Source organism: Anabrus simplex, chromosome 6 (assembly GCF_040414725.1).
Source record: "Anabrus simplex isolate iqAnaSimp1 chromosome 6, ASM4041472v1, whole genome shotgun sequence".
Taxonomy (NCBI): domain Eukaryota; kingdom Metazoa; phylum Arthropoda; class Insecta; order Orthoptera; family Tettigoniidae; genus Anabrus; species Anabrus simplex.
This window is the reverse complement of record NC_090270.1, coordinates 63709822-63781910: the sequence shown is the minus strand read 5'-3', so window position 1 is coordinate 63781910 and position 72089 is coordinate 63709822. Positions and strand designations below refer to the sequence as shown.

General features: G+C 41.6%; 1 long non-coding RNA gene across 1 annotated transcript; it reads left to right on the top strand.

Annotated features, from left to right (window-relative positions):
- Positions 1–31155: 31155 nt before the first annotated feature.
- LOC136875463 (uncharacterized) lies at positions 31156–57823 on the top strand. Its single transcript, XR_010860441.2, has 2 exons — positions 31156–31247; positions 56720–57823. It is a non-coding gene; the product is annotated as an uncharacterized lncRNA (long non-coding RNA).
- Positions 57824–72089: the final 14266 nt, after the last annotated feature.

Below are 72089 nucleotides of genomic sequence, written 5' to 3'. Positions count from 1 at the left end.
TTGAATGGTAGAAACAAGCTAAATATACAGTTTCTGTTGTGGAGAAAATTTTATACTGATCTCACAAATAACGCTCCCCGCTGGTTAGAAATGTTGTTATGTCTATGCTGGAAAACATGGACTTGTTTCCCTCGACTAGTAATGTGAGCTCATTTAAGTTTAGAGTGTAATTCTTGCCTGCACTCCCTGCCTTTACAGTAAATGTCTGTGAAAGTGTTCATTTCCTGAAATGCATATTCTCCCAAGTAAATAATACCAGGCTTTCTAAAAATGCCTCCAAGTGTCTAATCGCTTTCTTACCAGCCAAAATAAAACTGACTAAAAATGCATTATGCTGACACACTCTGTCACTCTGTCAAAACGTAGATTCACTGAGAATACTGAAGTATCACTAAAAGTACTCAAGACAATAACTGAGAAATAGAAAACACTGAGAACGACTGCGAACTTGGAATGACTGAGTAAGACTCAAGACACTGAGAAGTAACTGAGAGTTGATTCACACTGAGAAATACTGAGAGTTCGACCCTGTGGTCGCTGGGTTTTTATAAAAATTTCTCCCACCACCTGGAAAATAGTTCCGTGGAAGGGATGTGGCGTAATGATCTAGTCCTTGGGAGCGCTTTCTCGTACATCCGTAGGTTATGGTTTTCACAATTTGTACTCAAAACTTCCTAAATTCTGTCCGACTCACATGTGATATTGCGCCGTGGGAAATGATCATAGGATAATCCACACGATGATGCGCGTCCCTGGTGTTATTTTCTTCCGGGGGATGGCCTCGTTCCGCCATGCTGACTCCTCATTCCGGGTCCCATTCCTCCTCCGTTTGAAGTTGAATTTTATTAATTAGGCACTGATTAACCACGGATTGACACTGATAATTCACCAAATATTATAAAGCAGTTAGGACACTGTTTTTCACTACCACCTCGGGCTTCAGATCACGAGATACTGTTAGTAGATCTCCCGGTATGACAGCTCATTCAAATTTAGAATATTCTGATTGGCTGAGACTTTCGCGCTCTTCCAAACGTGGTGCATTCGCTTCCTCCCACGAATTGGCGGTTACAGTCGTTGGTCCTCTATTGTCCTAGCTAAATAGGTCAGGCTTCACCGCGTGCTTTTCTTGTGAGAGCGGACAGCAAGTGACCACTCCCAGGCGGTGTCATAAAATTTATTTGAAGGGTGGTTTACAATCTGGTCGTGTCTAGAGAAAAGTTCCATGGATTCTCTCGCCGTCAGGCTGGCGCCAGAAATTTCCTTTGTGACTGCTAGTTTCACAGCCTCACTGTGGTATCTCATATGTGAAATATTCAATTTAATTATGAATTAAATTAGGCAAATTCGCTTATGGGTGCAATGCCCCCTTACGCCGTTAGAAATCTTACGCGATAGTGGAAGATTTCTCGATTCAACCAATGATATTCTAGACATACTTGCAGCCATAAGCGAATGTATACTCCTAACTACGAAGTATACCTCTGCTTATGTCTGAGTTTTCCTCTGATTTCTCTCTCTAAAAGTTTGTTCTCTTTCTCGAGGTCATCTGCAATCTGTTTCATGACTGCTAGTATCTCGGCTGAGCTCTGTTCGCATTCCGGACAATTCTCTTCTGTCTGTTGATCTGTCTCAATCTCGAAATGACTGTCGTCTCCTGGGTTCGTTGATAGGGTTTCCTGGTCATCTTCTTCTTCTGCTTCGGTACATGGGTCATCATCATCATCTTCTTCTTCTGCTTCGGTACATGGGTCATCCTCATCATCTTCTCCTTCCGTGCCGGAACTTGCGTCTTCTCCTGCGTTTGAGCTCCTTGGTTTTTCCACGAGGTTCACTTGAGCTGCGCCTGGTGCTATTCTGTATTCTTTAAGATTTGCCGCATTCATGATCATTTCGTTTTCTCCATCTACACTTCTTATTCTATATGCATTGTTTTGCAGATCCTGGACAATGCGGTAAGGACCGATGTACAATGGTGCGAATTTTGCGTAATACTTCCTTTCAGGATCGGAGATGGCTGGTCTACGGATCAATACCATTTCACCTTCCCTTAATGGCTTGCGGTATTTCTTTCTACGAACTCTCCTCAGCCTGCGGTCAGCTTGCTCTCTTAAGTGCTCCCGTACCTGCTGTGTACATAGTTCCGGAGATAATTGCGGTTCAGGCGGACAGTTGACGACTGGGCTCCACGTCCTGGCTGGTTGTAAGCCATTGTGCACTGTGGCCGGGATTTTCGCTGTTGCTTCATGGACAGTATTATTTATGCAGTCAGTGATCAATGGGAGAATATCGACCCATCGCCAATGTTGTTCTGGGATATAAATTCTGCTGAATTTTGCGATGACTTTCATTACTCTTTCTGCCGGGTTCGACTCTGGGTGACGTGTTGAACTCAGAATATGCTGTATTCCTAATTGCCTTAAACCTGTTTTAAACTCAGCGGAGGTGAACTGTGTTCCGTGATCTGTCAATAATTTCTCCGGTTTTCCCATGGCCGGAATTATTTCTCTATTAATGCATCTTAAAACTGACCTAGTATTTGCCTTTTGCATTGGAGACAGGTTTGTAAATTTGGAAAATACATCCATTGTGACTAATATGAACTGGTTTCCTCTCCGTGATTTCGGGATTTTTCCATAAATATCCATCGCGAATAATTCACGGGGCTTTGACGGTAGAATGGGAATTGGTTTCTGTTTTAAAAGGTAGGAGTTCGCCTTGACACGCTGGCAAGTGTCGCATGTAATTATAGCATCCCTGACAGTTTTCCTTAGGTCTTTCCAGGTGAAAGTTTCCTGAATTGTGGCGACGGTCTTATCAATACCTCCATGCCCAATAACACGGTGTACATGCCATATTAGCTCTTCCTGTAATTCTTTCGGGACGACAATCTTTAATTTAGTATGATCCTTATCTGCATATTTCAACAATTGATTATTTAACAACCTGTATTCTTGTGCGGCCTTGTGAATTTCGTCATAACGAGGGTCTCCTTGTTGAATTGCTCCTTGGAAATACTGGATAATCGGCTGTAAGATTGGATCAGCCTGTTGAAAGGTTGTTAACTGGCTCAGTCGGAGTAGTACATTTCGGTCTTCCTGTGTTAAGTCCACATAATTTACCTGCTCTTCACGTTTATTTGGGTTCCTACTTAAGGCGTCTGCTAGAATGTTTGCCTTGCCGGTACAGTGTTCAATGGTAAAATTAAATTGCTGCACGAACAGTGACCATCTAGTAATTCTGTCAGATGAAACAGCTGATTTTAACATGAACGTTAAAGCTTTATGGTCAGTTCTTATGACGATTGGAAACCCATAAATAACTTTCCGCCAGTGCTGTAGGGCTTGGACTATAGCTAGCATTTCCAGCTCTGTAGTTGTGTAGTTCCGTTCGTGCGACCTCAATTTTCTACTATAAAAGCCTAAATAGTCCTTGGTTTTGCATTCATTGTCCTGTTCCTGGAATAAGACTGCACCTATGCCCACTTTAGATGCGTCTGTCTGAAGGATAAATGGCCTGTTAAAATCGGGATACGCTAATTGTATACTCCTGGCTAACAGTTCTTTAGTACATGTGAACGCTGTCTCTGCTTCCTGTGTCCATTTCCATCTGTTATTTTTACATAGCAGGTCTTGTAGTGGTGCTACGACTTCGGTGAAATTTTTACAGTGTTCTCTAAAGAATTGACACATACCAAGGAATTGTCGAATATGTTTCACCTTGGTAGGTCTAGGGAAATTACTTATGGCTTCTAACTTTACCGGATTTGGTCGGATTCCCTTGCCGTCTATCACGTGTCCCAGGAATAGGATTTCCGGCTGACAGAAGTGTGATTTCTTGATATTCACCTTGAATCCAGTTTCTATAAGGTTTTTAAACAGTTTACTTAAATTTTGGAGGTTTTCTTCAAAGGTTTTAGTTCCAATTATCATGTCATCGATGTACAAAGTAGTAACTGCTTTGACTTCGTCTGTTAGGTTCCTGTCAAGTGCCCGTATGAGAGCGCTGGAAGAGTTGCGCGTCCCGAACGGAAGTCTTTCAAAGACATAGGTCTGTTGATCAAACATAAACCCTGTTAGTAACTTCGACTTATCATGCAGAAGGATATGGTGAAATGAACTGGTCAGGTCTACACCTGTGAAAACTTCCATGTCTCTAAATCGACGAATTGCGTCCTTAATAGGCATGGCTTGATCATTCTCCGGGATTAATTTGGAGTTTAATTGACGAGCATCGAGGCACAGCCTCAGGGAATTGTCGGCTTTCTTTACTATGACAAGGCTGTTCACGTACGGAGTAGGTCGCTTCGAGATGATCCCGTTTTCTTCCATTTGTTTGATAATTTGTTTGACCTCCTCGTGGTATTTCTCCGGCACTGGATACGGCTTACGTTTGTATGGCTCCCAGTCCAAAACATTGAAAACATATGTAAAATTAGGGATGAGGCCTACTTTGGAATCGAACACGGCCTGATGTTCAATTAAGAAGGCTCTCAATTGATCTTTTTGTGCTTTCGTTCCTTTAAACTCTGCAACCTTGTCATTGATTAAATTTTCAATATCTTCTGCAGTATCTACCATAAAAATGTCGGTAAAAATCCCCTCATGGTCCAAAATATTTAACTGTTCATCCCCATGCTCGGCTCCTAAGATATCGTGGAAGTCTCCGTCAGTACTGTCATCTGCTTCGTCCTCGTCAGTTTCCGGATTTATTGCCACCTTGTCGTGACCTCCATTCCTTCGGAATCTCACCACGCCCCCTGCAAGGTCAATGACGGCATGTGTATCCCTTAGAAAATCAGCTCCAAGAATTACGTTATAGTTAACTCTAGCCATTATGATGAATGTATGACTGTAGGTTGAGCTCCCTATTGTCATTTCCAGGTATGTCTGGGACTTACAGGTAGTCACCCTGTCTGGGACGATCCCTTTTATTTTTACTGTCGAGACCGGGATCTCAGGTAGGCTCATTCTCTCTTTCAAATCATTAAACAGATTCCTCGAAATAATGCTGATACTCGCACCAGTATCTAAAAGTCCTAAAATGCTTGTTTCATTAATTTTGACTTTAATCACAGGTAGAGGTAAAATTTGTGGGCTCTCCTGCTTGAATTCATCACTTAATAAGTCCTCAGGCTGCGCTATCCATGAATCCACCTTCGCTACTTCCCACTCTTCATTCTCAATGGTAAAATTTGTGGCTGAGTCAGTGTCTACTGGAGCTACTAATTCGAAATTGAAGTTTTTTTTTTCTAGCACCGGTCCCCTCGTACGTCGGTGCGTTCGGATTGAGTGGTCTGCGGTCCTCGCTTCCTCTCCTTCTTGTTTGCTGGAACTCGAGGCTTTCGGCCCCCGTGATGTCCGGGTTCATGTCTTGGGATTCGATCGCCTGCTTCCACTGATCGCGCTGCTGTTTGTTACTCAGGTCATTGATGTATCGGCGCCCCTCTTGATACCTCGGGTCCGAGTTCCTATCTCGCTGGTAATTCCTTCTCTCATTCCATCTCCTTTCAGGATCGCGATAGTAAGGTCTATCTCTTCCTCGCTCTTCCCATCGCCTTCTGTCACGTGAGAGGTACCTCCTTTGGTACGGCTGCCTGTCTTGGTAGCGCGGTCGCCTGTCTGGGTAGTTAGGTTTTCTAAACCACGGACGTTGGATTTCTTCCTCCTGGCGTCTCGTGTTCGTCTCTCGCCGCGATACAGCGCCTGAATTCGGGCCGTTTACCTGCGCATTGCCTCGTACATTTTCATTGGTGGCCTTAGCTAGGTAAGCCCTATGTTCCTGCGTTTGCCTGGTCACTCTCTGCGGTACATTATTAGTGGATGTAGCGTCTAGCTCCCTTAGAATAGCCTCAACTTGGGTTGGATCATCGACCCTCGCTGTAATGAGCATTCTCTGCACGTCCGACGGAAATTGTTTGATTATCGTCTGAACGATCTCTGCGTCAGATACTGGAGAATCTAACTGTCTCAGTTTGACGAGCTGTGTTAGAAAGAAGTCTAAGTATCGTGTGGGCTGTGTCGACATGTACTTGCGAGTGTACAAGTCCATTCGGAGTGCTTGTTGTGTGGATAAGGACCAGTACCTTTCGAGAAAAGCCTTCTCGAAATCTGCGAACGTCTTAAAAGTATCTACGAAACCGTAGTACCAGGTCTTCGCCTGTCCTTCGAGATATTTTTCTACTATGCGTAGTTTCTTTTCTTCAGGGGCTTTAATGTCTTGGAAATACTGTTTCAACTCCCTAAGATAGACTTTTGGTGTTATTTGTGACGTTCCACTGAATTTCTTCGGCTGATCGTCACTCGTACGCACGATGTTTATGATTTGCGTGAAAGCTTCAGTTCTTTGCGTACTTTCGGGCATTGTCCTCTCCATGTTAAATATTTGGGTTATCGGCTCGGTCTGTGTCGGCTCGTGCTGCGGCTGTATCCTAATCTCTCTGGCTACCTGGGACTCGGCTTGTCTGTCGACTAGCATTTTGACCAAGGTCGACAAGTTTTCGCTCTGGGTCTTAATTGCCTGGATTTTTCCCTCTATGACCTCGTTAACTTCCTGTCTTACTGACTGCTCGCTGAGTGTAATCGCACCCTCAGTTTCTGCGATCTTTTCTGACAGTTCGGTTAACCTCTTGGTAATATCCTGGGTCTCCGACTTTAAGGTCATGATTTCGTGGCTCGTTTTCTCCTGCGTCTCTCCGATCTGTACGCATACTCTATCCATTTCTTTCCTATTCTCGTCCTCAATTTTATCTATCCGCTCCTCCAAGAGTATCATACCTCGAGCTAAGTCCTTGCCTTGATCTTGCACCATTTCCCTGGTTTCCCTCATACTTTCCTCAACAGTCGCGCTGTGGCTGTCTAACTGTTCTTGTATTTGTACTTGTGCATCGGCTAACTTCTTTATTTCTCCCATCGTCTCCTGCCTGTTTGCATTACACGCCTGCATGAGTTTATCCTGGTTTTCCCGTAACTCTTTTTTCAGTTCGACCTGGCTTTTTATGAACTTCTCCTCGAGTTTTATTTCATACTGTTTAAATTCTTCCAAGACCTGCCCGTGTACTGCCTCTACTTTATTCGCAAGTTCGGCTTGGCTACTCTCAATCTTATTTACAAGTTCTACCTGGCTGGATTTAAATTCGTCAGCTAATCCTGTTTGGCTACTTTCTACCTTGTTTATAAGTTCAGCCTGACTGGATTTCAGTTCGTCAGCTAATTCTGTTTGGTTAGTTTCTATCTTATTCGACAGTTCGGCCTGACTTGATTTCAACTCACTAGTTGTTACACTTAAATCGTTAATGGTTTTAATCAACCTGTCCCACTGCTCCTGGCTAATCGACATTTTATATGCTGAGAGAATACGACTGAGACCTTCAGGTTCCCCAACATACTTCCATCACATGCAAGACACAGTAATCACCAATACAAAACAATTTTATCCTAAATTTGGATAAAATCATACAAAACATATCATTTATAATTAATACCACTACTTGTCAAACAGTACTATCACAGCATTCATATTTATCAACACTCAGTAAATCTATGTTCATGGCTGTCAGTCTGGGTACAAAATAAATAAATGTAAAGTGCAAAGTCCCGGGGATAAGCAAATTAGCCCCTAAAGGTGGGCGACACGCTTTTCACTCCTCACTCCGGCCCCTGTGCCCTTCTAAGGCACCAAATGCGGTGATCTCTTCTCTCTTCTATGCGCCGGCTGCTCCTGTAATAAATGACATATAACACATACTCACCGCTGCATGTAGACTCTTCATTCTCAGTCGTGCCCGTTCGATATCCCCGGTGAGGCCACCTGCTGATTGAGGAGTGAGGGAATGAAAAGAAGGGGGGTAAACTAACTAAAAAATGACGGTACCCAAGACTGAATTAAAGTTTAAAATAAAAGACTAATTTATTCAAATAAAATGCTGAATGCTGAAAATGAAACGTAAATTGAACTAGTGAAAACGTAAACAAAATGAAAAATAAATGACTAATAAAATATTAAAGATTGAAGGTCTGCCTTCCAAAATAATCATAACTGCCTGAATAAACTGACTGAAGGTCAAACACCTTAATTAAATATTCCAGACTATCTTGACACTGTCTTCAAGTTAATAAAATGACTCTGTTAAAACTCTGGTCAGAAAAACCACCTACTTGAAATACAAAAAATTACATTACGGAGAAAATATCTCTCAAATATTCAAATTAATAAATTTAACATAGTTGACTCACAACAAAGTAAATTAAATTCTGTTACGTCGATCAATCCACTGACTTATAAGAGTTATAAATGTTTATCACATGGCTCATTTGGGAAAAATACCCAAATTTACATAATCTTGGACTGCATTAAGCAAGTGTATCACTTAAGGAAATAGTTCTTAGAAAACGGAACCAAACAACCATGAACATCACTTCATTTCCTACATGACCATCGTCTTATTCAAATACCTCCTGGTTAAACAAAATCAAATATTGACACATCACTCTGAGTGTATCCAACCACTCATTTAAAATTTACTCTTCATTTACGTGTCTGTGATAGACTGGACTTCTAAAATATAAGCAGAAATTTAGGCCAAGTGCCTGATGTTAACATTATCGAATGATAGCGATCCTTGTACATTAAAATTTCTATTGACTTTGCCGCTAACTGCATTTCATCATTAATTCATATTTGTGGTATCACCACTAGATGGAGGCAGATACCATCTTATTTACCATTTATTGCGGCAGTTTTATACAATTGGTTCATTTAAAGATCGCTTCATTCCAAATAAAAATGTAGTGGATTTTAAAAGAAAGTTTGGTAATTACTCAAGGTGCCTGGTATGAGCATACCACTACTATTTCGACCGTGACATAATCGATGACCCAAATAAACCTAACATCTGAAATGGTATTTACATCATTACTTTAATTAACGGAGAAACACTGCTCCGAAGTGAACACAGAAATCAAAACAAACTAGCCTAGCTGCACTGATCTATTTACAACAATAAAATATAAATAATTCACATACGCTTGCGTCCTACAAATATACGGTAAAAGTACAATCAGAAAGGAAAACAAATAAACAACTGGATCCCACCATCGCGGCCTATTGGAAAATTAAATAAGGATAGAAATGCGCAAAAACAAACACGGAGTTACCAGAAAAAATATACCCCGCTGCGAATAGCAAAATATTGCGAATTTGACGGCAATCCCAAATTTCAGACGACAAATGTCTGGACATAAAATTATTTAACCTTGATGGAAAAATTACTGTTATTTCACGTCAATCCGTGATCCTACATAAATATTCAAAACACATTGATTCGTCTCTCTGCTCACATTGTACTCTGGCTAGCATTATTTGTCGAGCATCTATTCTCCCTGGAATTATTTAAACAAATACAGGCTCCTGCCTGTAGTATCATAACCCATGTCGTAACACATTTAACGCACGTGGTTAAATTCTTCATTCCACAATTCTTATTTATTCATTTATTCGCGACGTCATTATTATTCATATTCTCACAGTACAGCCTCGCTCGTATCCGGCGGGCAAAAATATCTGTCGTGCACATTACGACTTCTTATGTAAATTCAAGACATGGTTCAAATATCATGTTTCCATCATCAACGTAGATCATCAGGGATATTCATCATCTAGCTCGAATCTCTCGATCATTCACTGTTAACACATCACAAAAATCACAGAGCTGACTCATCAATGGCGCTCATAGTTACTATATAAAAAAAACAAGTGACGAGATTGCCTCTCAAAACACAAATGTTGAAATGTGCGCAACCACAACTACAGAAATAAATATCCGCGTCTACCCAAAAATCGTCGCAAAAATACGCGGGATAAAAACAAATCGAAACCGGTCATCTGAAGGATGATCCCGCAACATAAAACACTCTGAAATGCGCAAAATAGTGAAAAAAATAAACCTTGAAAAACATCGCGGCGGTGTCCATAACATCACAACTCCAACAAAAGACAAAATATAACTCAAAAACCATCGATCTAAAATCATGATGAAATAATAATAATAAACTGACATTACACTCGTAGATCAAAATCATAGCTGCCTAACTGTCAGAATGACATACTACAGAAAATCAACCATAAAATACACGCAAACAAACATCTACTTAGACAAAGCGCACAAAATAAGCCTATCTGAAAGTGCAACAGAAACATTATTGTTATTATTATTATTATTATAATTATTATTATTATTATTATTATTATCAGAATTATAAAACTGTGAATTATTTACAACCCTACTTAGTACTCTAAACTACACTGATCATCGATTTTGCCACGGTCCTACATATTATTTACATTATAATGATGCTCATACCTGATGGTGGAGGAAGCAGGTCGGTTCACCCACCGGCCCCCGTCATGGTGAAATTAGAATTCCATCTTCAAGCTGATGTGGTATTCCAAATTTATACACACGCAAATTTGACACATTCTTGCCATGCCGTGACACACGATTATTCTTAGCATAAAACACTCGTATTTCTCTCACTCCAATGAAAGTTTAGAAGAAATGCCACTGCCTGTTGTGTAGACGGATGGTCTCCTCGCTATCTATCTGCAAGATCACCTGGTGGCCTGGTCGCCGATCCCTCAGCTTTGTTTACCTTACAGCTTATAGTACATTAACCCTACTGGGGCATAACTGTTCCGTCAAGTTTTTGCTATTGCGGTCTGCATTGAAGAAAGTCAAACACCTTCCCGGCTGTCTTACTAGTTTCTGCCCATAACATCTCGCTTGCCAAACAGTTTATTGAATGGTAGAAACAAGCTAAATATACAGTTTCTGTTGTGGAGAAAATTTTATACTGATCTCACAAATAACGCTCCCCGCTGGTTAGAAATGTTGTTATGTCTATGCTGGAAAACATGGACTTGTTTCCCTCGACTAGTAATGTGAGCTCATTTAAGTTTAGAGTGTAATTCTTGCCTGCACTCCCTGCCTTTACAGTAAATGTCTGTGAAAGTGTTCATTTCCTGAAATGCATATTCTCCCAAGTAAATAATACCAGGCTTTCTAAAAATGCCTCCAAGTGTCTAATCGCTTTCTTACCAGCCAAAATAAAACTGACTAAAAATGCATTATGCTGACACACTCTGTCACTCTGTCAAAACGTAGATTCACTGAGAATACTGAAGTATCACTAAAAGTACTCAAGACAATAACTGAGAAATAGAAAACACTGAGAACGACTGCGAACTTGGAATGACTGAGTAAGACTCAAGACACTGAGAAGTAACTGAGAGTTGATTCACACTGAGAAATACTGAGAGTTCGACCCTGTGGTCGCTGGGTTTTTATAAAAATTTCTCCCACCACCTGGAAAATAGTTCCGTGGAAGGGATGTGGCGTAATGATCTAGTCCTTGGGAGCGCTTTCTCGTACATCCGTAGGTTATGGTTTTCACAATTTGTACTCAAAACTTCCTAAATTCTGTCCGACTCACATGTGATATTGCGCCGTGGGAAATGATCATAGGATAATCCACACGATGATGCGCGTCCCTGGTGTTATTTTCTTCCGGGGGATGGCCTCGTTCCGCCATGCTGACTCCTCATTCCGGGTCCCATTCCTCCTCCGTTTGAAGTTGAATTTTATTAATTAGGCACTGATTAACCACGGATTGACACTGATAATTCACCAAATATTATAAAGCAGTTAGGACACTGTTTTTCACTACCACCTCGGGCTTCAGATCACGAGATACTGTTAGTAGATCTCCCGGTATGACAGCTCATTCAAATTTAGAATATTCTGATTGGCTGAGACTTTCGCGCTCTTCCAAACGTGGTGCATTCGCTTCCTCCCACGAATTGGCGGTTACAGTCGTTGGTCCTCTATTGTCCTAGCTAAATAGGTCAGGCTTCACCGCGTGCTTTTCTTGTGAGAGCGGACAGCAAGTGACCACTCCCAGGCGGTGTCATAAAATTTATTTGAAGGGTGGTTTACAATCTGGTCGTGTCTAGAGAAAAGTTCCATGGATTCTCTCGCCGTCAGGCTGGCGCCAGAAATTTCCTTTGTGACTGCTAGTTTCACAGCCTCACTGTGGTATCTCATATGTGAAATATTCAATTTAATTATGAATTAAATTAGGCAAATTCGCTTATGGGTGCAGTATCTAGATGAGTCCTGAATCGTTATAGCATGCAATCAAATGAGTATAGATTTCAAAACTCAGCTGGAAATAGGATGGGAAAGAATATCTTTATGTACTGATCTATGTTTATAGCTAGTTAACTTTCTAAATTGGAAATCGATGTAGACTAAATAAAATAAAAAGAGGAATCACAATCCACTAGTAAGAACAAATCATTTACGGACATTTTTGATTAACGATTGTTTGTTTCACACAGTGTTGATTATTGTCAATAAACCGTCTGGATCACAGCCGCAGCCTTTCAGTAGTAGTGGAGCGCATACATTTGCTTCTTAACCCTTGGAATGATGCCAACTGCTGTGGTGTGTGTCACTCGAGTGGATCATGTCACTGCTGTGAGCTAGTGTAGTGGCGTCCTCCGTGCTGAGAGCCAGGTCCTGTTCACTTTGCTTGGAGCTCATTTGTGACATCCAGCAGTGTAAATAACAAAATACAACTTACAGGACACGTGACTTCTCAAGTAACCCTTTCGCTTTGTAACCATGATTATGAGCAGATTGTGTGCTTGTAGATTAGTGAATATTTATTGTGTTACGTGCTGTGTGTAAGCTCCTAAATGGAAACTAATCGACACATTTATCAGTGGCGTATGCTGAGGGCTACCGAGGCTATCGGTGAAGCCCAAGCCTCAAATGAGAATGATGGAAGTCTATAGTACATTATAATGTAAGCATATGGCACATTCTTCCATTTACAAAACTTCAATGCAGTGAGAAAACGTCGCACGTATTTCTGACAGCAAGGCATCGGAGAAAGATATTGCATCCCAGACTCTGCGTCCCTTTCCCCTCGACCCACCTCACGCGGCTTGCTGATGTATGCTCGATAGGTGCAGGAACCGGGGGGATAGGTGTGCTAGGCTTCGGTCCATCAGATCGCCACTGCTTACTAACTAGTGATGGGTCGTTCATGAGCGAACTGACTCTTTTGAACGACTAGGCCGAGAGCTAGCTCTCTCATTGAGAGTCGACTCTTGTAAGAGCTACTAGCCTCCATCCTGCTCCTTGAGAGCTAGTCGTTCAATTACGAGGACTCTTGTATGAGCTAGCTCCGTCCTTGGTCCTAATTACTAACAGCCATGCGTTCCTCATCTTATATACTTCCTCACCTTATATTCGTAGATAAATGATTAGGTGTTCAGCATTGACAGTAGCAGAGGCCAGGACAGTAGTTTCTGAAACAGCTTTGACAACGCAGCAGGCTACTCCGTTGGCTATTGGCTCCAGCCCAAAACTCTTAAAAGGCTTGACATTCACCAAACCAACCATCGAAAAGGGGTAACCTAAGTCTAGTGGTAGCCCAAGTCTTGGACTCAGCATACGCCACAGACATTTATACTCTGGAGGAAGTGATAGACAGTGATAGACATGTTTATAAATATATCTTTGAGGACGAAATATATTCTGATTGAAATACGCATTTACTCTGCGACATTAATGCCGATTCCACACTTCCTTCACGGAAAACTGCGGAAGCATTTACTTCTCAAGGATCAATTTCTTCTTCTTCTTCTTCTTTTTCTTATACTTTTGCTACCTCTTTATCACACTCCTGTGGGGCAGCGGGTGCCAACTGCGTCGCACATGTGGATTTGGGCCTGTTTTACGGCCGAATGCCCTTCCTGACGCCAACCCTATATGGAGGGATGTTCTCAAGGATCAGTTTCAGGGGAAAATAATTCGGACGCTAGTGAGAATGATACTGAAGAGGCTATAAACATAAGTATAGGCTTGTCTTAGCAAACTGATTATCTGGCACTCAAAATGTAGATATCCATTCGTATTGTGCTGCTTTCTCAGTTTCTACCAGTAATTCCACGAAATACTGTTTCACCTAAGCAAGGATGTCAGTAATTTTTAAGTACAACGGTGCATCCACTCTTTTCTGCCCTCGAGCAGGCAGTGAGCGGGAATTTTCCGAGACAATAGGACGTTTACTGTGAGATGCTGTGTCCTTTGTCCGTGCTGGAGTGGTAATACCATCAATCGCTCACGTCTGCATGGCCACACCCAGTTCAGAAGACATCTTATTAGAGTGCGGTCAAGGGTACACTGTCTTCCATTCACGAGGACCGTCCAGGAACTTTTGCGGACTGGTAGCAGGTGCGGCAGCTGTGCTGACACTACTGACAGTCCTGAAAACATTTATCGCCTTTCACATCATTTACCTTCAATAATAAAATAATGGACGTGTAGCGAGGTACAATTATACAAATCACATCATAACAGTGCTCATTGTAATGATCAGATGTATGAGCTTTCGATATTGTAGGCCTTCATAATTTAGTTTTCATCCTACTCTATGATATTAGGGCATCTAATGTAAATGGAGTCCTTCCTTCTTTCCATCCCTCCCTCTTTTCTTATTCTTCAAGCGATCGTTTTTACTATTTTTAATCAATTTTCTTAATCATCTTCACAATTTTCTTGTTGATATGGACGGATGAACACGGGGGTTTGCACCTTAAGGTAATCATGACAAAAACCATAGCCAGTTAACACGATGGAACATTATTTTCATATAGCAATGCTTTGCGTTGAAATGGACTAAGAATTCTATTATCATAGTCGGTGCGGTAAAACTGTATCTATAAAAATAAAGTTGTAGGGGTCTGCTGCCTGTAATTTCGTTTGTTTTTCCAGTTTTTCAGATATTTATCCATTTCAAGTCAACTAAAGACCGTATCAGTGGTGTGTAGCCTCCGTGTCTGTTTGTCTGTTCCACCATCACGGCGAAACGGCTGGATAGATCTCAACCAAACTTCATATTTAGAGTATACTCATCCCGGGGAAGGTTTCGATCTGCATATCATTTTAAAATCTTTGCATACACGGGGGTTTATAGGAAAACCAGAATGATTTTTCCACCATCACGTCGAAACGGCTGGATAGATCTCAACCAAACTTCATATTTAGAGTATACTCATCCCGGGGAAGGTTTTGATATGCATATAATTTTAAAATCTTTGAACAGACGGGGGGTTTATAGAAAAACCAATAGACGGGGGGTTTATAGGAAAGCCAGAATGGTTTCCCCCATTTTCTCTTATACTATTGATTTTCTGTAAACTTCGTTTACCGTACGTGAAACGTCTCTTCATTATAAACAACTTTCGTTATGTTCATAATTTACCTTACTCTTCACATGACGGAGAAATTTACAATTTTCCGCTGGTATCATGCTCTGCATTGACAGACCGACAACGAACCTACAGGTTACCATGGCAACGTCTCTGACTGCATGCCAGCAGGGAAGTAACGTATTGCCATTTTCCTCATCATGCTTTTAAATTCGTGGTTGTTCCTTAGGTAGAAGACAAGAGAGGCGTCAATCGGCCTATCTGCGGGATATTGGCGGAATATCGTTGGATGTTATAACCGCCCTCGAATAGATTAAATAATAACACCATTAGTCATCTTCTTATTAATTGTTTACCTAGGAATCACTGGACCTAAATTTCTCCTCTGTTACCGCTTTATTATATCCATAACTCACACTAGCATAATTTATTGAGGGGCATTTGATTTTCCAATACATTAACTTGGCATTTACATATTTGTCGTTATCCGACTGTCCTCAGTTATAATCCATTTTCTATTACTTTCAACTTTCTTAACTGTATTATTTTCTTCCTTAATTACGCCGTATGTACGCGAGTGCTACAAACTACTGGATGTATTTCCACCAAGACTCATATTTAGAATACACCTGTCCTTGATAGCTTTTAGGGCAAATATTGTTTCTAAATCCCTGAACTGACTGGGGGTTTATACGAAACCGAAACAGTGATTTTGCACTTCCACAAAATATACACAACCAACGTTAATTTAAATCTACCTGCCTTGGTAGAAATTAATTTCTAAACCTTTTTTCTCATGTGCATCATTTCGATACGAGGTCTAATAAGGGATACATCATTAACGGACCGTTTTCCTGTACAAGTCCCATCGAGCTTAACTCACGAGCGGGTGCGTGTAAAGCGTATTCCTTACAACTTGAAAACTACTGAAGACATTCGAACCAAAATTTATATCCACCTGTCCAAAGGTAGGTTTTAAATGTAAATAACATTTCATGTTCCGGAATGGACTGGCGGTTTATAGGGAACCGAAATGGTGATTTTACTCTTCCACAATATATACAGAACAAGACCAACCTGACTGGAAATCGACCAAACGTGATGGAATTCCACCTCTAAACCTTTTTTTCATGTGCATTTTTTCGTCAGGGGATGAATAAGGGAGATATCTTGAATGGTCAGTTTTGCAGGTTAAGTCCAGCGGACATAGCCCAAAAGGTGTTTTACATGGAGCAGATTCCTTATCTATATAAATCAAATCGTAACGACTATGTGCCTCTACACTGACTATTTTGGCGAAATTTACGTACAGCTTTCCGTTTAAGGGGTAATAATGACCATCTGCATAATTTTTGGTTTAGTTTCCTGAAAGTCCTAATTTTTACCCGCCTCGCCAAAATCTAGATTGCGGCATAATCCGCCAGAAGGAAAAGAAGATAATTGAAATTTCAAAAAATTATACGTTTTAGCCTGTAACGAACGGAAAACATCCAAGATCATTAAATTTGTCACTTTTTATCCCCGAAGAATATCGAAATATGCAGGCAATTTTAATGATGGTGCAGACCTTCGGAATTTCCTATCACATAACAGATTGCACAATCTCCGTTCAATTTGGAATGATCTACAACCTTGGTCTTATGACTTTTTGCCGTATCTGTATCCCTTTTACGTTTGATTTTTCTCTATTAGTCGATGTTAAGTCAATTTGGAATTTTCACATGCATAATTCATACTTTCGATTACTTATATGAAATACAGAATCATCAAACTCTTCACGAAAATTGGCCCACCCAGTAGCCATATGTGAGCCAAATGCTATGTATGTAGCTGTCACATAATTATCCGAAAAGTAATGTAATGTGAGATAATCTTACAAAAACGTTACCCTGTTCCACGTTTCTAACTCAATCTGACCCAAGAATAGATGACATATCATAGGACCAGCCATTTAGGCCACTAAATCCGGCATGTCTTTTGGTATAATCCTTTGTCGATATGACGTACGTTTAGTAGCAGTTAATCTGTAAATGAAGGTCTTCAGTATTGTAAACACGCATATACTTTCGTATGTCGATCTATACATATTCACTGATGTCGATTTGTAGCGATTGAGAAAGGGTGGGTCTGCTATTGTAATCAGTACTCCCCACACCGACTTTGACTGGCAGTATGAAAGGGTTCCTTCTCCAACTCCTGTGTAACTGTCATTAGTAAGGAAGGCCTACAATTGTAATGAATAGTTCACTTCTCGATTTGACTTGCAGAAGGCAAGTGAGCATGCAGTTTTGTTTAAAACTCCCCTACCCGATTTTGTTTGGCAGTAGGCAAGGGTGCCCGCCATTATAAAGAAATGTCCTCGTCTAAAATGTGACTGGCATTAGGCATAGTGGCCTGCTATTTTGATGGAAACTCACCAACTTGGTGTGACTGGCAGTAAGCTGGCTGGAAGTAGAAAAATTGGCCTGGCATTATAATGATAACTGCACAACTCAATTTCGAGTGATAGTAGGGTAATTGCCTGCCATTATAATAAAAACTCCTCAACTGTAATCTGTCTGGAAGTAGGAAAGGGGGGCTGCCATTTTAACGAAAATTCCCCAAATCGATTCTGTCCGCGTAGTAGGCCATGGGGCCTGCAATTATAATGTAAACTTCCCAACTCGATTGTGAATGGCAGTAGGCAAGTGACCCTGCCGTTATATCACAAATCCATAACAAACACTTTACATTGGAAACAACGTACGGGGACCTCCCCATGCTCTTTCTCGGATAACGCTAAGAGACATGCAATTTTAAAACAATCTTATTTACTGCATGTTCACTATTTACTTCGATATTCGAATACAATGTAGAATACCGTAGCGAAGCACGGGTACATTCGCTAGTACTATTTATTTTCTGTAAAATCCTTAGACTATATGTCAGACACCTTCGTTTTAAACAACTTTTTTATCTAAATAATTTCCGCTTATTCTTCAAATGAAGGAAATATTACTGTTTCATTACTATTGCTACATTAGCCACTGCGTGTACTATAATTTACGTATAAATCGGTAAAAAATATAGAATACCGCAGCGGGTATATTTGCTAGTATGTCCTGACAGATTCGTCATTGCCGATCTAAAACTACTGGACATAAAGAAATGAAATTTTGGGGATACATTTATATTACAGTGTAGGTGCTCATTAAAGAAGGATTTTTTGATATTCTATCACTAAGGGGGTAAAAAGGGGGTTCATTTTTAAATGAGTATATCTCAAAATCTGAACGGTTTACAGACGTGAAAATTGGTATTTGGAATTTTCTTTAGAAGTAAAGAAACATGTACTTTTTTCGGAAAATCCATTTAAGGGGTGAAAAGAAGTGAAAAAGTGGTTAATTCTTTTAATGAAAATACATATATCTCAAAAACTGAAGATGTTACAGACATGAAAATAGGTAGGCGATGAACGGAAGTGATTTTTTAAAATGAGAATACATACAGTATCTCTAAAAATCTTCACCTGTTACAGACGTGAAAACTGATATTTTGAATCTCCTTTGAAAATAAAGGAACACGCATTTTTTGTTTTCGGAAAGTCCACATAATGAGGGAGTTGAAAAGGACTTGAATTATTTTTATATGGATATTTATATCTCAAAAACTGAAGATGTTACAAACTTGGTACTTGGAATCTACCACTCACCAGGTCAGGATGCACGGTTTATTTTCCTGCACGTTTCCTTGGAATCCACGCGAGCGAAGGCGCGGCTAACAGCTAGTATTATATATACTTCCGAATTCAGGAATAATCTCTCAATACAGTTAAGTGAAGAAAACTAATCTGAACAGGACTTACTCGTCACCATACCTTTAACTGAACATAGATCATAATATATATCTAATGCACACAAGTATACGAAGCTATTAAGCACGCCTTTTGAGACGTACATCACTTGAAAAATGATTACTGCCCAGAAGCTATCAGATGTCTTCGAGCAGCACGGGTATGTTATGCAAGATCTAAGGCAACAAGATCGAGGTTCGTGATCACATGGCTATTTATCATCCATCCTATAGCTCTACGAAAGTCTCACAGGAACACATCACTAACTTGCCCGGTTAGAATTGAAAACTCTCTGGTTCGATGGTACTGTCTGATCATCTTCCCTCAATAACGAGGAAAACTGGGTGACACAGAAAACATTCGATGGGATACGCTCCGATATTATTAGGATAGGAAATAACTCGAATAATTATATTTGCTTGTGACTCTACTCTGTGAAAATGTGCCGAAAAGCTGAATGTGAGTGTAGAGCGCTTTTCTTCTGGCTTTAAAGTGACAGAATTCCATCCTGGCTCAGTCCGGTGGTATTGGTAGATATACCGGCTCGTAGAACTACTCCTATGTGACAAAATATCTGCCATCTCGACGTCTTTTTATTACTACAAATTACTTTCAAAACTCAGTAAATCATAAAATATAAGAGCAAATAAATCATAAAATATAAGAGCAAATTTACCTAACGGCATGATTCGTACGAAATTAGTACTTCTGGTTCATCTTATCGAGTAACATATGAGTGTCGTTAGATCAAGGGTACACAAAATTCTAATTTCGACCGTAGATGAGAAATATCAATTCCAGATAAATGCTGTATGCGTCAACATGGCGAACTCCGTGGTTTGTTTTAGTGCTCACTTGAGGGGTAGGATACCAGCGTGCTATGTCCCATTATTTAAACCTGTGTCAGTTATTTAGTCGACAGGAAGGCCTCTTGCATTATATTGTGGCCATTTGTGGTTGAAGGATATTGTTACCTCCGAAATTGGTCACAGCTGTTGTTGAATTTTTCCTAAGATCTCTAGCACAAATATTATTTGGAAAGTATACCCTATTTCGACTATTTCCAATTATTAATTACTTTAAGATGCTGCTTGGAAATGATAGTAGCGTTAGTATTAAGGTTAAAAGCCCGAATGTTTCATAAAGTTTGAATTTGATTTCCTCTGCTTAGTGTTAATAGAGGATGTTCCCAAGTTATACTTCCTCTTAAAACAGTAATCACCACCACCATCAGAACTTAACAATTAAGCAGCAGAAGCAGCAGCAGCAGCAGTGGTGGTGGTGGTGGTAGTAGTAGTAACTATTATCCGTTATAGAGATGCTGGAGTGCCAGTAGTTTAACCTAAAAAATTTCCTTAATACGCCAATGAAGTACTCTTAAATGGCGACTAGTTTCAGCGAGGTGTGATTCTGTTCGTTTGAGCACAAAAGACGAACACTTAGGCAATTAAGAAATGTATTGAGTTACAGCTCCTAAGAAAAATGTATCAATTTTTTAAAACGTGGTTTCAGAAATATAATAAGAACTGGCAGTGGTACTGCCATGTATAAATAACTATAGGTATGTGAAATAGACTTTTATTAAAGGGACGTACGCATATAATTTCGAATCACGGAGGACTCTCTCTATTCAGTGGAGAAAAGTAACGTGAACATTTGATGATTTACATATCTACCCTTAACTATGATCATTTATGAACGAAACTGGTATTTTGGGAACTTGAGGATTATTCTCACCCTTGATCTACTGACACTATTATGTTACTCGATAAGATGTACTAGAAATACTAATGATGCCACTAGGTACAGACTTGTTCCCTGTAGGGTCCGCACTCACTACATATAAGATGCGCGTCCAATAATGTCCCTAGCGGAGGCGATAATGAGATGCATCAATGAGCCGAGAATTCAGGTGCAGAGTTTTCCTTAGCGGCTGTTAAGGTGAGCTCTGGCCCGAAGATCGATCCGAGTTCTGACACGAGCCAACAATATTCTCTCGACTGAGGAAGGCGCATCATGGCGTACAGTATTGTACTGTATGAATTAACTGAACGCAGATAATCAGACATATCTTTTGCATACAAGCATATTAAGCTATTAAACACGCCGTCTGAGAGGGCGTCACTTGAAAAATAATTACGGTCCAGGAGCGTTTTGTGAGCCCATTAATACAATTTAAGAATTTGACAACAGAATGTCTGTATCTTTAACGGATCATAAGATATTTGAGCTTGACAAATTAGCTGAATAACTGTGAATACCTACACAATGAGACAAGAATATAATATTCATGCTTTTTTTATTTGTTGCACGTTCTACATTACATTCACATTTTTATATGCTACACATTGTACATAACATTCCTATTTTATGATGCACTGAACGACTAGAGTCCCATCTGTGATGGTTAGCTGGTGTCGTTGTATGGGGGCCCCAACTACGCCCCCTACTCGGCGTGGCGATCAACCACAAGAAGAGATTCACCAACCAGTCGAGACATACGACGCGCAGTTTTGGCACAAGGCAACACATTATATCTCGAAGGAAGGGAGAATTCATACAGTACAATACTGTGCGCCATGATGCGCCTTCCTCAGTCGAGAGAATATTGTTGGCTCGTGTCAGAACTCGGATCGATCTTCGGGCCAGAGCTCACCTTAACAGCCGCTAAGGAAAACTCTGCACCTGAGTTCTCGGCTCATTGATGGATCTTATTATCGCCTCCGCTAGGGACATTATTGGACGCGCATCTTATATGTAGTGAGTGCGGACCGTACAGGGAACAAGTCTGTACCTAGTGGCATCATTAGTATTTCTAGTACATCTTATCGAGTAACATAATAGTGTCAGTAGATCAAGGGTGAGAATAATCCTCAAGATCCCAAAATACCAGTTTCGTTCGTAAATGAGCAATCTCAATTATATATAAATGCTTAACTCGCTATGCTGTATGCGCCAACATGACGAGCTCCGTGATTTGTTTTCGTGTTCACTCGCGGGGCAGGAAATCAGAGTGCTATGTCTCATTATTTATACCTGTGTTAATTATTAAGTCGAAAAGAAGGCCTGTTGTATAATTATATCTTGATTAGGCAGTCCTAGACTGTCCAGTTGTGGTTGAAGGATATTATTACAGTACTTCTACCAACGATCATAGATGTTGTTGAATTGTGCCTAAGATAAAGTTGCGATCTCGATCATAATATTATTTGGAACATTTCGATTATTTTAAATTAAAAATTAGTTTAAGAATTTGATTTGAGTTGATAGTGGTGTTAACATCAAGGCTAAAATCCTGAGCGTGAAATAAAGTTTGAATTTGATGGTTCAAATGATAAAGAGTGGTGTAATGTGAAATATCGGTGTCTCCTGAATTATGAGGATGGTTGCTCATTTGTACCGCTTTTTAAAAATATAATTAATTCCTTCCTCTGTGAAGCCTTGTGAGTCTTTCATTTTAACGCCCTTTTTGGCCCTCTGCTTTATTTTGCTGATATCTAAATTGTGCAATGTAACGCACCCTTTTCCAGTTTAGCTCTGATTATTGTTAATAGAGGATACTTGCCAAGTTATACTTCCCCTTAAAACAGTAATCACCATCACCGCCTTATAATTAGTAGTAGTAGTAGTACACTAGTGTCCGAAAGTTTAGCATAATCACTAAACGAGCCCATACCGCCTGATAGGAATATCAGACGTATTGCTGATCAAACGGAAGCTGACTCACACACCATATGTCACACAACTTGTCACAAAACGAACATTGTCAGAAACGTTCTGATAACTAAGGGTCACATTTGACAACAACTAACAAAACTTGTCAATGTCTTCCACAACAAAATATGCTGTTAATAGGGTGTATGGTTACCCCTAACGGCCACACATGCTTCGCAGCGATGTGGCATGCTCTCTATCAGATGGTCCAAGAGCTCTAGTGGCAGTTGATCCATTGCTCCGAAAGGGCAACGCGAAGGTGTCGGAGGGTCCTTGGCGGAGGCTGACGGGATGCAATTCGCCTCCCCAATGCATCCCAGGCATGTTTTACGGGATTCAGATCCACAGACCTCGCTGGCCAGTCCATGCGATGAATGTCTTCCCCAGCCAGAAATTCATCCACCAGAGCAGCGCAGTGCGGTCGGATATTATCGTCCATTAAGAAGAAGTCTGGACCAACCACTCCTCTGAAGAGTCGAATATGTGGTCTCAGTACCTCATCCATGTATTTCTGAGCGTTAACAGTGTTCCTCGGACAACCCATGAAGATGTGCAGGTCTCTACGGCCAATCAACATGATGCCGCTCCACACCATGACGCTACCACCACCATACTGGTCCCGTTCCACGATGTTACTTTGGTTGTATCGGCAACCCGGTTCTCTCCAGATTAATGTGCGACGGGAATCGTTCTGCAAACTGAAGCGGGATTCATCTGTGAAGAGCACATGAATCTATTCATTCATGGTCCAGTTTCGATGTTGACGGCTCCACAGTAAATGGGCCCGTCTCTGTGCTGGAGTGAGCGGGACGCACACCACTGGACGTCGGGCAAACAGCCCTGTTGTTCTGAGCCTCCGGCACACAGTTTGCCGGGAAACCGCAACCCGTGAGACGGCTGCAAGCTCCGCGGACAATCGTCTTGCAGGTGCACTCCGATTTCGTAGGGCGGTTAAGGCCCGATATCGATCCTGCTGTGGGGTGGTTACCCTTGGTCGACCTGGTACTGGCCTAGGACTAACATCTCCTGTGTCTCGAAATCGTCTCCAAAGCCTGGAAGTGTCACATTCAAGGATACGGCGACTTCGGTCTGTGTCTGGCCCGCTTCCAGGCGGCCGAATATTCTACCCTGCAAAACGGGGTCCAAATGGCGTCATTGTGCCATTATATTTTCACGTTCACCACGAGGCTACACTCCGCACACAATAACAGGGCAAACACGACTGAGGGAATAAGGGGCGCAGGCACTGGCTGTGTTTACCTTGCGGTTACGCCGCTAGTCATAGCAGGGAACACTCTTTTCCTACACAGAGCGAACTCGTAAGTTTGGTAGGTGCATATGTTGTGGGTTTTACGATCTATTTCCTGTTGCCCTGCTTACTCGTAACTTATGCTTAACTTTTGGACACTAGTGTAGTAGTAGTGGTAGTATCAATTATACGAGAGGAAGGAGGGAAGTTCCATAACACGCCTATAAATCTACGGACGCGAGTATCAAGTGCTATTAAACGCCAGCCAGTTTCAGCGAGATGTGACTCCACTCCTTTTGAGCACAGAAGGCGAGAACCTAACCAAGTACGGTAGGTTACGCAGCCATGAAAATGGTGAAACTGAAATACTTCTTTGGTCTTTCGAACCTACCTTATAACAGAGGGCTCGGTGACGAATTACTTAAGGAAAAAGAGAGGAAGCACTAGTGCACAACTTAATAGAGTGAGTGAATGGTCCTAGTGTTGACAATCGCATCTCACAGTCGCAGTACGTGATTCCTGGGGATCATAATAGGTCAGCTTGGAAAAGGTTCCGATATTTACAGAGGAGGCAAGACGCAATGAACGAAGGAAAGAGGTCCTATAAACGTAGATAATAAACTCAATATCGTCAAAGTTATGATCCACTACCACTACTATCAATGATCAGGATATTCCAATAATTTACCAAGGGTCGCATGCAACAATAAATCCACAGTTCTAGCCCTTCAGGCAAGCAACTCAATGTTGAAAACATCCCATGGGTATGAGCTACGAATTTTATACAAATAAAATATAATAAATTGTAATAATATATTATTTTTTCCTAAAAATTACAATCCTTTTCTTAATCATCGTTATCCGATCGATTAGATTAGCAGTTTGTCTTTTTCTACCACTACGAGTGCTAATGTGAGTCAATGCATTGTTTCACTTAAGCACCACTACGAGCGCTAAATTAAATCTGTCAAGTATTATGTTTATCTATAAAATGCGTTTGATTTGCTGTGAATCAGCTCATTATTGTTTGTGCTAGTACTTGCCTCTCAATATATTTTGGAACTGAAAAGTAAGATGAAGATGATTTGTACAACTGTATTGTGTTCAGTGGCTTGTTTGGCTAATGAGTAACATCACAATGTCATGATCCTGAAGACTGTGAAGTGGGGAGACCTAGCTTAACACAGGGAAAATAGGCCAATATTCATTCGATTATTATATATGCTACAAACGTAGTTGACAAATGCTGCACATAACTCAGTATTGGCATGCTTCAGAGCAATAAGAAGCAACTTCAATAATGTCAAAATTCTAATTACAACATTTCAAAATAAAATGTTCAAAATTTCCCACCTTTTTAACGGTTTCCCTCATAACTCCCTTACTGTTTCACGGATAATTATTAATTTTTCAGAGTTTCCTCCCATAGTGTTGTACTATAATCTGTACCTCATTCAGATCAATGGGATTTAAATTAGATTTTATATAACATATTTATTTACAAAAAGATTAATATTTTCTGGTGCTCGGAATAAAAACCCAACAAAAAATCCGAATCACAGTCTATGTTAATGATTGAGGTTCATTTTGTAGCTGGAGGTTTGATGCACACTTTAAAAAAGGAAAAGTACGAAAATTCTTATAAACTTGGGATTTATAAGGGAAACAGTGATATACTGTTAAAAAGGCGGGAAATTTTTAATATTTTATTTAAAATATTAAAATTATTAAAATTCTGACATTATTGAAGTTGCTTCCGGTTGCCAGGAAGCATGCCAATACTAGGATATGTGCAGGGAATTGTCAACAACAATTGTAGCATATTTAACAATCGATTGAATATTAACCTTCTTTTTTCCTTCGTTAAGCTGGGTCTACCCCCTGAAAAGAAGAATTAGATAATTAATTTAATTGTTTCAAATACTCCAGTGACCTTTCTCAATATCTCAATGGACATGTTGTAAACAAACGTTAAAGTGCATTTTATGTTGGTTTCTATGTTCTACAAATTATATAGGGGTTGTGTAGATGGACTGAATTTATGTATCACTCAGATACGACGCGAGCACTGATGATACCTTTACGACGCGCCTAATGCAATTTTAATGTCGCCCGAAACCATCTCAATTGGACTGAGATATGGATGGCAAGGTGGTAGGCACAAAGGAATGTGGCCATTGCTGTGAATAATGTCATCGACTAAAAATGCATTTTCGCCAGGAGTGGTTTGGACTAATTTAACGAGTTGTGCACCCATCGCCGCATCTAATAAAACTCTATGAATCTCTAACCACGGCACTACTCCGGTCCCGCGGTGTAGGGAGCAACGCTTCCGCCTGTCACCCGGTGGCCTCGGGTTCGATTCTCGACGGGGTCAGGGTTTTTAATTGTAATGATTTATATCCCTGGACTGGGGACTGGGTGTTTGTGACGTCCTTTAATGTTCCTTTCCTCACAAAAAACACTACCGCCCTTCCAATTACACGCAGGTTCATACAATATGGTGCCAGTAGCGGCAAAAGATCCACATGAGTCGACGCCCCGAACAAATAGCATTTTTAGAAAAACACTGCATTATGCCGGTTTTTTACAGAATCTTGAGTGGGCACTTTATTTCTCTCATTGCAGTGGTATGTAACGTTAACCATGCCGATAACACTTGAACACCGCAAAGCTGGAAGTAGCTGCGTCCCGAGCCATTTTCGAAAATTCTCGAAGTTCATTGACATACGATAATCACCCGATTGTCCGGCTTCATAGCTAAATGGTTAGCGTGCACACCTTTGGTCCAAGGGATCCCGGCTTGATTCCCTACGGAACGAGGATTTTAACCTTAACAGGTTAATTCCGATGATTCGAGGACTGGGTGTGTGTGCCATCTCCAGCATTAAAATTAGGGCCTCATCCTCATAGACGACCTCAAGCGTCAACTCGAAAGAACTGCACTAGGCTTCTCCGGAGGCAGCACGCCATTATTATTATTATTATTATTATTATTATTATTATTATTATTATTATTATTATTATTATTATTAAATGACCGGATTTTTGTCCTCTTTTAAAAATCAACAAGCTCCCTTCCACAAAGCCTTCCTCCCCGCCTCCAAGAGCATGTTTTTTCCAGCCCCAGCATTTGCCGTAGCCTCTATTTATTCGCCCGATTGCCAATACTTCGGTACAATGTGCGACTGCTGAATGTACGTCTCGTCAACGTAACCAGTGTCGTAAACTCCACGCTTGAACTGCCCGATTTGTTGGAGGTACGTTTACCTCTACGTGATTATATCGGGAGGTTGTGGCTGACTGATTCATTATCGCCGAGTGAGCATTGTCTCGTAGAAGGGCCAAAAGGCGTAGAATAGAATGGAGTAATAGAACAACTAGAACAACTCATTTTCTTCCATGAACATACGCTCTCTATCTTGTTGATAATTACCATCCCTCCGTGCTGGTGCACATGCGCAGAGCGACTTTTGGTCATAAACATATGTTATGGCTGGGGGTCATTCGAATATTTATGCACAGTGACAAAATGCGAGGGAAGTGACATTATATTAGTTGTTACCGTAGGCCTTGGTCACCAAAGATGCTGCGGCGATGGATTTCTATAAATAGAATGTGTTGAAATTTAAAGTGTACCCTCAGTGACGACACATTAGTCAACCAGCAAGTCAGTCAGCCAGGACATGTTATTTTATAAATATAGCTTTTAAAGATATGTACAAACATGTAAAATAAAACCCATGTACAACCAGTTTTTTTTACTTCTTTTCACCCCCATTAAGCGGATTTTCCGAAAACAAAAAATTTGTATTTCTTTATTTTCAAAGGATATTCCAAATACCAAGCCTCCGTGGCTCAGACGGCAGCGCGTCGGCCTCTCACCGCTGGATACCGTGGTTCAAATCCAGGTCACTCCATGTGAGATTTGTGCTGGAAAAAGCGGAGGCGGGACAGGTTTTTCTCCGGGTACGCCGGTTTTCCCTGTCATCTTTCATTCCAGCAACACTCTCCATTCTCATTTCATAGCATTTGTCAGTCATTAATATCACCTAGGGAGTGGCGACCCCATTGTAATAATAGCCTATATCTGGTTCATTCATCTCATCCCTGACCCGGTCAAAGACTGGAAAACAGGTTGGAGGTTTTCATTTTCATTCCAAATACCAATATGTATGTCTGTAAACTGTTAAGCTTTTGAGATACAGATATACTCATTTAAATATTTAACCCCATTTTCACCCCCTTAGCGACGGAATATCCAAAAATCCTGATTGAATACCGGGCGAGTTGGTCATGCGGTTAGGGGCGCGCAACTGGAAGCTTGCAACCGGGAGATAGTGGGTTCGAACCCCACTGTCGGCAGCCCTGAAGATGGTTTTCCGTGGTTTCCCATTTTCACACCACACAAATGCTGGAGCTGTACCTTAATTAAGGCCACTGCCGCTTCCTTCCAAGTCCTAGCACTTCCCTATCGCATCGTCGCCATAAGACTTATCTGTGTCGGTGCGACGTGAAGCAAATAGCAACAGTCCTCACTGAATGAACACCTAAACTCTAATATAATTTTATTCCCAAAGTCGCACTTCTTTATCACCGGTAGTTTTGGCTCTGTGAAATGATGCAGATCATTAACTTTTCGCAAAGGGAAAAGCTCTCCTTCCTTCTTTTTTCTTTTCTTTTTTTCTACAAGCTTTTTATATCTATAATAAAAATCCACCCAACCATCCTCCAATGACTGAATCTGTATCTCACCGAGCAAGCGGCCGCGCGGTTTGGGGCACGTAGCTGTCAGCTTGCAATCGGGAGATAGTGGGCTCAAATCCCACTTACGGCAGCCCTGAAGATGTTTTTGCGTGGTTTCCCATTTTCACACCAGACAAATGCTAGGGATGTACTTGAATTAAGGCCACGACTGCTCCCTGCGTGACGTAAGGCAAATTCTAAAACAAAACCAAAAGTTGAAATTCAACCTCACTTGTATAGAAATGTACGCAACGCGAGACAAATGATTTGTTGTTCGAGCTTCTTAAAGAATTTTTAAAGCAGGAGCTGAAATAATAAGAAAACATCGTGCAGTAATTAAGTGAATACACGAAAATCTATGTAATTACAGCGTAGAAATGTCGTTCCCATTATTCCAAATTTTTGGACGAAGATTTAAATTAGCTGGAAAAGGGTAAGGTAATAGTTTAACAAAAGGAAACATCAAATTCTACGGTTCTAATTAGAGCTATATAATATTCATGGATTTCATATCCACCATTACATACCCTTTGCAATTTCTTTTGCAGCTATATAAAGCAAACAGTGCTACGTTCATCTTTTACAGAGTTCCATGCCTGCGGATCTTCGATATCGTTTTCAAGTTCCATAACTCTTCGCACACGATCGAACCCGCTTTGTACTTCCCGATGCAATGGTTCGGCTGTTACTCTAATCGGTTCAGGAGGCTTTGGTGGGAAACTCGTGAACGACCGGTAGTAGGGATAAGCCTTTGTAGTTGTTCGTTGCCAACTACTATTATTATTATTATTATTATTATTATTATTATTATTATTATTATTATTATTATTATTATTATTCAGCGAAGGATCCCACCTCTGCCGCCTCAAGGGCAGTGTTTTGGAGCATGAGACATTTGTTTGTGGATACAACTGGGGAGGAGAATCAGTACCTCGTCCAGCCTGCTTCTCCTGCTCTGCTGAACAGGGGTCTTATGGGAGGACGGGAAGATTAGAAGGTATAGGCAAGGAAAAGGGAAGGATGCGGCCGTGGCCTCAAGCTAGGTATCAACCTGGCATTTGACTGGAGAAGTGGGAAACCACGGGAAGCAACTCCGAAACCCCTGTAGTCAGTTGACCTCCCGAGAATGAGCGAATCCCGTTTCAGCCCTCAACAACTTTTCAAATTTCGCAGCAGAGTCGGGAATTGAACCCAGGTCTCCGGGGGTGGCAGCTAATCACACTATCCACTACCCCACAGAGCCGGACTTTATTATTATTATTATCGTGCATTTACTCTTGCGTGTTTCTGAAGTGGTGTGTAGTGTGGGAGAAAGAGTGTCTACTATACGCGAATCTTTTCTTGAACCCGATTTTTCTTTTGCTAGGGGTTTTACGTCGCACAGACACATATAGGTCTTATGGCGACGACGGGATAGGAAAGGCCTAATAGTTGGAAGGGAGCGGCCGTGGCCTTAATTAAGGTACAGTCCCAGCATTTGCCTGGTGTGAAAATTGAAACCACGGAAAACCACTTTCAGGGCTGCCGATATTGGGATTCGAACCTACTATCTCCCGGATGCAAGCTCACAGCCGCGCGCCTCTACGCGCACGGCCAACTCGCCCGGTGAGCACGATTTTTACGGGGTGAGGAGTAAGGAGGGAGCGCTGCCGTTTCCGGTTATACAAACAACAACAGTACTAGTTCGTAAAGTGTACGCCAGATGTCGCACAGCGATTCATAGTTTGTGTTTCAAAGGTTGCCAATATGGATGTCGAAGATAACCGAGGTCTACCGATTCAGCACTAGGGAGCTCCGGGTTCAAGAAAACGTTCGCGTATAGTAGCTGTTTAGCAAGACCATTGTCCGGCTCCACGGCTAAATGGTTAGCGTGCTGGCCTTTGGTCACAGGGGTCCCGGGTTCGATTCCAGGCAGGGTCGGGAATTTTAACCTTAATTGGTTAATTTCGCTGGCACGGGGTCTGGGTGTATGTGCCGTCTTCATCATTTCATCCTCATCACGGCGCGCAGGTTGCCTACGGGAGTCAAATCAAAAGACCTGCATCTGGTGAGCCGAACTTCTCCTCGGACACTCCCGGCACCATACGCCATTTCATTTTTTTTTTTTTTTTTTTTTTTTTTTTTTTTTTTTTTTTTTTTTTCAATAAGACCATGGTATGAAAAGCAAGTTTTCTCTCCCCACACTTTGTTTGAGAACTCTGCATATCGTCTGAGTTACATGTGACACAGAATACGTCTCGTTTGCCTTGAAAATCTTTATGTATGCGTGAATTGTTAGCGCTGGAAACTGGTTTTCTTATACCACAACATTATTAGCAGAGTTCTCCTCGTTCTGATTCAAGCCAGTCTTGAGGAAGGCGCCGACTGGTCCTGTCACGCGATTCTTCTCCGTTTCTTCTGAAGGTTCACCAGCAGGCAACACAACAGGTTAGTTAAATTCAAGAATACCTTAAACTGAAATAAACGGTTACAAAATAGGGGTCTTTTTACAGCTGTATTGTAGAATACTAAGTGAATTCAAGGTGTAGCAGAGCTAATGCAGTGAGCTAGCCGTTGTAAATAGCGTTATTCTGTGAAAGAGAAACTACTTTATATCTGCCTGCTTCCGGGCCGACTTCGCTGTTCGGGAGTGAAAGCTGGGTGGATTTAGGATATATTATTCATAAGTTAGAAGGAACAGACACGAAAGTAGTGAGAATGAGTGCTGGTATAAACAAGTGGGAACAATGACAGGAGGGCACTCGGAAAGAGGGTTAATGGCTAAGGTAGGATTAAAATTGATGGATGAAACTGTATGCATAAACTGGCTTTTGTGGTGAGATCATATGAGGTGAATTGAGGAGGATGGGTTTATTGGCGGGTAAGAAAATAAATGGAAAGAAGGCGACGATGGTAAGACTCGGTTTTAAATAACAGGTGTGTAAACGAAGACACAGAGCTACTTACAAAGAGAGATTGTGGAGGCGCTTAGATAATGCATAAAGGCGTGAAGACCGAACGTTGAAAGGCAACATTCTAGAGGGTGTACAAAATAAAATTGGCCCGGAAAATATTTATAACACTGACGCAGATTCCTCCCCCCCCTTTTTTTTTTACAATTTTCTTTACGCCACCCTGACACAGATGAATCTTAGGGCGACGATCGGGAGAGGAAAGGGCTAGGAGTGGGAAGGAAGTGGCCATGCATTAATTAAGGTACAACCCCAGCATTTGCCTGGTGTGAAAAAGGAAGACCGCGGAAAATCATGTTCAAGGTTGCCGACAGTGGGGTTCAAAACCACTATCTTCCAAATGCAAACTCACAGCTGCGCGCCTTTAACCGCACAGCTAACTCGCTCAGTGACACTTGTTAATGAACAGGAGAACTGCCCATCACTGGAAATGTTGGAAACCGTGATTTCGATGCACCGAGCGGTTGCTGTCAGATGTCTGCGTGTGTACATCTCTCACATCACCCGAGTACGTCGCTGTGTCATTAGCCGAGCTCGCAGTCGCCTAAATGTGGCCAGTATGCAGTATTCGGATTATTATTATTATTATTATTATTATTATTATTATTATTATTATTATTATTATTATTATTATTATTATTATTATTTCGTGTGGCTATTTGTAGCCGAGTGCAGCCCTTGTAAGGCAGACCCTCCGATGAGGGTGGGCGGCATCTGCCATATGTAGGTAACTGCGTGTTATTGTGGTGTAGGATAGTGTTGTGTGTGGTGTGTGAGTTGCAGGGATGTTGGGAACAGCAGAAACACCCAGTACCCGGGCCAGTGGAATTAACCAATGAAGGTTAAAATCCCCGACCCGGCCGCGAATCGAACCCGGAACCCTCTGCACCGAAGGCCAGTATGCTGACCATTCAGCCAGCGAGTCGGACATAATAATAATAATAATAATAATAATAATAATAATAATAATAATAATAATAATAGCTGTGTCATTAAGTATCATCAGTGAGTGAGAGAAGCAGACGTGTTTAGTGACCAGTTGAATTCAACACAAAATGGTACTCACGATAAAACAGCGCTTGTTCATTGTGGAGTGCTATGCGAAGCACGATTCGTAGAAAACCTGTGCGGAACTCTTTGCGCAAAAGTTTAAAATTGGAAATGTTTTGGCAAAACCTCCAGCAAAGTCTGGACTGCAAAATTTGGAGGCAAAATGGTGTGAAACAGGCTCTGTAGCGAATAAAACCCGTAACTATCCGAAAAGAGTTGGAACACTAGAAAACGCTGCTCGAGTGAGGGTAAACCTGGAACGAAGTCAGACGAAATCTCAACGCCATTTATCTGTGCAAGTGAAAGTGGGAATTAAGGGATTGTCGTGTCTAAACATTATCAAAAAGGACCTGCATCTGTATCCTTACAAATTTACTGCTGTATTTGCATTAAAGCGTCCAGTCGAACCTTCGCGTGGCGAGTTCTGCCGGTGGTTTCCGAGTGAAGATCATGTGCAGTGGAGATGATTGCTTTCTAACATCTTTATTCGCAATATCGTTTACGTTTGTTGTTTCCAGAGAATTTATATGTTTGTATTTTATGTGATGATAGTATTCAAGTGTTATTTCCGTAATCTATGATCGATTTTTGTTCTTTTTTCGGTGGTAATTGGCTTAACTTTATTGTCCTAAGTCCTCCATATTGGATTCTATATAATACAGTATGTCCATAGAATAATCTGCTAAGAATGTTATTATTTTGAAATCTTGTCCCATACTGAATTTTCTCGATTGATTCTATGGAAACCACTGTACAGATTTGCACTCCACGAGTTCTTTTAGGTGCCCTGCTTACGAGAGACATTTGTCGAACGGGCAATCTATAACTCCGGCTCTATCGGAGTTGTCGTTGCTGCGCGTCTTTAGGTATAACTTCAAATAGCCCTGCATGTGACATCTGGGTTGTGTCGAGATAGCAACTACATTGGCTGCTGGACCTAAAGCTTTACTTAATGGATATCCCAGCAATTAGAGAATACTCCAATATAACGAGAAAAAATCCTGCTACTAATTTGTACATGAAACAGAGTATTCTCTTGCCATACGAAATAAACAAAATAAATTTAAATAATCAATCAATCAATCAATCAATCAATCAATCAATCAATCAATCAATCAATCAATCAATCAATCAATCAATCAATCAATCAATCAATCAATCAATAAGGACTGTAGGATACTCAGTTTTTAATTCCTTCAGATGAGGCCATTTCCAGCGTATTCTGCGATGTTCATTAGCAACGGCTAATTCCACGTCAGTCCTGTTGTAAATATGTTCCGTGCCAGTTCGATTTTCCCCAACCGGTATTATAAAATATGCCTGTACTGTAATATTCAGCGGAGTTCCAGTGTGGGTGCACCAGATATCGTACTTGTGTCGTGTTCGCCACCAACTTGTATTCCACTTAGTTTCTCTTTCTGTCGCTTTACCTTCACATTGCGATTTGTGTAGCACACGTGGACTTAGCCGAGTTTTACGAATGGGTGCACTTCTTGATGTCAGTCCTATGAGGAGGTTATCCTTAGCCTTCTAAGGCAGACACTAGGGGAGTGTGGGCGGTAGCAGCATTTACCATGTATGTTATGTGTGTTGTGTATGGTTAATGAGTTCTGAGTGATAAGGACAGCTCAAGCACCCAGTCCCCGAGCCAAAGGAATTAATCATTTAAATTTAAAATCCGCGACTCGGCTGGGAATCGAACGCGGGGCGCTCTGGAAAGACAGTCTCTACATTAAACTTTCACCCAAGGAGCCGGACAACTCAGTCCTCGAAGCACAGGAATTGCCCAGACATGACTGAACAACTCTCGCCCAACCGGGGTCCGAACTAGGGACATTGTGAATCGAAGGCTATTCAGCCATTCTCTTTTTGGGACCATCACTTAAACTGGTGCAGGATTATATTTTTGTAAATCTCTCACGTTGTTCTTGAGATTTTAAGGCGCATAGGTGGACATTCCTCTACCTGTTAGCGGCTTGTCGTGATGTACTTGTTTCTTGGCACTCTTTGGCCCTTTGCAGCTTCAACTTTATTGAACTATGGCTTTTCTTATCTAAATTTGATCTCTTTCTTCCGGAGTAAAAGGAGAGTACCTGTGTATACTCCTTAGTCCAGTTTTCCTCATACGGTGTCGGAGATGTGGTGAGATGAAATTATAATTAATTTATTTATATATTCATAAATACCTTTACACGTGGCGAAGTTATGACTCTTGGTCCTCTCTTACACTTAACCACATTCGATGCGAAAGGTTAAATCGTCTATTCTTTCATTTCTTTCATTCTTTCTTTCTTAATCTGTTTACCCTCCAAGGCTGTTTTTTCTCTCGGACTCTGCGAGGGATCCCACCTCTACCGCATGAAGGACAGTGTCCTGGAGCGTGAGACTTTGGGTCGGGCATAAAACTGGGAAGGAGGACCAATATCTCACCCACGCGGTCTCGCCTGCTATGCTGAACAGGGGCCTTGTGCGAGGATGGGAACATTTGAAGGGATAAACAAGGGTGAGGGAAGGAAGCAGCCGTGGTCTTAAGTTGGGTACCATCCCGGCATTTGCCTGGAGGATAAGTGCGAAACCACGGAAAACTACTTCGAAGATGGCTGAAGTGGGAATCGAAACCCCCTCTAATCAGTTGACCTGCCGAGGCTGAGTGGACCCCGTTCCAGTCTTCGTACCACTTTTAAATTTTCATGGCAGAGCCGGGAATAGAACTCGGGCCACCGGGCGTGGCAGCTAATCACACTAAGCACTACACCACAGAGGCGGATCGTGTATTCCTACAAATGAATAAAGTAATGATAATGACAATGATGGTGCTAGCGACAGGATAAAGGAACTTTTAACGAACAGTCAACAGTAAAAACGGGGTGCATGATAACATATTGACCACAGTTCGTATGTATCTAGTTGGCAGTGTGTAATACTGATGAATCCAACAATAATTTGAAGAGCAAGTTATAATATTCACCATTGGTTCTGGTGTTAAGCATCTTTATACAACTATCAATTAACGGAAATACTTTAGCACTACCTCAATCAATCTCATTTTTATCCATGAATTCAGTACCTGCCCACGCACTTACGAGGAAATCCCGGTACGATCCGATCCTTTAAAAGAGACTAATTTAGTGCAGTTCCTAACTCTTCCTTAGCCTGGCGTCAGACAGTTGGAATGGACAGTTATACGTTGATGTACCATTTATGGATAAAGTAAGAGAGGAGTTAGCTCGAGCGTGATGCTTTATGAGTGGAGGAAAAGTAGCTAAGATCTGTGGTAAGATACTACGGGATTGCTTCATTTAAAAGTTGGAAAATGAGTGCAGTAGTGTGTAAATACCTCATTTGCTTAATTTTTTATTTTTGCTAGTTGCTTTACGTCGCACCGACACAGATAGGTCTTATGGCGACGATGGGACAGGGAAGGGCTAGGAGTGGGAAGGAAGTGACCGTGGCCAGCATTTGCCTGGTGTGAAAATGGGAAACCACGGAAAACCATTTCAGGGCTGCCGACAGTGGGATTCGAACCTACTATCTCCCGAATACTGGATACTGGCCGCACTTAAGCGACTGCAGCTATCGAGTTCGGTGCTTAATATTTAACCAGCCGATTGTCTCGTAATAGGAACTGAAGAGAGCTCGAGATTGCGACTCCCTTGTGCGTCCACGGACGTTAGTCCTATGTCCCAAGCCAAATGGGGGGATTTATTGCTTGCTGTAAGCAGTTTTTATGGTTCAATATGTATGGCATGTTATGTCATTTAAATATGTTTTTAGCTGCGACTTGTAAGGTACCTACCCGTTTATTCCTGTGTTCGGACTGGTAGATTTTACGCTAAGCTTAGTTGTTGTGCGTGTTGCCTATGATTGCCTACGTGTGATTCGTACCCCAGCTCAAAGTCGTTCGCGTCGGAAGAAGACAGAGCTTGACGAATATTATTATGCACCGAACATTTCTGGAATTTTATCAAGTCCGCAAGGAAATTCCAATCGTAGCGTAGAATTATTAACGCTGCTAAAAAGGAAGGAAACACAAATTTCTGGAAAATGATACAAAATCCTCAGTTCTAGCCTTTGGCAAGCAACTCGATGTTGAAAAAATCCTAGGGATATGAGCTACGAAATTTAGGTACAAAATATATAATAAATTATGAGAATATAATCTTTATTTATTTCTAAAAATTATAATCCCTTTCTTAATCATCGTTATCCGGTCGATTAGATTAGCAGTTTGCCTTTTTCTACCAATACGAGCGCTAATGTGAGTCAATGCATTGCTTTACTTAAGCACCACTGCAAGCGCTAATGTGAGTCAATGCAGAGTTTCACTTAAACCCTTATAACTACATTCGGTATGGACATTGTTCAAAAAATTAAAAAACGCATGAGGGTACTGAATCAAATTACACATTACAGAAAATGTAATGTAAATAAGTCAATTTGGCTAGTATTTGAATCAAAAAAGAAAACGCATAAAGAAACAAGCGATTTTGGGCTGATATCCGGAACTGCATTTAGGCCGGGAGTGATTTTCCAAATTTGTTTTCTAGTTTTATAGAGCTATTCAAGGCTCACAATTTGAATTCTTTTCGAACCCTTTAGCCCTTCAACTTTCGGCACATTTGAGGAAATTTGTTTAAGTTCAGGTTTTTCGTAACCCCTATTTTATCTGCTAGGAAATGTTTTCAAGATTAAAGCACCATGACTAAGCCACAAACAACTGAAGTGCTGGGCACAATATAACCTCCACCGGCTGAGTTGGCCGTGCGGTTATGGGAGCGCAGCTATGAGTTTGCATCCGGGAGATAGTGGGTTCGAAGCACACTATCGGTAGCCCAGAAGATGGTTTTTCTGTGGTTTCCCATTTTCACACCAGGCAAGTGCTGGGGCTGTAGCTTAATTAACGCTTCCTTCCCACTCCTAGCCCTTTCGTATCCTATCGTCGCCATAAGACCTATCTGTGTCGGTGCGATGTAAAGCAAATAGTATGAAAACATGGAGGATGCATATCTGTTGAAAGTATGTAGAGAAAAAAGATTCAGTTAGGATCAACTACCTGGGTAGTGATTTCAAAGCAAAAATCGAAAGACAGAAATAATTCTTCTTCTCCACCGAGCTCGATAGCTGCAGTCGCTTAAGTGCGGCCAGTATCCAGTATTCGGGAGATAGTAGGTTCGAACCCCACTGTCGGCAGCCCTGAAAATGGTTTTCCGTGGTTTCCCATTTTCACACCAGGCAAATGCTGGGGCTGTACCTTAATTAAGGCCTCGGCCGCTTCCTTCCCACTCCTAGCCCTTTCCTGTCCCATCGTCACCATAAGACCTATCTGTGTCGGTGCGACGTAAAACAACTAGCAAAAAAAATATTCTATACAATGACTACCAAAATACACGTGCTTTGCGACTGTTTTAAACTGAAATTTATTGTTCAAAGTTTTACATTTTAGACAGTGCACAGTCGGCTGAACCTGTAAAATACACTGAGTGGCCAAAAATCACGGGAAGGGGTGTCCCATTAGTAAATGTGCCGTGTACGACCCCTGAGAGTTGCGGCTAGCTGCGACGTAGCTGAGCAGTCTGTCACAAACACTAGTGTCGTGAAGATGGCAACACGTAGCGAGTTAACCGTCGTTGAACGTGGGATGATCATCAGCGCATGGGTCAATGCTTTGCAGAGATTACACGCTAATTCGGGTTTCCGAGGTCAACAGTGTCGTGGGTGGATATTCAGTGTCGCATAGAGAATGTTGTCGCCCGCGTAAACCGCCATACGCGAAGACCAGAGGTGTTTAACGAACGGACATCACGTCGTCTCCGCAGAACAATACTGGGCGCTCGACGGGCTACTGGGAGTCAGATCACAGCCCAGTTGAATGTTGGGAGCCAGGAACCCATTTCTACCAGGGCTGTAAGGAGGGAACTGCACCGCATAAGTTTCACAAGCCGACGACCAACTCGTGTCCCTTTGCTGACACCTCGACACAGAGCTTTGGGCCCGTGAACATCGGCAATGAACCATGGAACAGTGGCGGAGTGTGGTATGGTCCGAGGAATCTCAGTTGCAGTTGTATCGAGCTGATGGGCGCCTGAGCTATGGATCCTGCGTGTCAACAAGGTTGTGTCCAGCTGGGAGGTGGCTCAGTTCCGATCTGGGCGGCGTTCTCCCCATTGTCCGGCTGCAGGGAGCGCTGATAGGTGCACGTTATGTGGATATTCTTTCAAACCATCTGCACCCCTTTTTGGCCCTAGAGTACCCTGATAGAGATACCATGATTCAGCAGGAACATGCGCCATGTCCCTGCTCGGTGGTGACACGCAGGTGGTTGGAGAAGCACTCCAGTGAAATTACGACCGTGGATTGGCCCTTCAGATCACCCAATCTAAATTCAATCGATCATTTATGGGATGCTGTCGATGTTGGTGGACGCTTCATGAGCCCCGTACCAACTCAACATGACCAGCTGTGGGTAGCAGGGCAAGATGCGTGGGTCCAGATCCCTCGAGAACGATTCCAACACGCTGTAGAGTCGATCCTTCGCCGTACTGCTGCCGTTTAAGGCTCGCGGAGGTGAAACTCGTTATTAACATTACATTAAATGCCTTCCTACGACTTTGGCCACTCAGTGGACATCCTCTGTTTGTTAAACAAACGGTTTTGGGGGAATAAATATTTACTTTCTGATCTAACACTCATTTGAACCCCGTACAGAAGAATTGGAGTATTTAAAACCCCTTTTTTATTTAACATCTGGGATGTAAAAGCATCAACCTGTAAAATTTTGATTTTGTATGTCGAACAGTAAGGAGTGCTTTTACAGGGGGGTGAACATTTTTAAACATTTATTAACATCTGGGATATAGCAGAACACCTTCATGTAAAATTTTAAATTTATGCCTGAAACAGTTTCGCAAGAATAGATATTGTGTTTTTGAGAATCCGCTACCGTCTAAACCTCTTAGGAGATAAATATTTTGAGCTATACTTTATTTTACACCTAGGACATAAACGAAGACCCTTCTCGTAAACTTACAGCTATGGACGTCATACGGTTTTGGAGGGATGAATAATTTCGTTTCCGGAGCTTAGCTCATTTAACACTTTAGGAATGGAATGTTTAAAATAATTTCCTATTTCACACAGGATTTAAAATATATACCCCTATTCAGAATGTTGTTTTCGTACGTTAAACGCTTTCGGAGGAAGGTACGAATATATTTGTTTTTGGATCTTAAACCGCATTTAACTCTCTGAGGGATTAAATTTGTTTCAAATCTTCTGTTATTTAACACCTAGGATACCATATGAAATGTTAACTTCGTAATTCAAACGGTTTCATAGAAATATTTGCCATCATTCCTCACCGCACAATCAAATCCTCTTAGGGGTGTATTGTTTTAAGACCACTTTTTATTTTAAATTTAAGACACAGAAATTTGTGTTCATAGAGGGCAGCACCGATGTATGATAAAAATTGAACTGAAACTTCCGTTATTACGTGTATTAAGCCTGTGGAGTTTGAGTAGTAATTTGAGAGGTTTAAATCTTTAAAAAAATAGATATTCAACGTGCATAACATTACGTACCTGCTTACCATTTATGGTATACTGACTCAAAACAAATTGTTCCTCCAGCCGTGTACAAAGTTTAAGATTATTCCAGTTAAACCCCTGAGTTTTAAAATACATTTTTGTACAATAAAGAAAGAAATTAAAACTGGACTACGGCAGGGAAATGGGCTCTCACCACTATTATTTAACTGTGCTCTAGAAATGGTAATCAGGGAATGGTTTAGAAAATGTCCCCCCCCCAAAAAAAAAATAAAGAGTGGCCGAAAAATCAAAACAAATTGCCTGGGTTTTTCTGACGATTTAGCATTACTAGCAGTGGACATAAAAGAAGCAAAAACCCAGATATCAGAACTGTACCGGGCGGTACACCTCCACTCCGCTAATTTAAAATGTGCGCCAGTTGAAACTCCTCTGCTGGAGGAAGTCTGAACTTTATCTACGCTATTAATTCTCTACTTTCTCAGAAGATGTCACCACGTGGAAAATTTTGAGTTTTTGAACTGTGTCATTTTTGATGTGGTTTTGTTTCGCTTGAAGTAAGAAGTGTGAACCTTCTCTTCTAGAGGACACTACTGAAGATCAACAATAGTGCAACCTAGTGCGGAGTCAAAGAACTATTTTGTTGGAGAAATTTTTATTTCAAATGTTTGTTCTTTGCTAAAAAATTTTCAGTCTTTGGTTAAGTTGGCAATATTAACCCCTTCTTGCCCCTTGTTTTAATCTAGCCTATCCCGAATTTCTTGAATTAATTTTCCACCAATTATGTGTTTCTTCTTAGTATTGTGTAGGGGGTTTATTGATCTACCAATAAAATCATCGCGGGAGGGTGTTTTCATTCCCCTAACGCCTAGAACCTTTTGCGAGAGTATTTAAACTGCTGATTTTAGGGTCTCCGGGCCACTTCTGTTCCATCTTTCAGTGTATAAAGTACATAGCAGGAGGCGGGAAGCGCCTCTTTCCTCGGCAGCGGTCAGCAATAAGGTAATGGCCGATTAATAAATTCTTTCTTTGCTAGCTCAGCAGTTTAACTCTCGGGGCGGGTGCGAAGCGTTCCTCCATGTAACCTTTTCCTAAAATGTAACGATCTTTTCTTCTATTCTCTTTTAAGCTGCATATTGGGATAGAGAGTGCTAACCCTCTCGAGCTCCCACTCACATTGTCTTGAGGTGAACTTATTTTCTCAACCTAGTCTTCGTTAATGTAAAACAAATTGCTCTTTCTAAAGTCACCTCGGTAGTATGGGATTAGCCCTTGCATTAGTGGCCTAGAGCCAGATTAGGTTTTTAAAAATAAGTGTATTAGGAGTGCAAGATCGCCTCCTCTCAAATTGTTATTTTAGAGGTCATGTAATTGCCCATTTTTATTTAATAGACCTCAGTAGGTTGGGTATTTTACCCCTGTGTCTATGTCCAGTGAGGACAACTTGAAGGTGGAGTTTGGTGTGGCCTGGGAGAGGCTTAAATTTTGAGAGCGAGTGGCTCTTTTGAAAATTGAGTGTTGTATGCCTCGTGGAGGCTTTTCTGTGTAATTCGGAGCAAGGGCTCCTAGGTATGAATGGGGTTTTCTGCCCCTCTGTTAAAACTCGTGTTTGGGGTAAAACTGAGCTGATTGCCCAAGCAGTGTAAAATCAGGGCGCGAAGCCCAATTCCTGTAAATATTGTAACTACCCTTTTGATTTGCTACTTTGTACCTGCCATGCTTGTTATTTCTTTGTTTTAAAAAAGAAAATATAACCTTGTTAAATTTTAAATTAATTTTGCTTTCGTAGCTGGAGACCTATTCACACCCGCACCTTCTTTCACCTCTACCTACCACGGAAAAACTCCGTAACAAGTGGTAGCAGAGCGTGGTTGAATGGGTCTCAATTTAGCCCCTTTTGACGGCTAAACATTGTTTGTTCCGAACTCTAACTATTTTCCCAGTTGCTGGAATTTTTGAGTTTTTCAAAATTGTTCTGTCACCATGCCCGGCCCTCGCGATGTTCTCCATCTTAACTATTTGCGCAAGGAGGAGTTGATCTATGAATTGACTATTAGAAATGTACAATCTGGAGGCACGGTTGCAGTAGACACAAACAAGCTTAGAGAGTCCCTAGATTTGCCCATTTCCATCCCCAATTTGGGAGAAAAAGAAATTGACGACTCTCTTTCCACGATCACGGAGAATATTACTGGGCTAGCTTCTGTAGTTAGTTTTTTTGATGAAAATGATCCTTCTCCTAATCAAATTAAGCGTGTGCAAGCTAGGCTATATCATTTTTCGAATAGGGTTAACGATCTGTTGTCTCTAAAGTTGAATGACGTTCAGAAGAAGGAAGCTAGTACGCTGCTTGAAAATATGTCTGAATTATCTAGCAAGGTCACTCAATTGTTAACAGGGGAGGTTCCTCCCAAAAGCGATCTACCCACCACAGTGAATGCAGGTAGTGAGGAAGCGCCTCCCAAGGGAGAAGTTAATAGGATAACCGTTGCTGCTCAAACTATCCCTGCCCCATTGGACAACGAATCTGAACGTCGTGCATCATTGAGTAACATCCGTTCTGAATTAACTTCCTTGCCATTGAAACCTTTACCTACTATGTCACCCGGGTTTAGCAGCTTGCCTCATCCATTGGCAATGTTGCTCAGAGGTATCTCTAAGTTTTCCGTTAATACCACCAGTGATGTAATTTCATTTTTAAGATTTCTAGTTGAATTTCAGGATCATGCCCTTGTGTTTTCTCTTTCTCCATGTCAAATTTTGCAAATTATCTATCCGTATGCTATTGGTATTCTCTCAGATAAAATCGTAAGAGCCATTGCCGAGCAATCATCTATTGAGGATTTCCATGCCCATTTGCTAGCTAACTTCATCCCGGCTCGGGCCAGGTCCTCCCTTATTCAGAAGTACTATTACCGTGTACAACGCTTGGATGAAAACTTGGCCGATTTCATACAGGACATTAAGTTTTATACTAGGGTGTTTGCTCTTCATTTCCCTGAGGATCAGATTGTACAAGCTATTGTGGAAGGGATTTCACCACCCTACAGGTCATATTTGTGTTTCGCGGCGTGCCCGCAAACTTTCTCTGAACTTGAAGCATTGGCCGTCTCAGCGGAAGGAGTTAGATACGCCGATTCTTTGCGTGTCGCGAAAGAACCCCCGCCTTCCTTTAGTAATACTCGGCCTCCACCTCGCCGACCAGTCAATTCCCGTAAATGTTATGCTTGCGGGTCGCCTGACCATCTGCGCAACAAGTGTCCACTGATCAAGTCAAGTGGGACAAGGAATGGAGCCGGGTCATCACAAGGATCACAAGGCTGTTTTAAATGTGGGGCTTTCTCACATATCGCCAAGAATTGTCCCAATTCGAATAGCACCCCCTCCTGCTCAACTTCTGGTGCAAATTCCACCTATGCCAATAATAAAAAGTGACTAGTGGCTTCGGCTGAGTCGACTAATCCATCTTCCCGAGACTCAGCCCCGGGTAAACAGGTTGTAAATTCAGGGAACGAGCAATTTTTAAATTCATCTTTTGAAGGTCCCAAAGAGTGTCTTAGGATTGCGGCGGATTCCCCCGCACCGGTCCCCTTTCTCAAAATTGAGTTAAATAACGAGCCTATAACAGCTCTATTAGATTCAGGTAGTGTTTGTTCTATTATTTCGGCTGATTGGTATTCAAAATTGAAATCTGTTTGTAAGCTTCCTAACTATTGTTTGTCGGCGATCCAATACGTTTCGGCTAATTCCTCTCCATTAGAAATTCTCGGTTCCTTATATGTCAAAATTCGTATTTTTCAATTCACATGGAAAGTTAAATTGTTTGTGGCCAAGCATTTGTCTTGCCCCATTATATTGGGAGCGGACTTTATTTCTCACACTGGTCTTGTGCTCGATCTGCAGAGTAGGTCTTGCACTTTCAAATTTGCCTCTAATTGTAATATCCCTCTATTAAAGTGTAATTCTGCATCATGTTCTTCTATTTCGCCTACCCAGGATGAGATGTTGTTAGACCTTAGACATCTACCTGAGGAGCAGGCTGATAGTATTCGCAAATTGTGTCAGTCGTTTCACGAGGTGTTCTCTGATACTCTTGGTGTTACTGACCTTATTGAATACAAAATTGAGGTCACGGATTCGATTCCTGTCCGTTTTCCACCTTATAGGCTATCTCCACCTAAAATGAAGGCTCTAAAAGAAATCATCGATCAGATGTTGAAGGACGGTATTATTAGGCCCTCTAAGTCAGCGTATTCTTCACCTATTTTTTTAGTCCCGAAACCCCAAGGAGGCTTCAGGCCTGTCATTGATTACAGGGCTCTCAATCGGAAGGCGGTGTTACAATCTGTGCCCCTTCCCGACCTTCATTCTTGTTTTTCATGGTTTCGTAAGGCCAAGTTCTTTACTATCTTGGACTTGAATCAGGCCTATAATCAAATTCCCATTGCCGAAGAGTCTAAACATCTTACAGCGTTTGCCACGGACTGGAATTTATACGAATACAGCCGCGTGCCTTTCGGGCTCCCCACGGGAGCAGCTGTACTCACTAGGCTACTAGATAGGGTCTTCTCCGACATCAAATTTGAGTACTTATATCACTACTTGGACGATGTCGTCGTATTTTCAGAGACTTTTGAAGAACATCTAGATCATCTGCGAGAAGTTCTCGATCGCCTTCGTAAGGCTGGGTTAACTGTTAAGTTGTCCAAGGTTGCCTTTGCTAAGCCCTCTATGTCTTTCCTAGGGCATATTGTGTCACCGGATGGTGTAGCAGTCGATCATTCTAGAACACAGATTCGTGAAATGTTCATCTGGAAAGGTATGGACGGTGAAATCCGTGAACTAGTAAAGGCTTGTAAATCCTGTTTGCTTAGTAAACCGACCATGTCCACCAAGGTAGGCCTCTTGTCTTCTCAGCAAGCGTCGCGCCCCATGGAACGCCTGTATATTGATTATGTAGGACCATTCCCCCAGTCAAAGGGTAATGCCAACAAGTTCATCCTTGTGTGTGTGTAGATGGTTTTACCAGATTTTCTTGGTTATTTCCGACTAAGCTGGCTACCGCTCAGTCTACCATTACTTGCTTAAATTCTATTTTTGCTTCTTTTGGTCCGTGCCAATATATTGTATCTGATAATGCTAAGGCTTTTACATCTAATTTATTTCGTAAATTCTGTTTTGACTTATCCATCTCTCATGTAACTACTTCTGCTTATTACCCTCAACCATCTCTGGCTGAACGGGTTAATCGTAATCTCAGGTCCGCACTTATTGCCTATCATCATGAAGATCATTCCAGGTGGGACACGTCCCTGCATTGGTTAGCTTTTGCTTTGAATTCGGCGGTTCATGAATCTCATAAGTTCACTCCAGCTTCCTTGATGTTCAAGTTTGTTCCCAACACGCCGCTCTCTAACCTTTGGTCTCTGAGTGACATTCTACCCGAGACAATAGATCCGGATAATATTAAAGATCTTTGGAAGAAGGCTAAAGCCAATCTTAAGGTATCTCATGAAAAGGTTAGGGAAAAGTATGATCGTGGACGGAGACCCACCACTTTGAAGGTAGGTGACCAGGTGATGGTCAAGAATTTTGTTCCCGCGGGCAAGCTTGCCCCCAGATTTCATGGGCCATGCATCATTCTCGATTTTCTTACGCCGGTTACATTGTTAGTAAGCAATCCAGCCACCGAGAGGATATTTAGGGTTCACCTGTCCCAGGTGAAACCGGTGTAAATTTTGTGTCAACTTGCTTCATATAATTTGATAGGAATATGAAGGTTATATATTTTTTTTTTTTGATTTCCACTCTTAAGGCATTCTGCTCCTTCTATTTTATTTTATATGTAAGCATTTCTGTAAAACCTCCCCCGATTTGTTAAACTGCCATCCTGTCCTTGCCACGGCCATTACCACGCTCCCGTCTCCTGCTCCACTACACACAGTGGCTGGCTTAGATGAAATGCCATGGATATCCGCACGCCGCTGGCCCCTCAATCTCTCTACATGCCTGTGCCCTCAAAAGAAACATGATGGTCCAACAATATTCTGCCGCTTAGCTTTAATGTTTCAGTGCCCCCGCAGCCGCGCGGCGCTCTGCCGCGACTGGGTTCGAGGACGGGCCCCCTCGGCCCCAGCGAGGACGACATGTGCACGGCGAGCCGGAGCTCTCCTCCCGGCCAAGGCTGATGTGCGGCGCACGACCTGCTACTTGCCCGCAGCCTGTATTCCTTCACCGCGGGCGCGGCGTGTTTCAACACCACTGCTCCCCTCATAGTGCGGGTGAGCGGTATCTCAGGGTACTTGAGGGGTCCGAGCGGCCTCCTTTGGACGCAAGCTGCAACGGCCGGTCTGACCATCCAACTTCATCAACATCAACTACATGGACAGTTACGATAAGCAATGACTACACTTGGGAATTCAACAGCAATATTTGGTGGACATTGCAAAATTTTTCATCACTTTTAGTATTAAAAGGTTATCTTCAGAATTCTACTTCTACAAACTTAAAAACTATACTTCATCTGCAACAACAAAATTTTGAAACTAAATCAAACCAAACTAAGAAAATCTTATAAATTTTTTTTTTGGCAATTTATCTCCGTATCTATATCAAAACTTGGACCTTGTTTTCAAACCATTTCATGTGTCACCCCGGGAGGAACTTTTGGGGGGGGGGGGAGGTCTGTACCGGGCGGTACACCTCCACTCCGCTAATTTAAAATGTGCGCCAGTTGAAACTCCTCTGCTGGAGGAAGTCTGAACTTTATCTACGCTATTAATTCTCTACTTTCTCAGAAGATGTCACCACGTGGAAAATTTTGAGTTTTTGAACTGTGTCATTTTTGATGTGGTTTTGTTTCGCTTGAAGTAAGAAGTGTGAACCTTCTCTTCTAGAGGACACTACTGAAGATCAACAATAGTGCAACCTAGTGCGGAGTCAAAGAACTATTTTGTTGGAGAAATTCTTATTTCAAATGTTTGTTCTTTGCTAAAATTTTTTCAGTCTTTGGTTAAGTTGGCAATATTAACCCCTTCTTGCCCCTTGTTTTAATCTAGCCTATCCCGAATTTCTTGAATTAATTTTTCACCAATTATGTGTTTCTTCTTAGTATTGTGTAGGGGGTTTATTGATCTACCAATAAAATCATCGCGGGAGGGTGTTTTCATTCCCCTAACGCCTAGAACCTTCTGCGAGAGTATTTAAACTGCTGATTTTAGGGTCTCCGGGCCACTTCTGTTCCATCTTTCAGTGTATAAAGTACATAGCAGGAGGCGGGAATCGCCTCTTTCCTCGGCAGCGGTCAGCAATAAGGTAATGGCCGATTAATAAATTCTTTCTTTGCTAGCTCAGCAGTTTAACTCTCGGGGCGGGTGCGAAGCGTTCCTCCATGTAACCTTTTCCTAAAATGTAACGATCTTTTCTTCTATTCTCTTTTAAGCTGCATATTGGGATAGAGAGTGCTAACCCTCTCGAGCTCCCACTCACATTGTCTTGAGGTGAACTTATTTTCTCAACCTAGTCTTCGTTAATGTAAAACAAATTGCTCTTTCTAAAGTCACCTCGGTAGTATGGGATTAGCCCTTGCATTAGTGGCCTAGAGCCAGATTAGGTTTTTAAAAACAAGTGTATTAGGAGTGCAAGATCGCCTCCTCTCAAATTGTTATTTTAGAGGTCATGTAATTGTCCATTTTTTTTAATAGACCTCAGTAGGTTGGGTATTTTACCCCTGTGTCTATGTCCAGTGAGGACAACTTGAAGGTGGAGTTTGGTGTGGCCTGGGAGAGGCTTAAATTTTGAGAGCGAGTGGCTCTTTTGAAAATTGAGTGTTGTATGCCTCGTGGAGGCTTTTCTGTGTAATTTGGAGCAAGGGCTCCTAGGTATGAATGGGGTTTTCTGCCCCTCTGTTAAAACTCGTGTTTGGGGTAAAACTGAGCTGATTGCCCAAGCAGTGTAAAATCAGGGCGCGAAGCCCAATTCCTGTAAATATTGTAACTACCCTTTTGATTTGCTACTTTGTACCTGCCATGCTTGTTATTTCTTTGTTTTAAAAAAGAAAATATAACCTTGTTAAATTTTAAATTAATTTTGCTTTCGTAGCTGGAGACCTATTCACACCCGCACCTTCTTTCACCTCTACCTACCACGGAAAAACTCCGTAACAAGAACTTCAAAACGTTACAAATAAAATTGGCCTCAAAATATCATTTGAAAAAACAGAAATTATGCCCCAAAAACCAACACAGCTAAAAGAAGTCACCATAAATGGTAATAAAATCAAAATAGTAACTCAGTTTAAATATCTTGGAGAAGTAATAACACATAACTTAAATGAAAAAATCTCAATCCAAGTAAGAACAAATAGATTAGCTAAAGCACAAAAATTAACATGGGATATCTACAAAAAGAAATGTCTATCAATAAATACAAAAATAAAACACTACAACACAGTTATAAAACCGGAAGCTACATATGCAGCAGAAACACTCTTTTACCTGAATAAACAATCAAAGACTGACAGACTTCAGAAAACTGAAAGGAGGATTGGAAGAACTTGCATCAACAAAAAATACCAGAAAGATGGACAGTGGCGGTTAATACCTAACAAAGTCGTGTACAAAGAGCTAGAACCCACTGCAGATACTATGCGTAAGAGGAGACTGGGATTCTTTGGACATATCATGAGGATGCTGGATTGGAGTCTTCTGAAACAACTAGTACAACACAATCTCGTCTCAAAAAATACCACAACAGGATGTAAATGGATCAGAGAAGTAAGAGAGGATCTGAAGGAAATAGGCCTTACAACAGAAGACACCAAAAATAAGATAAAATTGAATACAAAACTCAAGAATACAAACCTCCGCTTTACCCTTACACAAAAAAACAAACCAACAACACGCACATTTTCAACTGAGGAAAGGGGACGAAGATCGGAGCGTCTGAAGAAGTACTGGGAGGACCGCAAAGCCCGAACAATCCCTTCACAGAGACCTGAACGACGGACTGACTAAAGTGATCCTATGTGGTCACAAAAGAAGAAGAAGAAGAAGAAAGAAAGAAAGAAAGAAAGAAAGAAAGAAAGAAATTCGGTCGAATACCTTGGCTGTTGTGAAGCCTTAGTTTTAGAACTTCAACAACTTCCACATGATCCCAATTTTTTATATACGTAAAATATTTTGAATTATATCATATTTGACACCTACGACATCCTAAATTCTTGTTAAATTACAAATTCATACGTCAAATCGTTTGCAGGGAGGAATAATTGTATCATAAGTCTTCAACTCCCAGCTAAAACCGCCTACGAGTGTATTGTTTTTTAAGACATGTTTTATTTAAAATCTGTAATATATAGGAGCAACCATCGTGTGAAATTTTAATCTCGTATATCAAACTTTTTCAAGGAAATGATATTTATTTCATCGGAACTCGCCCCCATTTAATAACCCTTAAGGGTGTGTTGCACAGGTTTTCCACGAATCGTACTTCACATAACACTCGGTAATGGACACGCGCTCTGTTTCACTCAACAGGTCACTAAACACATGTGCTCCTTTGTCACTCACACGTAATGACACAGCGACGCACTCGGGAGATGCGGGAGATGCGCATGCGCAGACATGTGGTGACAACAGCTTGGTGAATCGAAATCACGGTTTCCAGCATTGCCTGCGATGAGCATTTGTCTTGTTCATTAACACCGCTTCAGTCTTTTAAATATATTCCGGGCCAGTTGTATTTCACCCACGCGGGATATTCACATGCTGCTCGCACTTCGCGCAATTTCGCGCGTCTTCATTCAAGATACTATGAAATGCAACGTTAGATTCTGTATAATTTCCTTGAATGTTTAAAAGCTCTCTAATGCGATTAATAGCAACACTGCAACCGAGGTTAGTGTTAGTGGGACAAAAATACACGTGTATAGACTGTACCCGCGCTCTGAATCAGCATACTCCGCCACACCCTTTCGTTAGTTCGCTCGAATTCTGCGGGTGGAACTCACGTAGGGGATAATACGGTGGCTGGTGGATGTGACGGACGATCCGTGCTTTTACGCCTTTGCATTCAGAAGAAGGAGAGGAGCTAGTTCCCACTGTCCGCTGTCTTGAGAGTGGTTTTCCATGGTCTTCCATTCAACTGCGCTAAGCTGAATGCCGAGACAGTTCCTAACATAGGCCACGGCCGCCAACCCCTCACATTCACCAGAAGTCTCCTTCTCCACTACAAATCTCCCGGCCTGAAGGATGGTGTCAACGTCTAAGAAGCCCGTCTCACTATTCGGGAGTAGCAGGGCTGGGCGGGTTCCAAACCACCTCGTCAGCATTTTTCTGCTGAGTCAGCGCCCGAGGTCATTGACCCCGGCCACGTGACCGTTACGTCACGGCCACGTGCTATTGTTTACAAACAAAGCCACGTGCTTTTGACAGCTGTCACCTTGACGGACCCTAACCTCACTTTTTTGGACAAGAGAACGACACTAACCTCACTGCTGCCATCTTGACAGGTCCTAACCTTACTTTCTTGTGCACAAGTGAACATGGCTGCCGTAGCGAGTGAATGAGTAGAGCGACTTATAATATTCTGGTCTCGTTTTGTTAACACATAGACTGCCTAACAAATATGTGACACCGCAGCGAATGGAAGCACAGGCTGTGTTTACGTGACTGTGAACACTGAAAATGGCAAGAATTTTTTAATTGCGTGACTTGACCGGCTAAATCTCAGTTTCAGCCCCCACGTGGGTATCTTTATAAATTACTAAGCCGCATATTACAAAATCTGAACAGTTCCTCTACGAGGCTTATAAATAAAGTTATGTGGGGTCGCAGATGTTAAAATTACTTAATATGGTCCATATCGACTATTGAATATAATTTTCTACAGAGAATCTTAGCTGCGACATAGCGATGTCATTGTGGTAGCCTTAGGACAATTACGGCAGATTTACATGGGGTACGAAGTACGGTATTGAGATATATGTACTGATTATATGATCGGGCTGTATAAACCAGCAAGTCCTGTCCCCGCGTCACCGGCTACATAATAACTAATAGGTCTGTCAATAACATAACACTTAAAACGTTTATTGACTGTTTATTGCGTTTATTGCCGTGTTATTTGTCTCTTGCTGTAGTTATCATTAGCCACTTGTGTCCGGCTCCGTTTAGCATGTTTGTCTTTTGTACAAGGAATCCCGTGTTCGATTCCTGGCCGGGTCGGGGATTTGAACCTTAATTGGTTAATTCCAATAGCTCGGAGGCCGGGTGTTAGTGTGTGTCGTCTTCAGTATAAGAATTCATCATCGTTTAAGCCCCACACTCTCAGAGGGGCAATTCGGTTTTAGACGTCAACTTGAAAGACCTGCAACAGACCTTTCTGGACGTCATAAGCCATTATTATTATTATTATTATTAGTAGTAGTAGTAGTAGTAGTAGTAGTAGTAGTAGTAGTGGCAGTAGTAGTAGTATGCGTGAATCGTCCCTTTCGGAACACAAGTATCATTATTTATGATTTCTTTTGCGGAGGATCGACGATGCTTTCTTCTGTTCACTAGAGATCCTCTTCCTTTCTTTCGTCCACTTGGTACCTCCTCTTTTTGACACTTCATTCTCTGGAGTAACTTCCCACTTGCCAATTTTCTTTCTATATATATTTCGATTCAAAATTTTTCAGGCTGAATTTGTGCGTTCTTCATGTTCGCTTTTGGTGGTTGTGTCCAAGCGAAATTCTTCAGTTTATCAACTCTTTCAAGAATTTGGTGGGCTAGTCTGGTTTCTGGAAGCCTCTTAACATGTACATAAAATGTTAGCCTTCTTTTCCTGAGGTCTGCTGCAATAGTAGATTATTTTTCTGTTGATTTCTGGGATTGGAGGCGGTACACTTCCTCCGTGTGTATTGGTCCTAAAATTTCCCTCATGTTTCTTCGCTCTTCTTTTAGGATATTTTTGAGCTCGCCCTTTTTATGAAGCGTTAGACTTTCCCCTGCATACTGCGCCCTGGTGGGAGTGTAATAGGCGCCATTCAATTGTAATTAATTATTGAGGAATATACATTTCATTTTCAGAAGAAAGAATATCTTACTGTAAGTACAAGCCAGGCCGAGATGGTATTGTGCAACCTGCCACAGACTGTTGTCTCCACTAAGATTAAGAAATACAAGGGCCAGCAGAATTAGAATTCTCAGAAATAGTGACGAAGGGGAAAGAGAGAGGCGAGAGTTGTTGACAAGTTAGTGGAAATATTCATCGCCGCGAGCGAAATTTGCTGTGGCAACCCCGCAAGATCCGTGTGCAAAATTCTTAGAAAAGATGGCAAAGGAGCTCCAAGTTACTAGCAGGAGCTGAGCGCAAGGTTGGCACTTGAAGAAAAAAATATGAAACTTCTCTGTCCCGCGAGAGCTTGGACCAATCGTAAAATTCATAGGCCGGGAGGCAGGCACGACAACTTCGTATTGTAAGACGAATTAGCAACATTAACTCCACGGATTAAATTTATAGAAGGGAGTGAGTTACAGATTCGAGATAAGGTGAATTTTAGAAGGCTAACCAAGTAATAAAAGTTATTAAAAGTCACTAACTGAGGGAGATTGATTGGCGTAATTCTGAGAATTCATGGATGCTATCCGTTGATTGGCTGCAGGCAAAGGACGCTGCAAAAGAACGCGAAATCCCAGGCCGGGATACAATAGCTAAATTCGCAATTATATAAATTACCATCGAACGATATTAGTTGAAAATTGGCATGGAGCCTTTGAGAACATAATTACATCATTGGATCCCATATTTAAGCCGCTGGCAAAGGCGCAAATAGTCGGATGAGGATATCGGAACTGCATGCCTTAAGATGACCTCCCGTGAACTCGGAGGAGAGGGGAGTCGAATATAAATATAAGGTCGTGGAGACGGACTTACTTACTTCTGATAATGTGTTCGAGCTGTTACGACGCCAGGGGTGCGTAACTTACTGGTGAATATTCCGAGCTGTTACTACGCCAGGGAGCATGTGTATATTTACTCGTGGAGAAGTGTTCGAAGTGTTAGAATGTTACGTAGCACAGTAATTCGTGACGTGTAGTGGTTCATATTACAGTCTTGAACAGTCTACTAGCAGGAAGAGTTCCAATATTTACAGAACTCGTTAAATTAAAACCTACGGATAGGAGTGTGAGATTCTACAAAAAGAAATTAGAAAGTACGTGGCGTGAGAACGATCACGGGTGTTCGACGTATTTCACCCAGTAAACAGTCAATCATCAACTGATACCTGGCCAGCTGCGTGAACACGCGACGGGAATTCGAGTGCGCGCCCGGGCCGTTGTAAAAGGGGATCCCGAGGTGTCCCATGTTCCTAGTGTCCGGTAGAGGAACGAAGAATGTATATTTAGATTACGTGGGCTAGATAAAAGGCCAGGAATGTAAAGTTTCAGTTAAATATTAGTGTATGTTAATTTATTAAAATGTTAAAATTTTAAAACTTGAAAATTAATATGTGTAAATCTGAAAAGTGCATTGGATTACTTCTTCAAGCTGGCATGAAATCCAGAAGGATGCAGGGCTAAAACTGGACCGGGGCCTGTGCTCCTCGTCCAGTTTAGCAAACTACAAGGCTGAGATGAGTACCCTTTAATCTATTTGTAGATTGCTATCGTTAACGGGAGGAAATCATATTCCTTCATTATGGTAACTTGATTGTGAAACGAGCCGTTTCCGGCTCGTATAAATTCAGAGATAGATAGACAAAGGTACAAATTAATATGTACATAATTAGAACAAGCACTCATCGTAATTTTGATTATTTAATAGAGTACAGTAGGGTTGATTTGTTTATTCAAGTGCTTGAATTGTTTGAAATTATAAGGAGCACGTTTCACGTAAAGATAAGATTAATATTCAATTTATAAGTGCTCAAATGTGTTTTCCGTTATCGGAAACTTTATAGATATTAAGGCATGTTGTAAGAGTATCCAGAAGTAGAAGGTTTCCGAGTGTTTTTTCTTCTTGTGGGACGGAATGAAGTCCATTGAATTGTTTGTAAATATCGATGATTATTTGTGCAGCGAAGTTTCGCCAGTGGACAGAAACCTAATAATCAGTAGAAGTATCGGAGTGATAAATGAACATGGGTAATATGTAAATGCGTGTTTATTGCAATGCTATGTTAATAATGGCACGGGCCTAAGTTGATGGAATAATTGCAAGTTAAAGTAATTTCAATGTGGAGATAACATGTGTCGTGAATATTTTTGATTCGGGCAGTGAATATGATTTAATCTTAATTGTTGATTTAACGTTTTTTGGACTAATAATAATATGGAATAATCATAAATATTTGTTTAGAAGTGATAGAAGCACATGTATAGGGTGGTCACGATATGTTGAAAGCCCAGAGTGGTTTGAGCCCATTTTTGAGACCGGAAGTCGTGCGGGACGGAAATCCGGCACGAGATGAAAGTGAATTGTACTGATGTTGATGAAGAAATGGATGGATCTTAAAGCCGACATTGAGGTCGTATGCCGAGGCCGGTGTTATGAGTGGCAGAATAGAGTCCATGCACCGAGGGTTAATTAATTAAATGTTTGAAGAGATCCAGTGAAAGAAATGGACTTCAAAACCAAAATGGAAGGAATAATTTAGCACTTGCAGAGATTGGATGTATTTGTCCAACTGCGAGGTGTTATGGGATTTGAGATTTGTCTTAGGAGGACATGGTCTCCATGAATTAACGACAGTACGAAAATAAGGTTGCGGGTTCGAATACCGTTATTATGTTCCGAACGATATGAAATCGGATATTGGTGGTTCATATTTGGGAGTTAACATATGTGACTAAGTTCTAAAGATTGAATTTAAAATATACATTTTCGAAATAATAATAATAATAATAATAATAATAATAATAATAATAATAATAATATTCAAAGTAAATCATGTCTTAATTGATTAAGTGCCAAACCAGACCGGAATTGTAAAAGAAGTTATGCGTTAAACATAATAATAATCAACTGCCACGTATAAATTGAAATTAAAATATAAATTTTGGGGTAATAATGATAATAACAATAATATTTTTATTTTTTATTATAATTTCGGATGATGATGATGATGAATAATACCAGGGAAGTCAGCTGGCGAAATAACGTAATAATGTCAAGTTGTTGTAAATAATAAGTTAAGTTAATATTTGTAATATGAAGGCAAATCCCTACATCTGGACCATTAGGTTAGAGTCCCTTTGTCGGTTCCTTCAGTTAACGATTAGCATATCTTGGTTAGGAACCCGGGGAGAGTTTGTAGTGTCCCGGGTTGGTCTCATCTCAATAAAAAGTGGAGGCGATGACAGGGGTCATGTGATCGCGCCCACTTGGCCAACAGGTAATTGGTCCATGACCATAAATGGTCATTGTGTTAACGAGGGTAAATCTGATACCTTCAGATATTAACGGTTCCACCACCCAAATGGATGGGTGGTCAAAAGTGTCAAATATTGTGTAAAAATTTCAGGAATAATTTGCCAATCCCGGCAAATTAAGGATCAACAGATTTTGGTTGTGTGTAAAAAATATTTTGTTTACTTAAATAAAATGCTCCTTTAGCATTTGCAAGGAAACAGTTCCAGGTTCTTGTTCTTGTAGAATAGTAAACCCTTGGTGACGGTTTAAATATCTGTCCCCATTCCTAGGACGGAGCCTTCATATTTTTCCCTTAGATCTGATTTAATATATTGGTCTTTTTTTTTTTTGTGTTTTGAGGATGAGCCTTAAAGTTAAAGATTAGAGTGTCCCGTTCAACCCTGTAGTACTAATTGGATGGCGCCCATATATTTAATTGGAGATCTTATATCTTCATACATTGTTTTTATTGTTTATTAGTTGCGATAGATTCGGACCGTAACACCCCCTGAGATAAATGCTGGTTGGGAAGAGACATACATTTTTGTTTTAGATTTCTCTTGTTCTCCCATATGCTCTTCTGAGTTTATGGACACATTATTATTATTATTATTATTATTATTATTATTATTATTATTATTATTATTATTATTATTATTATTATTATTATTATTATTATTATTATTATTATTATTATTATTATTATTATTATTATTATTTATTGGCCACTTGTAAATAAAATTGCATTGAACTGACTATGTAACTTGTCCTTCATTTCATCCAGCCATTCTTACGTCGGGCGATGTCACGAAAGCCCAGTGGCCCAACCAGTACTTTTTCTCATTACCATTGTCTAGTCTTTCTCCAATGATCCTCACCACTGTGCTTATTGGCCAAGCAGTGAACATTGGTGCGCGACTGTACATATCGTTCTAACCCCGATTGTCTTGTGTTATAGGTTCATCACTGAATTGTAAGAAGGAGTCCTATCTATTCTACCGAGGAACGAACTAAGAGTGTCATGGCGCCAGTATTCCTTTGCCCCCTCCTGCTGCAGTTGGTGCTCATCATTTCAACGGCAAGCACCAGTCCTGATGCTGCTGTGCCTCTCGCATCTTTAGCAGATCTCCCGTCGTTTGTGTACTATCAATTAAGATTTAACATCAGTTATCAGCAGAATGTCTGCATTGGAGGTAGTTCAAATTGCCCATGGAATATTTTTGATCCACCCAAAAACCAGTGCCGAGAAGGGGAATTGTACTTGTACAATAGAAGAAAATCACCACGTACGAATGGTTCGTTTGAACCTGTCTGCCAAGCACCGCCTTGTCCGGACAACTACCGTTTATTGCTTCCAGATAAAAAATGCTACCATAATGATGACATAAGAGATACTATCTGTTCTGGGCAACAGTTCCCGATGACGAATCTCTTTGGAGAAACCTTTTGCAGTTGTGGGCACTGGGCGGCTACCTTGTTGAGTAGCAAGAAGAAAGAGTGTCATGAGTTGTTTACTCAGGGTCCTTGCGTCAGAGGATCATTGTTTGTGCCGGTAAATGATCTTATGAACTTTGGTCAAGGGCAATGCTTACCGTCTCTGTGTGCTGAACTGCTCCAAGAAGGGAAGAGGATAGCTGAAATCCGGTTGCCAAATGGACGGACGGACTGTTTTGAACTTTCCCAACAGGGACCTTGTATAAAAGATCATACACTTCGTATAATTGACAAACCTGAATTCCCAGGTGTGTCACATTTGTCGTGTGTTGTGCCTTCTGGTGGGGGTGTGGGTTTTGGAGTAACGACGATTTCCGCACAGAGTAACAAATGTGTATCAAATGACAAAGGCGAATGTGTGATTCATCTCAAGAACAAGCCGGTTGACCCACACCCTTTGTATCTCGATGAGTCCTGAATCATGCTGTCATGCAGTCAAATGGGGACTGAGTTCAAAACTAAGTTGAACATCTTACTGCACTGAGCTTCATTTGTCACTAGTTAACATTCTAAGTAAATGAGTGATACTGTAAATCTAGACTAAATACAAACAAGGAGAAAACTATCATTTCCGAACATTTTCTATTGACGGTTGTTTGTTTCAGATACAGGGTTGGTTATTGTCAGTACATCCTCTGGATACTAGCCGCAGCCCTTGAATAGTAGTGCAACACCTGCTTTTGTCCCGTAACCTTTGAACTGCTGCAAGCTGCTGTGGTGCGCTGTCAGTACTGTGCGACACTCGAGTGGCTCACGTCACTGCTGTGAGCTAGTGCAGTGGTGTCCTCCGTGGTGAGACTACGCCACCTGCATGACAATACCTTCCTGCTCAATCATTGCGTTGCCGATTGTACTGGCGAACGCTACTTTCTTAACAACTGAGAAGACCAATAAGCAAATAACGTTCCGTTCTAGAAAAGGCCTCCACCACCTACATTATTCTTCATTATTCATAACATGTAATAATCATAATAAATATATTTAAAACACTAGGCTGAATTTAGTTACATCAATTTTGAGAGAACGACTGAACCGATTGACATCGTAAAGCATTTTGACGAAAGCTCTTGGCCTGTAGATTTGCAGAGTGTCTTTAAAGGCATAAATATTCCATGCCGTGTATTTTTAATTATTAAAAAGTATGTGGTCCGCTTCTGTGGTGTAGTGGTTAGCGTGATTAACTGCCACCCCCGGAGGCCCGGGTTCGATTCCCGGCTCTGCCACGAACTTTGAAAAGTGGTACGAGAACTGGAACGGGGTCCACTCAGCCTCGGGAGGTCAACTGAGTAGAGGTGGGTTCGATTCCCACCTCAGCCATCCTGGAAGTGGTTTTCCGTGGTTTCCCACTTCTCCTCCAGGCGAATGCCGGGATGGTACCTAACTTAAGGCCACGGCCGCTTCCTTCCCTCTTCCTTGCCTACCCCTTCCAATCTTCCCATCCCTCCACCAGGCCCCTGTTCAGCATAGCAGGTGAGGCCGCCTGGGCGAGGTACTGGTCATACTCCCCAGTTGTATCCCCCGACCAAGAGTCTGAAGCTCCAGGACACTGCCCTTGAGGCGGTAGAGGTGGGATCCCTCGCTAAATCCGAGGGAAAAACCGAACCTGGAGGGTAAACAGATTATGATGATGATGATGAAAAAGTATGTGGCATTTTCAATTGGTAAACCGCTCGCCAGTGCTTCAAGGCCGCCTAAACCGTGAGAGCGCTGAACATTGGGCACGATAGGGGAGGTGGAAAAGGTTTAGGCACGCGTGCGAAGCCAGTATCTTACTGGTCAAAATAGTTGTTATTAGACAAGGTTGCCGCCGAAACAGTTACACGAAGACAATCGTTTTGTAAAATTGTTGCAATATAACGTATTCCTACCGATATGGATAGGAATGTGGTAGTGCGTCAACCGTGGTCAACCGCGGCAACGTTTCACAACTTTCCCTGTATCGGGCATTTTATCCAATACAAAGTGATATATAAAAAAGTTAATTAATTACGCATTGCACAGTCATACAGCATTACATATTTTTTTACAATTGGCTTTACGTAGCACCGTCACAGATAGGTCTTATGGTGGCCATGACTAGAGGCCTGCGCGGATATACAAAATAATATCCGCATCTGCACTTCCTTCATCCGCATCTGCGAATGGTTTTCCGCATCCGAAAAATGGTTATCCGCGGATATTTTATGTATATTACACCCAAAACAAAAGAAGCGAAGTAATCTCCGTACAGGCCATGAAGGCCGTTGGAGGGGTGTAAGGTAAAGGCTTCCACCATTGTTAACCTCGGCACTTGATGGGGTAGAGTGGTTAGCTCTACGCCCGGTCGCCTTTGCCCCCAGGAATTAACCTGGTACTCATTTTTCGTGTAGGCTGACTGAGCCTCAGGGCCATGTGCACCTCCGGAAGAGGAAATCTCGTTTCTAAAATTTTACGACTTCCTGACGGGGATTTGAACCCACGTCCTTCCGGGCGAACCGAGCATGCCTTTACCGCCCGCCAGGCAACCCCTATATATTACACCCAATATACTGAAACAGACAAATCTGTTTACATAATAACTTACATTAGGTCTGACACCCGGCACCAGTCCACCTACAGTCACAGGTTTGTGAGAGATTTTCTCTTGCGACAACTACCGACGTTTGACCTTTGTTCTTTCCTTCCATTAATTGCGGGCAGAAGCTAGTTAGGCTTAGGGCGGATTTAAAGCTTTATGGTCTCAAGGCTCTTTATACATCACTATTCTCCTATATCAATGTCAAGAGTCACCTAACGACAAGCAAAAAACAAGAGTATACCTCAGTGAAAATAAATGAATTTTGAGACAGTTTTTAAAAAGTAACTATGATCGGTGGAAAACGGTAAATAAAAATATAAACAGACTCTGGGATGGGTTTAAAGCAATTGTTGAGGAATGCAAAAACAGGTTTGTGCTTTTAAAGATGCTAAGAAATGGTAAAGACCCACCTTATTATAATAGATAAATAAAGAGACTAAGAAGGAGGTGCAGATTGGAAAGAAATAAGTGTCAGAAATGGCTGTGGAAGTAAGGAGAAATTGAAGGAACTTACTAGGAAATTGAATCTAGGAAAGAAGACAGCTAAGAATAACATGATGGCAAGCATAATTGGCAGTCATACAAATTTTAGTGAAAAATGGAAGGGGAATATATAGGTATTTTATTGCAGAAACAGGTTCCAAGAAGAACATTCCAGGAATAATTAATGAACAAGGGGAGTGTGTATGTGATGATCTTCAAAAGGCAGAAGTATTCAGTCAGCAGTATGCAAAGATTGTTGGTTACAAGGATAATGTCCAGATAGAGGAGGAGACTAATGCTAAAGAAGTATTGAAATTTACATATGATAACAATGACATTTACAATAAGATACAAAAGTTGAAAACTAGAAAAGCAGCTGGAATTGATAAGATTTCTGGAGATATACTAAAGAAAATGGGTTGGGATATAGTAATCTGAAGTACTTATTTGATTATTGTTTGCTTGAAGGAGCTATATCAAATGAAAGGCGAGTTGCTGTAGTAGCTCCTGTGTATAAAGGAAAGGGCGATAGACATAAAGCTGAAAATTACAGGCCAGTAAGTTTGACATGTGTTGCATGTAAGCTTTGGGAAGGCATTCTTTCTGATTATATTAGACATGTTTGTGAAATGAATAACTGGTTCGATAGAAGGCAGTTCGGTTTTAGGAAAGGTTATTCCACTGAAACTCGACTTGTAGGATTCCAGCAATATATAGCAGATATCTTGGATTCAGGGGGGTCAAATGGACTCTATTGCGATTGACCTGTCTAAAGCATTTGATAGGGTGGATCATTGGAGACTACTGGCAAAAATGAGTGCAATTGGACTAGACGAAAGAGTGACTGAATGGGTTGATTTCTAGAAAATAGATCACAGAGAATTAGAGTAGGTGAAGCTTTATCTGACCCTGTAATAATTAAGAGGGGAATTCCTCGGGGCAGTATTATTGGACCTTTATGTTTCCTTATATATATATATATATATATGATATGAGTAAAGAAGTGAAATCAGAGGAAAGGCCTTTTGCAGATGATGTTATTCTGTATAGAGTCATAAATAAATTACAAGATTGTGAACAACTGCAACGTGACCTCGAAAATGTTGTGAGTTGGACAGCAGGCAATGGTATGTTGATAAAGGGGATTAAAAGTCAGGTTGTGAATTTCGCAAATACGAAAAGTCCTCTCAGTTTCAATTACTGCGTTGATGGTGTGAAAGTTCCTTTTGAGGATCATTGTAAGTATCTAGGTGTTAATATAAGGAAAGATCTTCACTGGGGTAATCACGTAAATGAGATTGTAAATAAAGGGTACAGATCTCTGCATATGGTTATGAGGGTGTTTAGGGGTTGTAGTAAGGATGTAAAGGAGAGAGCATATAAGTCTCTGGTAAGACCCCAACTAGAGTATGGTTCCAGTGCATGGGACCTTTACCAGGAATACTTGATTCAGGAACTGGAAAAAATCCAAAGAAAAGCAGCTCGATTTTTTCTGGGTGATTTCCGACAAAAGAGTAGCGTTACAAAAATGTTGCAAAGTTTGGGCTGGGAAGAACTGGGAGAAAGAAGGCGAGCTGCTCGACTAAGTGGTATGTTCCGAGCAGCCAGAGGAGAGATGGCGTGGAATGACATTAGTAGACGAATAAGTTTGAGTGGCGTCTTTAAAAGTAGGAAAGATCACAATGTGAAGATAAAGTTGGAATTCAAGAGGACAAATTGGGGCAAATATTCATGTGTAGGAAGGGGAGTTAGGGATTGGAATAACTTACCAGGGGAGATGTTCCAATTTCTTTGAAATCATTCAAGAAAAGGCTAGGAAAACAACAGGTAGGGAATCTGCCACCTGGGCGACTGCCCTAAATGCAGATCAGTATGATTGATTGATTGATTGATTGATTGATTGATTGATTGATTGATTGATTGATTGATTGATTGATTGATTGATTGATGAATATGTCGAACAAAAGATTTTTTTTTGCTAGTGGCTTTACGTCGCACCGACACAGATAGATCTTATGGCGACGATGGGATACAAAAGGCCTAGGAGTTGGAAGGAAGAGGCCGTAAAGTAAAGTGAAGTACCATCTTCAGGGCTGCCGACAGTGGGATTCGTACCCACTATCTCCCGGATGCAAACTCACAGCCGCGCGCCCCTAACCGCACGGCCAACTCGCCCAGTCGAACAAAAGAAGACAAGGACCATGAAGGGCGTGAACATGAAAGAGTCCCTAGGCTTCGAATGCTCTCACACGGTTGGGGCCGGATAACAACAAGAATTGACCAAGGGAGGTCGGACAGGATTGATGAAAGTAAGGAGCCTGGCGAAAGTAAGTGGAAGCAATGCCAGGAATCAGCTAAGGGCCCCGTCGTTACCAACCCACGCTCCCAAGTTAAGAGCCCCTCAAGTCCCTCTTAGTTGTCTCGTGCGACAGGCAGGGGATAGCGTGGTGTTACTCTATCGTCCCCACCGTCAGGGTTACCTTCTCCCGTTGCATGCTGGAACTCACAATAGTGGAGCTAGCTAGCAGTGTAAATTATAACGTTTTGCTTCAACTATGCGTGAAGTGAGTCACTTCTCAAATATTCCCGTCTCCTTGTACCCATGATTATAAGCAGACGGTGTGTCTCACAATTAGCGAATTTGTGGGTTTGTATGTTTTCATTCCATGTGTATGCTCCAAAATAAAAATAAGTCGACACATGTATTCTCCGGAAGAAGTGATAAAATGCTTATAAACACATATTTGGAAAAAAAGAAAACCAAACCCCATGGCACTTAACGCCCTTGAAGGGGCTTTGGCCTGCCCAGCGACCGCTGCTCAGCCCGAAGGCCTGCAGATTACGAGGGGCCGTGTGGTCAGCACGACGTATCCTCCCGACCGTTGTTCTGGGCTTTGGAGACCGGGGCCGCCATCTCACCGTCAGATAGCTTCTCAGTTCTAATCACGTAGGCTGAGTGAACCTTGAACCTGCCCTCAGGTCGAGAGAAAAATCCCTGACCTGACCAGGAATCGAACCCGGGGAGTCCGGATAAGAGGCAAGCACGCTACCCTTACACCACGGGGCCGGCACACATATTCTGAGGATGAAATATTTTTCTGATTTAAGTATTTGTGTACACAGCGTCATGAATTCCGCTTCGATAATTCCTTCACGAAATACTGCGGAAGCATTCGCTTCTCGATAATCGATTTCACCACCCCTGCGAAACATGTGACCCTGCCGTGGTGGAGAGGGTTGCACGTCCCAATGAAGCAGATAGCTGAGCCGCAGGTTCAACCATGTCAGATGGATATCTGTCGAGAGACCAGACTAACGATTGGTTCATAAAGGGGGGTAGCAATCTTTCGGAAGTTACAAGGGCAACAGTCTAGATGGTTGACTGATATGGCCTTGTATTAATTCTCAACATGGTTTAACTGTGTGATGGTGATGGGTCGAACTAGCTCTTTCGAGGGAGCTAGCTCATTCGCTCCCGCTCCCAGCTGAGAATCGTTCAAAAGAGTCGACTCTTGGGAGCGGGAAGGTTGGAGTGAGCCGAGGAAGTCGGCGCTCTCCGCCTCCATGTTCGTTCGTTCATTCGTTCTTCCGGTTTAGGGCAGACGGCTCTGTATGACTTCCGTTCGCTCTTGAAGACTTTCGGCCGCACTTTATGACTTCCGGGAACGAACGAGATAGCGCAAATAGTTTACATTTTCCACAGCAGATAACAACACAATGTCCAATTTGGCACGCTACTTTTGGAATAAAACAAATGAACAACTGCTGGCAACATTGACAATTAATCCAATGATAAAGCTTCATATACATAGTAACGAAGAAATATATCACAAGTATACAGTATTAATGGATGACATCCGTGTTTGATGACATCTAATATCACTTTGCCTAAGTTCCATTCTTCTTAAATGATATCTTTCAAGGCTGAATGCGCCGTACGAGACGTATATTCGAGATATTGGCACTACTTACACGTTAATAAATTATTATTTAAATGTAATGCCATGTAAGTTACTGTGATAGATATGAAGCCATGAGTTATTTATTAGAGCCCAAAATAGTGTTATTTTACATTTCACATTTTATGACTCCAGTTTTTATTTGAAGGAACGAGCTAGCGTGAGATAGTTCACGTTTCTCGCAACAGATGGCAACACAATATCCACTTTGGCACACTACTCTTGGAATAAAACAAATGAATAATTAATATAAACATTATTGGCAACATTGGCAAATAATCCAATGATAAAGCTTTATATACAATAACGATGAAATGTATCACAAATATACAGTATTAATGGATGACATATAATATTACTTTACCATAAGTTTCATTCTTCTTGAAATGCTGTCTTTCAAGATTACATGCACCGTACGAGACGTATGTTCGAGTAGTGGCACTACTGCCGTTCGGTCGCATTAATCTACTGGAATTTCCTGTTCACGTAGTTCACATTTCACTCAACAGATGTCATCGGAATATTTTTGGTTCCGACTGGTGATACCGAAAGTTTTTCGTTCCACTGTCCGCGTTGGAACAACAGATTCTTTCATTCAATAGTGCAGTGTAGGAAACATACTGATTAAATGCGATCTTTAACAAAAATAATGGAAAATACTATCAGCACAAAAGTACATATAACCACGTATAGCATCTACGAGGACGGTTTGAAAAGTTCTCGGAATCACCGCTAGATGTCAGTGGTAGAGCAACGAGGTTCCCATGCAATAATTACACATCCTTTGTGAGTGAACACGTGGCGCGTCACTGCTTTAGCTGCAGGAGTGTGGTAGTGACGACTCTTTGTTGTTGTTCCCGCGTAGTGATTTCTGACAATGGAAAAAACTGAGTGATTAAATACTTTGTAAAGAAAGGTATGAAAGCAAAGAAAATTTATGCCGACTTTCAGAACACACTGGGGGATTCTGCTCCTTCATTTTCAACTGTTGCCAAGTGGACCAACGAGTTTAAATTTGGTCGGGAGAGCTTGGATGACGATCCGCGTAGTTGACGGCCAAAAAGTGTTACGACCCCAGAATTCATCGCAAGAGTGCATAAAATGGTCATGGATGATCGTCGACTGAAAGTGCGGGAGATTGCTAAAGCTGTAGGGATGTCTTCTGAATGGGTATATTATATTTTAACGGAAGAATTGCGTATGAAAAAATTATCCGCACGATGGGTGCCGCGGCTCTTGACATTGGACAAAGTCTGGCCCGTTTTCAGTGCAACCAACAAGATTTCTTGCGCCGGTTTGTGACTACAGATGAAACTTGGGTCCACTACTATACCCCAGAGACAAAACAGCAGTCAAAGCAGTAGAAACTTGCTGATTCACCACCACCAAAGAAAGCAAATGCAATGCGTTCGGCCGGAAAGGTCATGGACTCAGTTTTCTGGGATGCAAAAGGCATTCTGCTGAGAGATTATCTTCCTACTGGCCAAACAATTACGGGGCAATACTATGCAAATCTCCTAGACCAACTACAGGAAAAGATACGTGAAACAAGGCTTGGTTTGGCAAGGAAAAAGGTCATCTTTCATCAGGACAACGCTCCGCCGCACACAAGTGTTATTGCCATGGCAAAACTTCATGAACTGGGGTACGAATTGTTGCCACATACACCTTATTCACCTGATTTGACACCATCAGACTTTCATCTATTCCCCAAACTGAAAATTTTCCTCGGTGGACGGAGATTTTCTACAAGGGAAGAACTGACAGCCGAATTGGAGAGATATTTAGCAGGCCTGGAGGAATCTCATTTTCGAGATGGGATCAAGGCATTGGAACATCGCTGGACCAAATGCATTAGTCTACAGGGAGACTATGTAGAAAAATAAAAGCAGTACCACCGAGGTAAGATACTTAATTCTAGTACATTCCGAGAACTTTTCAAAGCACTTACGTATTACTACGTTCTGTACTTTTTTCTTTCTTCGCGTACAGTATGTTACACTCTCTTCCAATATTTTTTCAAGAACGAGTACACCGTAGGAGACGTATATGTTTGACATACAGTACTGACTCCTTACACGATTACACTACTTCTTCTTCTACTGTTTTTCTCACACTCGTGGGGTCGTGGGTGTGAACTGCTTTGCAATGTGGAGTTGGCCCTATTTTACGGCCGGATGTCCTTCCTGACGCTAACCCTATGTAGAGGGATGTAATCACTATTGCGTGTTTCTGTGGTGATTGGCAGTGTGGTGTGTTGTCTGAATATGAAGAGGAGAGTGTTGGAAAAAACACAAACACCCAGTTCCCGAGCCAGAAGGATAATCAGAAGAGATTGAAATCTCCGACTTTGCCGGGAATCGAATCCGGGACCCTCTGCGAAGGCCTCAGCGCTGGCCATCCAGCTAAGGGGTCGGACTCATTACACGACTACACGTTAATAAATAATTAATTCAAAATATACTGCGGTATATACTTTGGTATGAGTTATTTCGCCTATATTTTAAAGTCAAAACTAGCGTTATTTTATATTTTCCTTAATTCGATTTAAAACTACGGTATATCATTTTATCCACTGCACCGTAAAACCAAATGATGTTAGCAATATGTTGATTCATAGCTATGACCGCATTTAATAAATAGGTGAGGATTTGTCAGAGTATTTCTAATTATTTAGACAGAATAAAACTACGCCCTTTCTACTTGCCGGGTGGTATATTCAGTATTCTGGATAGTGACTGTTGTTCGTGCTTAGTTTAAGATAGTTAACTCGAACTTGGTGTCATTTATTTGCTCTTAACCTACTGGATCTACAGTACATCCTTCATATATTATGAGTGACTGGTAAGTATTGCTCAATGACATGTTTACTTCATTTTCTTGATTCGTTAGGTAGCAGGCTGCCAGAACTCTGGCACAAATAACATACATGGCCGACAGACCACAACCACTGGCGCACTGAGTGCGGGAAGAGGCTAGTCTGGGTAGTCTATAAAAAAGAAAGCGGCATCTGTATGCCACGTGATTATCTGAAGCATGGTATTGGCTAGAAATGAACGAGAGTCGATGTGACGAGCTAGCTCTTTCTTGGAGTTGCAGTTGATAAAAGAGTCGGCTCGTACTAGCTCTCAAGGAGCAAGGAGCGAGCTAGCTCATACAAGAGTCGAATCGTAATTGAACGACTAGCTCTCAAGGAGCGAGGAGCGAGCTAGCTCTTACAAGAGTCGACTCTCAATCTCTCCAATGAGACGTTCAAAAGAGTCAGTTCGTTCATGAACGACCCATGACTACTGCGTGATACTGCTGCATGGATGAAGGCAACGGGAAACTACAGCCGTAACTAACTACCGAGGACATGCAGCTCTCTCTGTATGAATTATGTAATGATGATGGCTTCCTCCCGGGTAAAAGGTGGTGATTATTGTTTTAAGAGGAAGTACAACTAGGCAACCATCCTCTATATAACACTAATCATAGGAAAAAGGAAGGGGTCCGACACTTCGAAAAATGAAGGTATCGGCCAAAGGAAGACAAGGGCCACGAAGGGCGTGAAAATGAAAGACTCCCTAGCCCTCGCAAACCTAATAGCGTCGGGGTCGGAAAAGAACAAGAGTTGACCAAGGGAGGTCGGATAGGATAGATGAAAGTGAGGAGCCTGGCACAAGTAAGTGGAAGCAATGCCAGGACTCAGCTGAGGGCCTCGTGGTCGACAACCCACGCTCCAAAGTTCAGAGCCCCTCAGGCCCCTTTTAGTCGCCTCTTACGACAGGCAGGGGATACCGTGGGTGTTATTCTACCGCCCCCACCCACAGGGGGACCGGGTAAAATATTCCCCCATTCAGATCTCCCGGTCGGGACTACACGAAAGGGGGCGAATATCAGAAAGATGAATACTAACATTTTGCGAGTCGGAGCGTGGAATGTTAGAAGTTTGAATCGTTATGGTAGGTTATATAATATGAAAAGGGAGATGGATATACTAAAGTTACATCTAGTTGGTATAAGTGAAGGACGTTGGCGGGAAGAGCAGGAATTTTGGTCAGGCGACTACAGAATTATAAACACAAAATCAAACAGGGGAGATGCAGGAGTTGGTTTAATAATGAATAAGAAAGTAGGGCAGTGGGTAAGCTACTAAGACCAGCATAGTGAAAATATTATTGTTGTCAAGATAGATACGAAACCAATGCCCACCACAATAGTGCAGGTCTACATGTCTACTAGTTCAGCGGATGATGATGAAATCGAAAGAATATATGAAGAGGTAGAATATTTAATACCATGTGTACACTAGTCCCCAAAAGTTAAGCATAATCGCTAAATGAGGCCATACCGCCTGATAGGAATGTCAGACAGATTGCTGAACAAACGGAAGCTGAATCACACACCATATGTCACATAACTTGTCCAAGAAAAACAGTGTCAAAAATGTTCTGATAGCTAAGGCACACCTTTGACAACAACTAACAAAGCTTGGCAATCTCTTCCTCAAAAATGATGCTGTTAATAGGGTGTATGGATACCTCTAACGGCCACACATGCTTCGCAGCGACGTGGCATGCTCTCTATCAGATGGTCGAAGAGTTCTTGTGGCAGTCGATCCCATTCCTCCGAAAGGGCAATTCGAAGGTCTTGGTGGGTTCTTGGTGGAGGCTGACGGGATGCAATTCGCCTCCCCAATTCAACCTAGGCATGTTCAATAGGATTCAGATCCGCAGACCTCGCTGGCCAGTCCATGTGATGAATATCTTCCCCAGCCAGAAATGGATCCAACAGAGCAGCGCGGTGCGGTCGGGCATTATCGTCCATTAAGAGGAAGTCTTGACCAACCGCACCTATGAAGAGTCGAACATGTGGCCTCAGTACCTCATCCCTGTATCTCTGAGCGTTAAGAGTGTTCCTCGGACCACCCATGAAGATGTGCAAATCCGTATGGCCATTCGACATGATGCCGCCCCACACATGACGCCACCACCACCACCATAACCGGTCCCGTTCCACGACGTTCCTGTGGTTGTAGCGTCTACCTGGTTCTCTCCAGATTAATGTGCGACGGGAATCGTTCTGCAAACTGAAGCGGGATTCACCTGTGAAGAGCACATGCCTCCATTCATTTATGGTCCAGTTTCGATGTTCACGGCTCCACAGTAAACAGACCCGTCTCTATGCTGGAATGAAAGGATTATTGTTGTCAAGATGTTTTGATTGATGATGACGTTTGTTATTTAAAGGGGCCTAACATCTGATGTCATCGGCCCCTGTTGTCAAGATAGACACAAAACCAATGCCTACTGCAATAATGCAGGTCTATGTGCCTACTAGTTCAGCGGATGATGATAAAATCGAAAGAATATATGAAGAGGTATAGATATATGTAAAAGGTGACGAGAATCTAATTGTGATAGGAGACTGGAATAGAGTGGTAGGCCAAGGAAGAGAACGTAATGCAATAGGAGAATTCGGATTGGGACAAAGGAACGAAAGAGGAAGTCGGCTGGTTGAATTATGCACCAATAACAATTTAGTCCTTGCTAATACTTGGTTCAAACACCACAAACGACGGCTGTATACGTGGACGAGACCTGGAGACACTGGAAGGTATCAAATAGACTTCATTATGATTAGGCAGAGATTCAGAAACCAGGTGTTGGGTTTCAAGACGTTCCCACGAGCAGACCTGGACTCTGATCACAACTTGTTGGTCAGGAAATGCCGTCTGAAGTTGAAGAATTTCAAGAAGGGAAGGAATCCAGTGAGATGGGATCTAGACAAGTTGAAAGAGTGTGAAGGATTGTTTCAAGGAACATGTTGCACAATGACTAAATGGAAAGGCTGAAGGAAACACAGTAGATCTCCTGTAATCATATAGGAAGAGGTCAGTAGTACTGCTGAAGAGATGTAAGGAAGAAAGTAAAGATGAACTAAGAATCAGTGGATAACTCAAGAGATACTAGACCTGACCGATGAACGACGATGATACAAGAATGCAAAAAATGAAGAGGACAGAAAAGAATACAGGAGATGGATAGGTAGTTAAGGGCAGCTAAGGAACAATGGCTGAAGGAGGAGTGCAATAATGTTGAGAGTTTTATGGTCCCAGGAAAGGTAGATGACGCATACAGGAAAATCAAGGAAACCTTTGAAGAAAGGAAAACTAGGTGCATGAATATTAAGAGCTCAGAATGAAAACCACTTTTAAGGAAAGAAGACAAGGTAGAAATATGGCAGGAACATATCCAACAGTTGCATCAAGGTAAGGACGTAGATGACACGGTTCTGGAACAAGAAGAGGCTGTTGATACTGATGAAATGAATGACCCAATTTGGAGGTCAGAATTCGACAGAGCTTTGAGAGACTTAAATAGGAACAATTGGTGACATTCCCTCTGAATTACTGAGTACAAACCAGCATGGAGAGGTTATTTCATTTAGTGTGTGAGATAGATGAGACAGGAGAAGTACTAAAATTTTGTTATACCTATTTACAAGAAATTCGGTGCTGACAAGTGTGAAAACTACGCATCATTAGTTTAGTATCTTACGCCTGAAAAATTCTAACACGTATTGTTTACATAATAATGGAAAGACAAGTTGGAACTGAGTTGGGAGATCAATTTAGTTCCAGAAGAGAGGTAGGAACACGTGAAGCAATCATGACTTTACGTCTGATCTTAGATGACCAAATTAAGAAGGGCAAGCCCACATACATGGCATTCGTAGATCTAGAAAAGGCATTAGAAAATGTTGATTGGACCAAGCTATTTGAGATTCTGTGGATGATCGGGATCAGATACCGAGAAAGAAGAATTATCTAACTACATACATAAAAATCAGTCTGCAGTGATAAGAATCGAGGGCTATGGAAGAGAAGCAGCAATCCAGAAAGCGGTGAGGCAAGCCTGGAGTTTGCCCCCCACCCCCCACCCCGAACCTTTCTAATCTCTATATAGAACAAGCAGTAAAGGAAATCAAGGAAGAATTTGGAAAGGGAATCACAATCCAAGGTGAGAAAATCAAAACCCTGAGATTTGCCGATGATATTGTTATGTTACCTGAGACTGCAGAAGATCTGGAGAAGTTGCTAATTGGTATAGACGGAGTATTTGAGAATGAGTACCAGATGAAAATAAATAAGTCCAAAAAAAGTAATGGGGTGCCGTCGTACGAAGTCAGGTGATGCAGGAAATATTAGATTAGGAAATGAAGTCTTAAAGGATGTGGATGAATATTGTTACTTGGGTAGTAAAATAACTAAAGATGGCAGAAGTAAGGAGGACATAAAATGCAGGCTAGCACAAGCAAGGAAAGCCTTTATTAAGAAATGAAATTTGCTCACTTGGAACATTGATGTAGGAATTAGAAAAATATTTGCGAAGACTTTCGTTTGGAGCGTGGCATTGTATGGAAGTGAAACGTGAACGACAACTAGCTCAGAAAGAAAGAGAATAAAAGCTTTTGAAGTGGTGTTACAGAAGAATGTTGAAGATGAGATGGATAGATCGAATCATGAATTAAGAGATACTGAATCGAATTGGTGAGCGGAGATCCTTGCGGCTATTTTTGACGTGAAGAAGTGATAGAATGATAGGATACATCTTAAGACACTCAGGACTTGTGCAGTTGGTTTTTTAAGGAAGTGTAGAGGGGTAAAAACGGTAGGGTGGACCAAGATATGAATATGACAAGAAGATTAGAGCATATGTAGGATGCAGCAGTTATGTAGAAATGTAAGTATTAGCACAGGATAGGGTGGCATAGAGGGTTGCATCAATCCAGTCTATAGACTGTTGATTCAAACAAACAAACATCAATCGGTTTCAGAGGCAAGAAATTGG